This window comes from Dasypus novemcinctus, chromosome 22, assembly GCF_030445035.2.
Source record: "Dasypus novemcinctus isolate mDasNov1 chromosome 22, mDasNov1.1.hap2, whole genome shotgun sequence".
NCBI lineage: Eukaryota > Metazoa > Chordata > Mammalia > Cingulata > Dasypodidae > Dasypus > Dasypus novemcinctus.
In genome coordinates this window covers 17386461-17458549 of record NC_080694.1, presented here as the reverse complement: position 1 = coordinate 17458549, position 72089 = coordinate 17386461, and the positions used below count along the sequence as shown (strand labels likewise).

Sequence of the window (72089 nt, the reverse complement as noted above, 5' to 3'; positions counted from 1 at the left end):
TGTAGGACGAGCATATTTGGGGTTCTGTGATGTATGGGTGTTCTCTCTCTGGAAATTAAGAGTCATTGTTTTCTGTGGAGAGCTGGCTCATGAAAGACCTACTTGAATCTCGTACCAGACTCCTCACACAGCTTTCCTCCTGCCCTGGAGGAGAGGGAAGTGAGAAAGGGAGAAAAGGGGACGGTCAGACTCTTAAGCATTTGATTTAAATGGAAAAAAGATTCCTTGCTTGAAACTTTGGCCTTTTTGTTGGTTTCTTTTCTTGTTTTTCCTTCCTCTCTATCTCCCCCCTGACCCATGGCCCTATTTTTTCTCTTTTTCTTTTTCTTGCTTGCTTCCCACCCCCCTTTTTATCCCTTTCTTTTTCTTTATTTGTCTTGTTTTTAATTATTTTTTATATTAGGTGCTGCAGGGAGCACTTCACATTTGCTGTGTTTCCTCATCCATTATTTCCTCTTTTCTGTGTGTACTGATTTTGACTACCAACACTATCCCTTTTCCTTTACATCTTTCTGTCCTCCATCATTAATTGCTTCTCTTACATTCCACTCTCTTTGTTTGGTCCCCAATTTTTCTGACTTTTTTCCCAATACCTTTGTTCTGTTTTCTGTCTTTCATTCACTCTTTATATTATTGTCCTTTCTTTTCTCTTTCCCTCTCTCCTAATGACAAGGACCTTTTAATTGACACTATATATTCCTCCCTATATTCAGTTTATTGTCTCATTATATGTACTCCACTTTTCTTACTGTTATAACTCTACACAGCTTACATGAGTCTAATATCCATTCTCCTAGCTCTTACATGGTTCCACTGTTAACATTTACTATCAATACTACTCTTATATTTTTTTCTTTCCTTGCTCCTTTTGTGTTCTCTGACCCTAATATTTTCTTTCAAGTGAACTTAGCCAACAACAAAGAAATAGAGTAAGGAGAATAAATTGACAAAGAGAAAATGTACAACACATACAAAAACAACTAAATAAACCCCAAGGCTAGACAAAGAAGGTAAGCAACTGAATAAACAAATCAAGATGAAATGATGACCAGACAGCCACAAAAACCTACAAATCAAACCAATAATCAGGAAAACATGGCCCAATACAATGAGCAAACTAAAAATCAGGAAGAGAACCAGAACATTGAACAATTAATTAAAGCTCTCAAAACATATTTTAGGGACCAATATGATGAATGAAGGAAGAGATTAAGAATATGAAGAAAACACTTGGAGAGACTACAGAAAAAATTGCAATCATATGCAAAAAGAACGGATATGCTGATTATAAACAGCACAATTCAAGAAATCAAAAATACAGGGAAACGGACTTGGCCCAGTGGTTAGGGCATCCGTCTACCACATGGGATGTCTGCGGTTCAAACCCCAGGCCTCCTTGACCCGTATGGAGCTGGTCCATGCGCACTGTTGATGGCATGCAAGGAGTGCTGTGACACGCAGGGGTGCCCCCGCATTGGGGAGCCCCACGTGCAAGGAGTGTGCCCTGTAAGGAGAGCCATCCAGCATGAAAGAAAGTACAGCCCGCCCAGGAATGGCACCACCCACACGGAGGGCTGACACAACAAGATGATGCAACAACAAAAAAAAGAAACACAGGTTCCCGTGCCCCTGACAACAACAGAAGCAGACAGAGAAACAAGATGCAGCAAATACACACAGAGAACAGACAACCAGGGTGGGCAGGGAGGGGAGAGAAACAAATAAATAAATCTTTTTTAAAAAAATACATTCTCAGCAAATATCCACATATTCAAAGAGGCAGAGGAAAGAATTAGTGATGTGGAAGACAATAGTTCTGAAATCAAACAAATAGTGGAACTGATTGATAAAAACAGAAAAACTCCAGCAGGGAATTAGGGACCTGAATGACAATGCAAAATACACAAACATATGCATTATAGGCATCCCAGAAGGAGAAATGAAGGGAAAGGGGACATTCTATTTCAGAGGAAGTAATGACAGAAAACTTTCCAAACCTATTGATGGAGATGACTGTACATGTCCAGGAAGCACAAAGCACCCCAAACAGCATAAATCCCAACAGACCTACACCAAGACCTATACTTGTCAAATTATTCAATGCCCAAGACAAAGAGAAAATACTAAAAACATCAAAAGAAAAGAGAACCATTATATACAAAGTAGACTCAATTAGATTAAGTACTGATTTCTCATCTGAAACCATGGAGGCAAGAAGGCAATGTTATACATAGTCAAGGTACTAAAAGAAAAAAATTCCAACCAAGAATACTCTATCCAGCTAAGTTAGCACTAAAAAATGATGGAGAGCTGAAAATATTTACAGATAAACAGAAACTAAGAGAATATGCCAAAAAGAATCCTGCCCTTCAAGAAATACTAAAGGAGATTCCACAGGAGGAAAGAAAAAACAGCAGAGATAGAGTTGTAGAGAGTGTAAGAGAAACTAAAGAGATGAGAAGAGAAAAAAAAAAGCAATATACTATAAACACAAATCCAAAGGATATATGGCTAATATAAGTAATTCCTTGAAAGTAATAACAATGAATGTCAATGGATTAAACTTACCTGTCAAGAGACTCAGACTGGAAGATTGGATAAGGAAATATGACCCATCTATATGCTGTCTACAAGAAACACATCTTAGACCCAGAGTTTCAAGGAGATTGAAAGTGAATGACAGGAAAACAATCTTACAAGCAAACACAAACCATAAAAGGGCATGAGTAGCTATATTAATATCAGACAAAGTAGATTTTAAATGCAAAACATTTGTGAGAGGCAATGATGGACACTACATAGTGAAAGCAATAATCTTTCAAGAAGAAAGAACAATTATAAATATTTATGCTCCTAGCAAGGGTTCCTCCAAAAATGTGAGGCAAACACTGGAAAAATTAAGTGAAGGAAGAGATGCCTCTACAATTATAGTAGGAGACTTTAATATACCATTATCAACTTTGAGCAGAACATCTCAAAAGAGAATCAAAAAAACAACAAAGACTTTGAGCAATATATAAAGGAGCAGGACTAATAAACATATACAGAAAATTACATCAAAATACAGCAGGGTATGCATTCTTCTCAAGTTCATGTGGATCATTCTCCAAGATAAACTACATACTAGACCACAGAGAAAGTCTCAGTGAATTCAGAAAGATCAAAATCATAGAAAATAATTTCTCTGACCACAGTGGAAGGAGGCTGGAAATCTGAAAGAGCCAGAGACCCAGATGTGGCAACAAGATATGGAAGTTAAACAATACACTCTTAGAAAAACAGTGGACCAAGGAGGAAACCTCAAAACAATCAATAACTACCTTGAAATGAATGAAAATGATAACACAACCTATAAAAATATATTGGATGGAGTAAAAACAGTACTGAGAGGGAAATTTATGACCATAAATACATATATCAAAAAAGAAGAAAGAGCTAAAATTGAGGAACTAACTGAACATTTGGAGGTATTAGTAAAAAAACAACAAACTAAACCCAAAGGAAGAAGAAATAAATAAGGAAGATCAGAGCAAAACTAAATGAAATAGAAAGTAAGAAAGCACTTGAAAAAATAAACAAAACCAAGAGCTGGTTCTTTGAGAAGATCAGTAAAATTGACAAACTCTTAGCTAGAGTAATAAAGAAAAAAAGAGAGAAGCAAATACACAAAATAAGAAAGGAGAAATGGGATATCACCACTGACCCCACAGAATAAAGACTATCACAGGAGGATAATTTGAAAACCTATATTCCAAAAAGAATGACAATTTAGAGGAAATAGACAAATTCCTAGAAACACATAAGCAGCCTACATTTACAAAAGACGACATTGGTGATCTCAACAACCAATCCCAAGTAAAGAGATTGAATCAGCCATTAAAAACCTCCCAACTAAGGGCTCTGGGCCAGGTTGCTTCACAGGTGAATTCTACCAAACATTCTGGAAGGAACTCACACTAACCTTGCTTAAACTCTTCCAAAAAATCTAAACAGAAGGAACACTGCCTAACTCATTCTCTCATGCCATTTCCCGAATACCAAAGGCAAACAAAGACACCATAATAAAGGAAAATTAGACCAATCCCTCTAATGAACCTAAACATGAAAATCCTCAACAAAATATTTGCTAGCCATATTCAACAACACATTAAACGAATTACACATCATGACCAAGTGGGATTCATTCGTGGTTTGCAAGGATGGTTCAGCATAAGAAAATCAATTAACTTAATACACCATGTAAAGAGATTAAAGGAAAAAAATCATGTGATCATATTATAGATGCAGAAAAAGCATTTGACAAAAGACAGCATGTTTTCTTGATAAATACAATGCAAAAGATCAAAATAGAAGAAAAATTTCCAAACATGATGAAGGGTATGTATGAAAAACCCACAGCTAACATCATTTACAAAGTTGAAATCCTAAAATCTTTCCCTCTAAGATAAGGAACAAGACAAGGATGCCCACTTTCACCCCTTCTATTTAACATTGTCTTAGAAGTACTTGCTCAAGCACTGAGGCAAGAAACAGACATAAAAGGCATCCGTATTGGAAAGGAAGAAATCAAAATTTCACTATTTGCAGATGACATGATCCTGTACATAGAAAGCCCTGAGAAATGTACAACAAAGCTTCTAGAACTTATAAATGAGTTCAGTAAAGTCGCAGGTTATAAGATCAATGCAAAAATCAGTAGTATTTCTGTACACCAATAATGAGTAATCTGAGGAGGAAATCAAGAAACAATTACCACTTACAATAGTAAATGAAAAAATCTATTACATAGGAATAAATGTAACTAAAGATGTAAAAGACTTACACACAGAAAACTACACAACACTGTTCAAGGAAATCAAAGAAGACCTAAATACATGGAATAATATTCCCTGTTCATGGTTAGGAACACTAAATATTATTATGATGTCTATCCTACCAAAACTGATCTACAGATTCAAAGCAATCCCAATAAAAATCAACACAGCATTCTTTAATTAACAAGAAAAACTATGAAATTTATTTGGAAAGGAAAGAGGCCCCAAATAGCAAAATACATACTGAAAAAGAAAAATGAAATTGAAAGACTCACACTACCTGACTTCAAAACATACTACAAAGCAACAGTAGTGAAAACAGCAATCTATTGGCACAAGGAAAGATGCACTGACCAATGAAACTGAATTAATAGTTCTGATATTGATCCTCATATATACACTCATCTGATATTTGACAAAGTTACCAAGGCCACATAACTGGGAGAGAATGGTTTCTTCAATAAATGGCGCATGGAGGGAATGCAAACTTGGCCCAGTGGATAGGGCATCCATCTACCACATGGGATGTCCATAATTCAAACCCCGGACCTCCTTGACCCATGTGGAGCTGACCCATGCACAGTGCTGATGCGCACAAGGAGTGCCATGCTGGGCAGGGGTGCCCCCCACATAGGGGAGCCCCCCACACAAGGAGTGCACCCCATAAGGAGAGCCACCCAGTGCAAAAGAAATTTCAGCCTGCCCAGGAATGACACTGCACACATGGAGAGTTGACACAGCAAGATGACGTACCAAAAAAAGACACAGATTCCTGTGCCACTGACAACAACAGAAGCAAACAAAGAACACGCAGCAAATGGACACAGAGAACAGACCAGGGGGGAGGGGAAAGAAAGAAAGAAAATAAAACTTTATAAAAAAAAGAAAACAAATGGTGCATGGAGAACTGGATATCCATATGTAAAAGAATGAAAGAGGATTACCGATTCATACCTTATACAAAAATCAACTCAAGATGGATCAAAGACCTAAATATAAGAGCCAAGACCATAAAGACCTTGGAAAGCAATGTAGGGAAGCATCAACAGGGCCTTGAAATAGAAAATGGCTTCATGAAATTCACACCCAAAGCACACACAGCTAAAGAACAAATAGATAAATGGACTTACTCAAAATTAAAGCCTTTTGCACCTCAAAGGAGGTTGTTAAGAAAGTGAAAAGGCAGTGTACCCAATGGGAGAAAATATTTGTTAATCATATATCTGATAGGAGACTAATATCTTGCATATATAAAGAACTCCTATATTGTGAAAATAAAAAGGCAAAAAATACATTTAAACATTGGGAAGAGATTTAAACATACACTTCTCCAAAGAAGAAATACAAATGGCTAAAAAGCACATGCAAAAATGCTCAAAATCACTAGCTGTTAGGGAAATGTAAATCAAAACTACAATGAGATACCATCTTACTCCCAAGATACTGGCAGCTATAAAAAACAAAAACAAAAACAGAAGACAACAAGTGCTGGAGAGGAGGTGGAGGAATGAGAACACTTCCGCTGCTGATGGGAATGCAGACTAGCTATAGGCTTGCCATATGACCCAGCAATTCCACTGCTTGGTGTATACCCAGTAGAACTGAAAACAAGGACATAAACCGATATATGCACTACAATGTTTATAGCAGCACTATTCACTATTGCCAAAAGTTGGAAACAACTCAAATGCCCATCAAAAAAAGAATAGATCAACAAAATGAGGTTTATACATACAATGGAACACTACTCAGTTATAAGAATGAATACAATACAAACACATGATAACATGGATGAATCTTGAGAACATTATGTTGAGTGAAGCAACCCAGGCATTGAAGGACAAATACTACATGACCTCTCTGATATAAAATAAGCAAACCAAACTGCCTCAGAGAGCTAGAGACTGGATGATAGGTTTGAAGGAAGTTGGGGGTAGAGGAAGGTTGCAAGTTGACACCAACATGGGTGAAATCTATGATAAGTTGGAGGTAGGTACTTGTACATGGAAAGGATAAAATGGGGCATAGAGATGCCTTTGGGTGGAGGTTTGGGGTCTTGAGGTGGGCTAGGGATGGGAGGATGGGGCAGATGGTCCAAGAAATTAGGGGAAGGGGGGGGACATTCAGGAATAGGAGATTGTCAGGTATGGGTTTGAAACCATAATGTTGAGAAAATTCTTTAGAAAATATAATACGGAGGGTTACCTGTTTAAGATGCCTAAGGCATGGCATCTGACACTGGGCAGGCTAGTAGGGAATGTGTGAGTGCTAATTTTGTCATAATGTGTTATATTATTGGGTGGAGACCCATACAATGAGTGTGAAATTATACACACATCCTGGGGAGGACTGATGTTCTCAAACAGAGTGAATTGTGTCCCTCTCAAGAATTGGTACCTCCCAATGGGTTTAGAGCAGTCAAGTATATCAAGCCCCCAACCTTGTTGTAAGTATCTGTGAATAAGGTCCTTCAAGTAATGAAGATTGATTGTCATGGTGGGCCCTGAGGGATGGGGAGAGAGGGAGGGACTGAATAGATGGAACCTGTGTAACTGTGGGATACTGAGAGTGTTCCACAAGATCATGCAATGGTTGATATAAGGTATATTAAATTATACTAAACATGTATAAAAGCCTATAGGCTAAAATGTAAACCATAATGTAAAACATAACTAAAAATTTTAAAAATTATATACTCTAAAATATAAACCATAATATAAACCCAAATTGAGCCATGTTTGAAAGCTATGTTTCAATACCTGTACATCAGCTACCACAAATATAATATGAAAATGTAAAAAAATCATTGCTGGGGATGGGACAAAATGTTTGATGTTGGATATGTGGGAGTAACCTATATTGTATATGTGAATTACTGTGATTTAAAACTTTTGTGAAGACAAAATTATTAGAAAAAAAAGAAAGGATGTAGACACTGAGGAAGAAATGAAAGTAATTGCCTTTCCAGTGTACTTACAGGGCAACATGTATTGCAGTGATCAAAGGCAAAATGTCAAAAACAAAGCTTTTGCATTTTTTCATTTTTGATACCCCAATTAATTTTCACTTTATTTAATTTTTCTAAATTGGTATATATTCTATATCTAATCTTTAAACCCATCTCTATATTCCATTTTACTATTAATAGAACTTGTCAATATATTAGGCTTCATTTTTGAAGAAGTTTTGGACCATAGAGAGGTTCAACTATGGCAGGGGAGGAGCACAGTTGTGGGGTGTTATTGATGGGGGCACATGGTTTGGGGGGGTCTCCAGCATATATATCCAGGGTACATAAAAATGTCTGAATATTGTCATAGTAGTTACAATTAAAAACAACAACTGAGGGAGTGCTGAGATGATACCAGAGGAGCTCTATCACATTCCCCTATAGAACAGCAACTATCCCCCAAGAGCAATGGCAAAGACCATAAAGAAGGAAGGCCCAACAGTGAGTCCTTGATACTAATGACTATACTTATGAGCCTGTGCACCTGAAATATGACCTGGGCCTAGAGATGCAGGGTGCCTAAGAGTTACCTCCTGAGAGCCTCCATGTTGCTCAAATGTGGCCACCCTCTAAGCCAAACTCAGCATGTAAAAGCATTACCTTCCCCCCAGCATGGGACATGACTCCTGTTGATGACCCTCCCTGGCACTGAGGGATTACCCACAAGCACCAGTGATGATGTAACTAGAAAAAGACCTTGAATAAAAGGGTCAACTCAGACCAGAGAATACCTCAGCCTACATGGAATATCAGATGTTAAAAACTGCTTTTTGACCTTGAATAAAAGGGGAAAATGGAAAGGACAAATGAGTTTATATGGTTATGAGTCTCCAAAAAAGACTCAGGAGGTCATCAGAAGGGTCATGTTTATGCACACCTCAGCAGGATCCCAGAGACAGCCAAAATAGATACGATCCCAGGTACTGATTCTCCTGAGGACTACAGAGACCCACAGGTTCTATGGTTACGGCAGATGGCTCTGTAGTTCAGTGCCATGTCCTTTGGCCCTACTTTAGTGTTTGTTTTCCTCAGTGTGATGGAGTTGGACTCAGATGTGACCTTTCTAAACAGGCCTCTTCTGTTACTTTTACTGAACCTGTGGTTCGTGCTGGTGTTGGTGTATACTCAGGAGACCTGAATCTCTGGACTGTCTATGTGACAGCCAGGCCATGAGCCTCAGCATACTTGCAACCCCTACCCTCTGGTTTATTGGACTTACCCTGGCCTGTTAACAGGAAGGTGAAGAAGGTCAACCACCATACCAGGGAGCCAGGAATGCCTACAAATTCATGCAGGAGAATAGCATCCATCATCCATGTGGAATCTAAGCCCCCTCTTGATATAGAGGTGGAGTAGACATAACCATCCCAGTGTCCACAGGATGAAGGAATAGACTTGGAATAGAGTGGACTTACTGATATTCTACTATGGAGCTATTGTGATTAGTAATGGAAGAAATTTTAACATTGATGTGGAAAAAGTGGTGATGGGAGCTGCTGAGTTTAGGGAGAGGGAAGAAGAGGTATGATGTGTGGGCATTTTCAGGACTTTGAGTTGTCCTGGGTCATATTGCAGATGATGCTGGACATTGTATGTCCTGCCACGGCCCACTGGGTGGACGGGGGGAGAGTGTAAACTACAATGTAAAACACTATCCATTGCAGCAGTGTTCCAAAATGTATTCACCAAGTGCAATGAATGTGCCACGATGATGAAAGTGGTTGTTGATGTGGGAGGAGTCGGGTGGTGGGGGTGGGGGATATATGGAAACCTCTTATATTTTTTTAATGTAACCAAAAAGAACTTTATTTATTTTGAAAAAAAAAAGGAAAGGAGAAAGGATAGAAAAAACTCTAAATTTGCCAAATTTAGCTTTGCAAAACAAGAAGAATATTTGGAGGAATAGTACATGATTCAAGACTTATAAAATTGCAGTCTTCAAGACAGTGTATTATTGGTATGTAGAGAAACAGATAAATGAACTACAACAAAAAGTCCAGAAATCTACCCACAAATGGTAAGTAAATACACAAAAATATTTTCAACACCAGTTTTCATGAGGCAAATGCACATTACCGCAATGAGGTACATCTATGCTTTATTAGAATGGGTAAATTTTAAAAGTCACACTATACCCAGTGTTAGCAAGGATATGGAGGATAACAATTGCTTATATGCAAATGGTAGGAATGTAAACTTAGAAATGCTTTGGATATCACTGTAGTATTTTCCTAAAATGTTAAATATATACTTACTAGATGGCCTAATCATTCCTCACCATTCCTCACCTAAGTGTTTAACTATGATTAAAAATGTTTCTATCTACTTAAATACTTGTACATAAATGACCATTGTAACTTTATTGGTAATACCCCAAACTGGAAACAACTCCTCACACTACCTGTCTGCCTCGTTCCATTAGCACTACATAACCAAATGATGGCTAGTGGGCTCTGCAGGGCATCAAAGCCAGGCCATCTGCTGTCCCCACCTGCCATCTGGAGAAGGATGGGCTCTGTTCTATGATTTGACCACCTGTATAATTGTGACCAATTAGTGTGAGATATATGTTCAGCAAGTGTTCGGTGCTACACTTAAACCAATAGATGTGAATCCTTCTGCAAAAATCAAAAACCAAAATACAAACAACTACACAATTACCTGTGTCACCCTGGGTTTGCCTTCTCTTCAAAGTAAGGAAGACATATAATACCTTTATTTATATCTCACTCTTCCTTGCATTTTATGCCCTTTGTCAAGATTCTGATTTAATGCACAAGTCTTCCTTTATTTCTGTGAACAGATATTCAGAATAGAGGAAAATTTTAGTTGTCAGCAGGCCACAACAAATAGGGTATATTTACATATTCTTACTCTTATCTGAATCTTCTATCTGGTATATTGTGCACAAATGGAACAAAAGCTTTAAAACAGGAAAATATTTTTAAAAACTTAACAAGAAAGTTGAGTCTTGTTTAAGAATAGTTTGAAACAAAGTCCTGAATTTTATAAAAAATTTTATAATAGGTTTTCCAATCTTCCCATCACTTAAACTTTAAAATTTATCTTAATCTCTAAACTAGGTGAGTCTTGAGGTTTGGAGGGGATGGGATGGTCTTGCAAGCCCACCTGAGATCAAGGTATCAAAAACAATAAAGAGGGGTGTACAATTGAGGGAAGGGGACAAGCAGCCTGATCAAATATACAGAGTAGGTGGAAAATGTTCTTTGAGGGAGATGCTGCATTGAGACCCCAGACTTACCACCTGAGATGTGTAATCTAGACTTGCATCCTCTTGTCCCCATCCATCTGCCACTTAAGTTTGTCCTTTAATGGTTCATTAAAATGCTCTGTTACTCCTGTGGCTTCAGGGTGATATGGAGCATGGAGAGTTCATCAGATGTCCCATCATTGGGCCAACCCCACATCCCTGGGACACAAGTTTGGGACTATTATGTGATACTATGTGTAAAAGAAAGCCAAATAGGAAACACCTAGATAGTGTGGCCTCAGTCAGTGGAACACAAGGGAATGGCCAAACCAAACCTGGAGAAAGTGTCAACTGCAGTAAGGAACACAGGTCTGCTGGAAGGAAGGAGAGCCCCAATATGATATATGTACTCAAAATATCCTGGCCTGAAGGCTTGGGAATCTGTGCCTGGGAATTATTTTTAGCCATGGCCAGGTTCTGGCAGGTGGAACAGCTTCTTCATGTTGTACCAGCAGCTTCTATTGAGAGTGGTGTCCTGTGCCTACAAGCCTAGGTCAATAAGGCATCTGAGCCTCAAGGACCATGTGATCATGGTACCGCATCACAATAGGTCATACATTTGTTTGATCTTTGGCAAAGAGCAATTTAGTGTTCCCATTTAGCTGAGAAGCATGGTCAGTTGTAAGTTTTCTTCCCCCTTGTCAGCATAGGGGCCTTTATGACATGCATCCACATGGGTAACAAAAAGCTTATTTAGGAGTAAAATTTATTTTTACCCACATATCTCACCCTATAGTGGGATATACCAATCAGTTGCTTGCCCGTGGCCTGAATAAATGGCCAGGTAAAGACACAGCCCATGAATCAGTGAAAGTATAGCTCAGCAGATTTACTGCCTTTCATATACCACTTTCAATTTGCCCTCATCTCAGCAATTCCCATCAGTGTTTGGAGGTGAAGTCTAGGAGGGGTGCACATAGACAGTACAGCAATATCAATAGTACATTTAACAGTGGAGGCCATACAAGGGAGGTTTGTAGGGACCTGAAGGGACCCTCCCATAGTCGAGTCTGAGCAAGATCCCCATTATTAGTGGCCTCAGACCCAAAGCATGAGAGAATCATTTGTTCTCTCACTATCTTGCTGCTTAGGTAGGTATCACAATCACCTATGCATCTGTATATAAAAGGCCTAAGAAAGCAACCCCCTCTCCCTCACTTCCCCATTGAACTCTAACCTTTGCACAGAGCATTTAATAGGAAAACTGTAAATTTTGGAGAGGATGTGGTGAGATAGGAAAACTAGTCCAGGATCATCCACAGCCATTTTCTGGGAAAGGGTTTCACTTGATGCCTTGATTTGTAAATTTTTCTCAGCCTCAGAACTTTAAGTTTATAAGTTACCAAATCCACATTGTAAAAATCAACCCATTTCTGGTATCTTGCCTTGAAAACCTTTAGCAAACTAAAACTGTCCTATATTAAGTTGAAGGTGATTCTTCTTTCAAAGATTTCATGTCTTTTCTCTATTTGCCAAACTTTCCCTGCTGGGCATATATGGAGACATATTTTCAAGTCTTCATTTACGAGACTATTTTGGGAACTTCTCAATCTCTATCAATATTCTGATAGTATCCAACTAGCATCTATTAATAGGAATTTTTAGAAAATGACAAATGGGCTATTTTCCTCAGAATGCCTTTGGGCATAGTAACAAAATCAGAGTGTTACCTTACATTATTATCATACACTATATACAAGTATCTCCTGAATGCATTTGATATGAGTCCATGCTGTGCCACAGCGGTTTTTACTTGCTTTCTTTAAAAAATCCATTCCAAAATATATCATATTTTTCTTTAATTTGGTAGCTACTGGGCACATTTTTATATGTATCTGTTGTTAATTTTAAAAAACATATGATTTTCCATCACACCATAATATTAGTTCAAACACTTAGAAAAATATTTTATTGGAATTCTCACAATATTATGGATGGATGCATTATTATGTGTATAAAATGTATTTATAATATGATATAAATTGAAAATGCATTGAATCACCACTGACATATGATACATTATAAATTAAAAAAAAAACTCTGCCAATTATATCAATAACAAGCACTATTTCCAATTTAACTAATCTTAAATGTATAGCCGAAGAATCTTAGCCAATCAGGATTTCAGAATAAACTGGCCTTTCTGGAGGGTGAAATCACCATTCCCCCAGGTCTCCTGAGAGGGATGTCCCACATGAGGGCTTCATAGGGAATGACCATGTACACAAATGATGTAGAAGCAGAATTGTTCATTTGATTACAGCTACATATTAATCTCCCTGAAAAGTGACTCCATTAATTTTATTCAGTGAGAAAGGAGGCAGAATCATGGATTTTGTAAAGTTTCTAAAATTGCATAACATAAATATTCATGTTACAGAAGGTAAACCTGATTCATCATTTATCAGGTAGGTTTATATGTTAAATTGATGTTTTTCTTTAGAAAGACTAAAGAAAATGTCACTGGAAAAGCTGCGAAATATCTCAAGATGTTTAGCCTACTTTATTTCACTTCCCTATTATAAATTGATACACAGAGTATGAATGTTACCAATTCTGGTTTGTTATAGGTGATTAATTTTAAAAATGGTAACTGATTAAATATATGGGATACATACTGTACTCAAATTTGGAATGTATGATATAAAAATGAACAAGAAATTGAACTAGCACAAGCCCTTAAGAATGAAATATTACTTGAGCTAGATAGTAATGGATAGCTCAGGTGTACATAGGCAACTGTGAGTTAGCATAGCATTTCTGAGAATTCAGTCCAGATAGGTTCACTGGAGATATCCAGTGAAGTTTCTACTATGAACATTTTTTTAATATTTATTTACTGGATATGAGAACATATAATTCTTATTTTTAAAAGTGGCACCATATGAAATTTGCTTTTCATCCATTTGAAAATAATTATGTATTTTATAATTTTGCAGTGGACTTGTTATGCTTTATTAGGTGTTATTAACTCTTAATTAATTTACTACATATTACATTAAAAATGAAACCCAGAATAAATATAAAATAACTATGTAGTGAACATGTACATTCCCATTGATTTATACCACAAGCATGTTGCTTTATATGTTATATATGTATCCATCCATCAATCTTTATTTTATCATTTTTTATATCTTTGCATTAAAGTAAAATATAAACATTAGTATTGTTCATCTCTAAACACTTCAGGGTCAGTATAATTAAATAAATTTTGTAAACATCATTCTTGCCTTTGGCAACATTTGCAAACACTTAAGTTTATGAAAGCTGAATTTATACTAATGATTTTTTGTAAAGTTTAACATGCTTTTAAGCCAAACCATAACAAACTATAGCAAATTACCATCACCCAAGAGATTTCCCTTGATTCTTGCAAATGAATACTCACCTTACTCTCCTTAACAAAAAACCTAATAGTCTATTCATTCATTAATTTTACCATGGTGAAGTAACATTGCCAGAATCTGTTTTGTGAGCTGTCATTGTAAATGAGATTCCAAACACCATAATCTGAATCAAAACAAATTATCTGGTCAAAGAACTGGTCTGAATATTTTCTAATTTTGATCCTGCCCTTCTTGAATTTTCCACATGTAAATAAATATTTTTAGTCACAAAGTTAACAGTGGTTAAAAACTGGCCTAACACTTCAAGTAAAGTTTCCAGTGCTAAATATATTTACTATATTGATCTGTAGAATGGTTAGACTGAATTTTAACAGGATGTCAATGCCTTTGATACATAAGCCCATTAACCTCTTATTTTTGCTCGTTGATCAATTTCTGCTGGATAGAACATATTTTAGACTCATTTTTATCATCTAAATATCAGCAAAACCATCAATCAATTAAGGCGTAATTCTAGAAACCTCTGAATGACTGGAGGCAGGGGATGATCTAAGATTAGAACACTAAGAATGATTCGAAGTAATATTATATTAATGACCCATGTACTAGTCTGCAAGTATGTCAAAAGAAATATAACAGAAATGGGTTGGCTTTGACATTGGAGATGTAGCAGTTTGATATGGTTATGAATTCCAAAAATAGATATTGGATTATGTTTGTAATCTGATCTATACCTGGGCATGATTGAGTTATTATTAGGGCATTGAGTCCCCACCCCTTGGTGTGTGGGGCCTCACAGATAAGAGTCATGGAAAAGAATAGAGTTGAGGAGTTCTGATGTTGTAGTTTTGATGTTAGAGTCTGATGCTGAAGATTTAAGCTGGAGCTCCAGGAAGTAAGCTCACAGAGGAAAGAGAAGGCAGCCCCAGGAAGAAAGGAAATTTGAACCCAGAGGGAAGCAAGACTCTGGAAGGGAGGAATTCAGGAACCTGAACCCTCACAGCCTTTCACAGTCATCTTACACCAACACATGAAAATAGACTTTGATGAGGGAAGTAATTATGATTTATGGCCTGATATCCATAGGCTCCTACCCCAAATAAATACCCTTTAAAGATGCCAACCAATTTCTGGTATTTTGCATCAGCACCCCTTTGGCTGACTAATACAGAATTTGGTACCAGGAGTGGGGTAGTGGGGCAGTGCTTTTGCAATTATTGAAATGTTGGAATGATTTTATAAATGGATAAGGGATTTTTTTTTTGGAGGAATTGTGAGATGCTTGATGGAAAAGGCCTAGATGACTTTGAAGAGACTGTTGATAGCAATATGGATGCTAAAGATACTTTTTATGATGTCTTAGAAGTAAATGATGAAACTATTATTGGAAACTAGAGGAAAGATGATCCACATTTTAAAGTTGCAGAGAACTTAGCAAGATTAGATCCTGGTGTGTTTTGGAAGGCACCATTTGAAAATGGTGACCCTGGCATTTAGCTGAAGAAATTTCTAAATTAAACCTGGAGAATGTGGTTTGGCTTCTGCTTGCAGCTTATAGCAAAATGCTAGATGAGAGAGATATGCTGAGGACTGAACTGTTGGACATAAAAAAAACAGAAATTGATTATATACATCCCAGAGAGAGAAGAGAAGGGAAATGGGACAGAGTGAGTGTTAGAGGAAATAATGGCTAAAGACTTCTCAACCCCATTGAGAGAGATGGACATATATGTCCAGGAAGCACAGTGCATCCCAAACAGTATAAATCCTAGCAGGCCTACTTCAAGGCACATATTTGTCAAACTGTCCAATGCTCAAGAAAAAAAAAGAAAATAGTGAAGGCAGCAAGAGAAAAGAGAACCATTATATACAAAAGAGATTCAATAAGACTAAGTGCGGATGTCTCATCTGAAACCATGGAGGGAAGAAGGCAGTGGTATGACATAATTAAGGTACAGAAAGAAAGAAAAAAAAAAACCTCCAGCCAAGAATTCTCTATCCAGCAAAACTGGCATTCAAAAAAGATGGAGGGTTCAAAGTATTCACAGATAAACAGAAATTAAGATATTATGCCAATAAGAAACCTGCACTTCAGGAAATATTTAAAAGAGTTCTACATATTGAAATGAAAAAAGAGGAGAGAAGGAGCTGGAGTAAAGTCCAAGAATAACTAAAAAATAAAAATAATAAAATAAAAACAATATATAATCTACATAACCCCAAAGAAAATAATGGTTAGTGTATGTAATTCCTTGAGAGCAATAACACTTAATATTAATGGATCAGACTCAACATTTAAGAGACACAGATTGGCAGAATGGATAAGGAAATATAACCCAAATATATGCTGTCTGCAAGAAACCCACCTTAGACTCAGGGATTCAAGGAGGCTGAAAGTGAAAGGCTGGAAAACAAACTTAAAAACAAATACTAATGAAAAAAGATGGCAATAGCCATAGTAATATCAGAAAAAAATATACTTTAATGCAAAAGTATTGTAAGAGACAAAAATGGACATTATATGTGAGTAAAAGGGGTAATATTTCAAGAAGAAAGAACAAGCATAAATATTTATGCATCTAATCAGGAAGCCTCAAAATATATGAGGCAAACACTAGAAAAATTAAGTGGAGAAATGACACTTCTTACAGTTATAGTGGGGAAATTTAATACACCATTATCACTGTTAGACAGCACATCTCAACATACTCAATAAAGAAATACTTTGAATAATACATTAAGGTATCTGGGATAAATAGATGTATGCAGACCTCTATACCCAAATACAGTTGGATATACTTCTTTCTTTTTTTTTTTTTACATTTTTTAAATTATTTTTTCCAAATTCTACTCAATTTATTCATTTTTTTTCATTTTTCATTTTTTAATTGATTCTGTAAAAATATTACATTAAAAAAATATATATGAGAACCCATTTAACCCCACCCCCCCCCAGCACTCCCACCCCACCCCCCCCAGCAACACTCATTCCCATCATCATGACACATCCATTGCATTTGGTAGGTACATCTCTGGGCACCTCTGCACCTCATGGTCAATGGTCCACATCATGGCCCATACTCTCCCCCATTCCATCCAGTGGGCCCTGTCAGAATTTACAATGTCCGGTGATTGCCCCTGAAGCACCAACCAGGGCAGCTCCAAGTCCCAAAGATGCCTCCACATCTCGTCTCTTCCTGCCATTCCCCATACCCATTAGCCACCATGTCCACTTTTTCCACTCCAATGCCACCTTTTCTCTGTGGACATTGGATTTGTTGTGTCCATTGCACCTCTATGTCAAGAGAAGGCTCAGATTCCACATGGATACTGGATGCAATCCCCCTGCTTTCAGTTGTAGGCACTCTAGGCTCCATGGTGTGGTGGTTGTCCTTCTTCAACTCCATCTTAGCTGAGTGAGATGAGTCCAATAAATCAGATTGTAGGAGCTGGAGTCTGTTGAGGCTCAGGGCCTGGCTGTCACATTGTCAGTCCAGAGATTCAGATCCCCTAAATATATCTTAAACCCCAACACCAACTACAACTCCAGCACAGTAGCATTAAAGTCTTATGAGGAGAGATCCCATCTGAGTCCAGATTCATCACGCAAAAACACCAGCTCCAAAGAAGGGCCATCTGACATGGCAGTTAACCCCATCTGCCATGACCATAGCACCCATGGATCTCTTTAGCCCTCTAAGGAACCAATACCTGGGGGTTGTATCTACTTTATCTGTCTCTTAGACTCTGCTCAGTTGTGCATAAGGGCAATCCTTCTGACAGCCTCCAGACTCTTTTTTTAGAGACTCACAGCCTTATAAACTCATTTCTCCTTTCCATTTCCCCCTTACATTAGGTCAAACAGCATTTTAAAGTCATGTTATTTTATGTAGACAGGGATATTCTGCTGATCCGCATTGACCCTTCCATTCCAGATCATTTCCCAGTTGCATCATCAGTTGACAGTTGATAGTGATCCCTTGGTGCCAAGGAGGCTCATCTCTGGGTGTCATGTCCCATGCTGGGTGGAATGTACTGCACTTACATGCTGAGTTTGGCTTTGAGACTGGCCACATTTGAGTAACATAAAGGCTGTCAGGAGGATACTCCCAGGCACAGTGCTGCTTGTTCTTATTTCAGGTGCATAGGCTCACAAGCACAGTCGTTAGTATCAGGGGCTCAGTGTTGGACCCTCATTCCTTCCTGGTTCTCACCATTGCACCTGGGGGACTGCCGCTGCTACCCTAGGGAACACAACAGAGCTCCCCTGCCTAGGAATCCAGTAACCCCCCAGCTGTGGTTTTTAATTGTTGCCACTATGAGTATATCCAAACATTACCATGCACCCTGGACATATGTCCTGTATAGCTCCCTGTCAGCCATATATCACCTGTCAATAGTATCCTATACCAGTATTCCTCCATTGCCATTGTTGAACCACTCTGTGATCCACAACTTCCTGAAAATTGAAGCCCAATATAATGTCAGGTACCTTACTAGTAAAATGGAATATAGCGATGAGTTTAAAGGTTAGATATAGAATACATATTGATTTGGAAAAATTCTACATCCTATCTTCTTCTTTCCCCCCCCCCCCCCAATTATTGAACTTCTCTTAACAAGAGCCCTAGACCACAGCAATTCATATATATAATATACAACACTCCCACACATCCATCACAAAACCTTTTCCCTTCCACAGCGATACTCTTACACCCTATTCACATCATATTTACTTAAAGTGATGTACAGAGTCTGAGACAATAGCTTTCAAACAAGGTGACATCTGTGCTAACATTGTGGTCCATACTTTAGGCTATACAGTTTTCTAATTTTTTAGTTATACTATGTTTTACATTATGGTTTACATTATTAGTCTGTCGTCCCCTATGTTTTTAGTGTAATATTACATGTTTTATTGTTTTATATCCATCCTTGTGTACTCTCCCAAAACTCCTCTCTTGCCCCCACTTTTACCTTGGGTCCATCCATTCAGCATTCATTATCCCCTCCCCTTAGGGTCCACAGTGACAACCAATCTCCATTTCCTGAGGAGCCACGTCCAGAGATACTTGCAACAGTGATCAGGGCCTGACTTGCTCAACTGCCCTAATGCCCTGGGAGCCTCCCTTTCTCTCAAGAGATACAGTTCCCTCTGTTTGATGGCATTAGTCCTCCTCAGAATGTGGGTCCACCCCCACTCTCACTACTTGGGTGCATCTCTACCCAGTGGTACAACCCACCCTGGCAAAATGAGCATTCAGACATTCCCCAGGAGTCCGTCCCGCGTCAGACCATCCCCTCCTAGCATCCTAAACAGGTAACCCTCCTAATTATATTTTGATATGGTTTTCTCAGCTTTTTACTCTCAACCAACACCTAACAATCTCCTATGTTCATATGTTACCCCTCCCTCCCCCCAATTTTTTGGGCAATATTACCCATCCGCCCATCCCCAGCCCCCCTCAAACCCACAAAGCCCCACCCTAAGGCAACCCCTTGCCCCCATTTTATCTCTTCTTTGTGATCATACTTACCGCCTGCTCATCATAGAATCCACCTCTGCAGACTTCAGCTCACATCCTTCCTCCACCCCCACCCAACAATTTCCTGTAAGCCTATCTTCCAGTCTCTAGCTCTCTGAGGCAGGTTGCTTATTTCATATCATTGAGGTCATGTAGTATTTGTCCTTCAATGCGTGGGTTGCTTCACTCAACATAAGGTTCTCAAGATTCATCCATGTTGTCACGTGTGTTTGTAGTGTATTTGTTCTTAAAGCCAAGTAGTATTCCATTGTACGTATATACCACATTTTATTGATCCGCTCATCTGTTGATGGGCATTTGGGTTGATTCCATCTTTTGGTGATAGTGAACAATGCTGCTATGACCATTGGTGTGCATATATTGGTTTGTGTCCTTGTTTTCAGTTCTGCTGGGTATATACCAAGCAGTGGTAATGCTGGGTCATATGGCAAATCTATGGTTAGTTTTTTGAGAAACCACCAAACTGTCCTCCAGAATGGTTGGATTCTTCTGCATTCCCCTCAGCAGTGGATGAGTATTCTGCTTTCTTCACATCCTCTCCAGCATTTGTGTTCTTCTGTTTTTTTCATAGTTTCCAATCTTATGGGAGTGAGATGGTATCTCATTGTAGTTTTGATTTGCATTTCCCTGATAGTTAGAGACTTGGAGCATTTTTTCATGAACTTTTAGCCATTTGTATTTCTTCTTTGGAGAAGTGTCTGTTTAAAACTTTTTCTCATTTTTTAAATGGGTTGTTTATCTTTTTATTTTCAAGATATAGGAGCTCTTTATATATGCAAGTTAGAAGTCTCCTATCTGATATATGTTTACCAAATATTTTCTCCCATTGTGTAGGCTCTCTTTTCACTTTCTTGACAAACTCCTTTGAGGTGCAGAAGGCTTTAATTTTGAGGAGGTCCCATTTTTCTATTTATTCTTTTACTGCTCATGCTTTTGGTGTGAATTTCATGAAGCGATTTCCTAGTACAAGGTCTTGTATATGCTTCCCTACACTGCTTTCCAAAGTCTTTATGGTCTTGGCTCTTACATTTAGGTCTTTGATCCATCTTGAATTGATTTTTGTATAATGTAATCCTCGTTCATTCTTTTACATATGGATATCCAGTTCCCAGGCACCATTTGTTGAATAGGCCATTCTCTCCCAGTTGAGAGCTTTTGGTGGCTTTATCAAATATTATATGGCTATATATATGAGTTTCTATATCAGAACTTTCAATTCAATTCCATTGCTCTGTGTGTCTTTCCTTATGCCAATACCATGCTGCTTTCACTACTGTAGCTTTGTAGTATGTTTTGAAGTCAGGAAGTGTGATTCCTCCTATTTCGTTTTTCTTTTTCAATATATCTTTGGCTATTCAGAGCCTCTTTCCTTTCCAAATAAATTTCATAGTTAGTTTTTCTAGTTCCTTAAAGAAGGCTGTGTTGATTTTTATTGGGATTGCATTGAATGTGTAGATCAGTTTTGGTAGGATAGACATCTTAATAATATTTAGTCTTCGTATCCATGAACAGGAAATATTCTTCCATTTATTTAGGTCTTCTTCGATTTCCTTGAACAGTCTTATATAGTTCTCAGTGTATAAGTTTTTTACATCTTTAGTTAAATTTATTCCTAAATATTTGATTTTTTTATTTACTCTTGTGAATGGTATTTGTTTCTTGATTTCCTCCTGATCTTGCTCATTATTGGTGTACAGAAATGCTACTGATTTTTGTGCATCGATCTTATAACCTGTGACTTTACTAAACTCATTTATGAATTCTAGAAGCTTTGTTGTAGACCTCTCAGGGTTTTCTATGTATAGGATCATGATATCTGCAAATAATGAAAATTTGACTTCTTCCTTTCCAATTTGAATGCCTTTTATATCTGGTTCTTGCCTCAGTGCTCGAGCAAGTACTTCTAAGACAATGGTAAATAGGAGTGGAGACAGTGGGCATCCTTGTCTTGTTCCTGACTTTAAAGGAAGGATTTTAGGATTTCTCCATTGTAAACAATGTTGAATGTAGGTTTTTCATATATACTCTTTATCATGTTCAAAAAATTTCCTTGTATTCCCATCTTTTGTAGTGTTTTTATCAAGAAATGGTGCTGTATTTTGTCAAGTGCTTTTTCTGCATCTATAGATATAATCATGTGATTTTTTTCCTTCAATCTGTTTATATGGTGTATTACATTGATTGATTTTCTTATGTTGAACCATCCTTGCATACCTGGAATGAATCCCACTTGGTCGTGGTGTATAATTTGTTTAATGTGTTGTTGAATATGATTAGCAAGTATTTCATTAAGTATTTTTGCGTCTAGGTTCATTAGAGAAATTGGTCTGTAATTTTCCTTTCTTGTGGTGTCTTTGTTTGGCTTTGGTACTAGGGCAATGTTGGCATCATAGAAGGAGTTAGGCAATGTTCCTTCTGTTTTGATTTTTTGGAATAGTTTCATCAGGATTGGTGTTAGTTCTTTCCGGAATGTTTTGTAGAATTCACCTGTGAAGCCATCTGGCCCTGGGCTCTTCTTTGTTGGGAGGTTTTTAATGACAGATTCTATCTCTTTACTTGTGATTGGTTTGTTGAGATCATCAATTTCTTCTTTCGTCAATATAGGCTGCTTATGTATTTCTAGGAATTTGTCCATTTCCTCTGAATTGTCATTTTTATTGGAATATAGTTTTTCAAAGTATCCTCTTATGATAGTCTTTATTTCTGTGGGGTCAGTGGTGACATCTCCTTTCTCATTTCTTATTTTGTGTATTTGCATCTTCTCTCTTTTTTTCTTTGTTAATCTTGTTAAAGGTTTGTCAATTTTATTGATCTTCTCAAAAAGCCAGCTCTTGGTCTTGTTTATCTTTTCAAGTGCTTTCTTATGTTCTATTTCATTTAGTTCTGCTCTTATCTTTGTTATTTCCTTCCTTCTTCTTCCTGTTGGATTCTTTGTTGTTGTTGTTGTTGTTTTCTAATTCCTCCATATGTGCAGTTAGTTCTTCAATTTTTGCTCTTTCTTCTTTTTTGCTATGTGAATTTATGGCCATAAATTTCCCTCTCAGTACTGCTTTTGCTGCATCTCATAAATTTTGGTAACTTGTGTTATCATTCTCATTTGTTTCATGGTAGTCATTGATTTCTTTTGAGATTTCCTCTTTGACCCACTGTTTTTCTAAGAGTGTGCTGTTTAATTTCCAAATCATGGTGGGAAATCTGGGCCTCTGGCCCTTGCAAATTTTTAGCTTCACTCCACTGTGGTCAGAGATATTATTTTGTATGATTTTGATCTTTCTGAATTCATTAAGCCTTTCTTTGTGGCCTAGCATATGGTCTGTCTTGGAGAATGATCCATGAGCAATTGAGAAGAATGTATATCCTGCTGTGTTTGGGTGTAATGATCTGTATATGTCTATTAGATCCAGTTCCTCTAATATACTGTTCACATATTTCATTTCTCTAGTGATTCTCTTTTGAGATATTCTGTTCAGAGTTGATAGTGGTGTATTAAAATCCCCCACTCTAATTGTAAATGCATCTATTCTTTCACTTAGTTTTTCCAGCGTTTGCCTCATGTATTTAGAGGTGCCCTTGTTAGGAGCATAAATATTTACGATTGTTCAATCTTCTTGACAGATTGTCCCTTTCACTAATATTTAGTATCCTTCTTTGTCTCTCACAATTGTTTCGCATTTAAAGTCTATTTTGTCTGATATTAATATAGCTACTCCTGCCTTTTTTTGGTTATTGTTTGCTTGAATGATTTTTTTCCAACCATTCACTTTCAGCCTTCATGAGTCTCTGGGTCTAAGATTTGTCTCTTGTAGACAGCATATAGATAGGTCATATTTCCTTATCCAATGTCCCAGTCTGAATCTTTTGATAGGTGAGTTTAATCCATTGACATTCAGTGTTATTACTTTCAAGGAATTATTTATGTTAGCCATATTTTTTTTTTTTTATTTTTTTTTTTAATTTTTTTATTTTTTATTGACTTTGTAATAATATTACATTAAGGAGAGGGGGCAAGATGGCGGCTGAGTGAACATCCCTGTTAGAGTCTTCTGCAGGGAATCGGCTGGGCGGCGTTGGAGACTCTTTGGGACCGGATTGTTTCGGGATTTTTGCTGGTCCGGAGGTGTCTGGACATCGATTTGGAGGGAAGGTAACAGAGAGGATTCGTCTGTGAAATATACACGGAGATCCCAGCTACCTGCAGAGGATTCCCTTCTTGGGTAGGCGGAGACGAGGCATCTAGCCCCGCTCGGTGGGGCTGAGCCAGGCCGGGCCGGGCCGCGGTAGCGCTTGGAGCCGGGCGGGGCCGGTGCAGGCCCCGGCTGCGGGCCGCGGTAGCGCTTGGAGCCGGGCGGGGCCGGTGCAGGCCCCGGCTGCGGGCCGCGGTAGCGCTTGGAGCCGGGCGGGGCCGGTGCAGGCCCCGGCTGCCGGCCGCGGTAGCGCTTGGAGCCGGGCGGGGCCGGTGCAGGCCCCGGCTGCGGGCCGCGGTAGCGCTTGGAGCCGGGCGGGGCCGGTGCAGGCCCCGGCTGCGGGCCGCGGTAGCGCTTGGAGCCGGGCGGGGCCGGTGCAGGCCCCGGCTGCGGGCCGCGGTAGCGCTTGGAGCCGGGCGGGGCCGGTGCAGGCCCCGGCTGCCGGCCGCGGTAGCGCTTGGAGCCGGGCGGGACCGGTGCAGGCCCCGGCTGCGGGCCGCGGTAGCGCTTGGAGCCGGGCGGGGCCGGTGCAGGCCCCCGCTGCGGGCCGCGGTAGCGCTTGGAGCCGGGCGGGGCCGGTGCAGGCCACGGCTGCGGGCTGCGGTAGCGCTTGGAGCCGGGCGGGGCCGGTGCAGGCCCCGGCTGCGGGCCGCGGTAGCGCTTGGAGCCGGGTGGGGCCGGTTCAGGCCCCGGCTGCGGGCCGCGGTAGCGTTTGGAGCCGGGCGGGCCCGGGTCAGGCCGCGGCGGGTACGGAGCCGGGCAGGGCCGGTCCAGGCCGCGGTGGCGGGAGGTGGATGCCGGAGCCGGCTGGGCCGCTGTAGCGAGCGGAGCTGGGCGGAGCCAGGCCAGGCCAAGGCGGCGTGAGGAGCCGGCCAGAGCCGGTCCAAGCCTCCGCGGCGGGCGGAGCCGGGCCTGCGGAGGGGTTTCTGTTTTTTTTTTGTTTTTTTTTTGTTTGTTTGTTTGTTTTTTTTGTTTTTTTTTTTTTTAATTTTACTTAAATTTTTTTTTTTTGAGCATCTGCAGTACTGGGGAGTTCGTGGGCCCTGGGCGGCCTATTGGGGGTTTGTGGGAAGGGAGGTGCTTGCAGACCCATTTGGGCAGACAGACGGGGGGGTTTTAGGGCAAAGCGGGGGGAAGTTGTTGTTTTAGATAGTGTTGCAATTGTGACACGTGTGTACCTGTATCTCTCTTCTCCCTATCCGTTCCCCACCGTTTGCCCATCCTCTTTTTTTTTTTCTTCCTTTCTTCTTGCCTTTCTTTTTTCTCTATTATAATTAGTTTGTTTTTTTTTTTGTTTTTGTTTTTTTTTCGGTTTTCTCTTTCCCTCTTGTCCCTCATCTTCCACTTATTTTTACTTTAATTCAAGTATACAATAGGTGCTACAGGGAACACCTCACATTTGCTGGGTTTTCCCATCCTCCACTGCCTCATTTCTGTGTGAACTGATTTAGGCTACCTACACTATCCCCCTTCCCCTGCATCTTGATATCCACTATCATCTACTGTCTCTCCTATATTCCACCCCCCACCTCCCGTTCTTTGATCCACAAAGTGTCTAACTCTTAATTTCTAATACCTTTGTTCTGTTTTCTGTCTATTATCCACTCTTGAAACTATTACCTTTCTTTTCTTTTTCCCTCTCTCATGAAAACAATAGCTGTGTAGTTCATACCATATTCCTCCCAAATTCAGTCATCAACTTCATAAAAGGTACTCTACCTACAGCTATAACTCTATACAATCTACATGAATCTAACCTCCATCCTTCCAGATCTCATATTCCTGCTTTATTAACATACATCACCAATACAACTTTACACTTTTCCCTTGCTTACACAATTGCCTTTCCCCAACACTAATACTTTCCTCTAAAGTGAACTTAACCAACAACAAGTAACTAGAATAAGAAGAAAAAAGTGACAAAGAGAAGATATAACACCTGTGCAAAAATAACAACTAATTAACCTCCAAGAGCAGACAAAGAAGCTAAGGAACTGATTAAATTCGTCAAAATAAAGAGATGACCAGAAAGCAACAAAAATCTACGAACCAAACCAACAATCAGGAAAACATGGCTGAATCCAATCAACAAACCAATAATCACGAAGGGGAGCAAAACTTGGCACAAGCAATGAAAGATCTCAGAACATTTATCACTGACAAATTTGATGCAGTAATGAAAGAGGTTAACAACATGAAGACATCACTTGGAGGGGAAATTGCAGACATACGCAAAAACATAACAGATATGATGGGAATGAACACCACAGTTCAAGAAATCAAAAATACACTTGCAGCAAATATCAGCAGACTAGAAGAGACAGAGCAGAGAATTAGTGATGTGGAAGACAGTACATCAGAAATCAAACAGATAGTAGAAGGGGTCAATAAGAAGATAGAAAAAATCCAATTAGGATTTAGGGACCTGAATGACAATGCAAAACGCTCAAACATACGTATTATAGGCATTCCAGAAGGTGAAGAGAAGGGAAAGGGGTCAGAAAGAGTGTTGCAGGAAATAATGACTGAAAACTTCCCAAATCTACTGAAAGAGACAGATGTACATATCCAAGAAGCACAGCGCACTCCACAAGTCATAAACCCCAACAGGCCCACCCCAAGACATATACTTGTCAAATTATCCAATGCTCAAGACAAAGAGAAGATCCTAAAAGCAGCAAGAGAAAAGAAAACCATCACATACAAGGGAAGCTCAATTAGATTAAGTGCTGATTTCTCTTCTGAAACCATGGAGGCAAGAAGACAGTGGTATGATATAGTCAAGGTACTAAAGGAAAAAAATTTCCAACCAAGAATACTCTACCCAGCTAAACTAGCATTCAAACATGATGGAGAGTTCAAAATATTCGCAGACAAACAGAAACTGAAAGAGTATACCAACAAGAAACCTCCCCTTCAAGAAATTCTAAAGGGAGTTCTGCAGGAAGAAAGGAAAAAACAGGAAAGGCAAAGTTGGAGAAGAGTATAAGACCAACAACAACAACAAAAAAGACAAAAAAAAATATACAAACAAAATATGACAAACACAAATCCAATCAAAATATGGCTAACACAAATAATTCCTTGATAGTAATAACACTGAATGTCAATGGATTAAACTCACCTATCAAAAGATTCAGACTGGGACACTGGATAAGGAAATATGACCCATCCATATGCTGTCTACAAGAGACACATCTTAGACCCAGAGACGCATGGAGATTGAAAGTGAAAGGCTGGAAAACAATCATACAAGCTAACAATAACCAAAAAAAGGCAGGAGTAGCTATATTAATATCAGACAAAATAGACTTTAAATGTGAAACAATTGTGAGAGACAAAGAAGGATACTACATTTTAGTCAAAGGGAAAATCTGTCAAGAAGATCGAACAATCATAAATATCTATGCCCCTAACAAGGGTGCCTCTAAATACGTCAGGCAAACGCTGGAAAAACTAAGTGAAAGAATAGATACATCTACAATTATAGTGGGGGATTTTAATACACCACTATCAATTCTGGACAGAACATCTCAAAAGAGAATCACCAAAGACACAAAACATCTGAATAGTATATTAGAGGAGCTCGATCTAATAGACATATATAGATCGCTACACCCAAACACAGCAGGATATACATTTTTCTCAAGTGCACATGGATCATTCTCCAAGATAGATCATATGCTAGGCCACAAAGAAAGGCTGAACGAATTCAGAATGATTGAAATCATACAAAACATTATCTCTGACCACAGTGGAGTCAAGCTGGAGATTTGCAAGGGAAAGAAGCCCAGATTTCACACCACGATTTGGAAATTAAACAACACACTCTTAGAAAAACAGTGGGTCAAAGAGGAAATCTCAAAAGAAATCAATGACTACCTTGAAACAAATGATAATGATAACACAACATACCAAAATTTATGGGATGCAGCAAAAGCAGTACTGAGAGGGAAGTTTATAGCCATAAATTCATATATCAAAAAAGAAGAAAGAGCAAAAATTGAAGAACTAACTGCACATTTGAAGGAATTAGAAAAACAACAACAAAGTAACCCAACAGGAAGAAGAAGGAAGGAAATAACAAAGATAAGAGCAGAACTAAATGAAATAGAAAATAAGAAAGCACTTGAACAGATAAACAAGACCAAGAGCTGGTTTTTTGAGAAGATTAACAAAATTGACAAACCTTTAGCAACACTAACAAAGAAAAAAAGAGAGAAGATGCAAATACACAAAATAAGAAATGAGAAAGGCGATATCACCATTGACCCCACAGAAATAAAGACTATCATAAGAGGATATTTTGAAAAACTATATTCCAACAAAAATGACAATCTAGAGGAAATGGACAAATTCCTAGAAACACATAAACAGCCCATATTGACAAAAGAAGAAATTGATGATCTTAACAAACCAATCACAAGCAGAGAGATAGAATCAGTTATTAAAAATCTCCCAACTAAGAAGAGCCCAGGGCCAGATGGCTTCACAGGTGAATTCTATAAAACATTCCGGAAAGAACTGACACCAATCCTGCTGAAACTATTCCAAACCATCGAAACAGAAAGAACATTACCCAACTCCTTCTATGATGCCAACATTACCCTAGTACCAAAGCCAAACAAAGACATCACAAGAAAGGAAAATTACAGACCAATTTCTCTAATGAACCTAGACGCAAAAATACTTAACAAAATACTTGCTAATCGTATTCAACAACACATTAAACGAATTATACACCACGACCAAGTGGGATTCATCCCAGGTATGCAAGGATGGTTCAACATAAGAAAATCAATCAACGTAATACACCATATAAACAGATTGAAGGAAAAAAATCACATGATTATATCTATTGATGCAGAAAAAGCATTTGACAAAATACAGCACCCTTTCTTGATAAAAACACTCCAAATGATTGGAATACAAGGAAATTTTTTGAACATGATAAAGAGTATATATGAAAAACCTAAAGCCAATATTGTTTACAATGGAGAAATCCTAGACTCCTTCCCTCTAAACTCAGGAACAAGACAAGGATGCCCACTGTCGCCGCTCCTATTTAACATTGTCTTAGAAGTACTTGCTCGAGCACTGAGGCAAGAACCAGAAATAAAAGGCATTCAAATTGGAAAGGAAGAAGTCAAAATTTCATTATTTGCAGATGACATGATCCTATACATAGAAAACCCTGAGAGATCTACAACGAAGATTCTAGAACTCATAAATGAGTTTAGTAAAGTCGCAGGTTATAAGATCAATGCGCAAAAATCAGTAGCATTTCTGTACACCAATAATGAGCAAGATCAGGAGGAAATCAAGAAACAAATACCATTCACAATAGTAAATAAAAAAATCAAATACTTAGGAATAAATTTAACTAAAGAGGTAAAGAACTTATACACTGAGAACTATACAAGATTGTTCAAGGAAATCAAAGAAGACCTAAATAAATGGAAGACTATTCCTTGTTCATGGATAGGAAGACTGAACATTATTAAGATGTCTATCCTACCAAAATTGATCTACACATTCAATGCAATCCCAATAAAAATCAATGCAGCCTTCTTTAAGGAATTAGAAAAACTAACTATGAAATTTATTTGGAAAGGAAAGAGACCCCGAATAGCCAAAGACATACTGAAAAAGAAAAACGAAATTGGAGGAATCACACTACCTGACTTCAAAACATACTATAAAGCTACGGTGGTGAAAACAGCATGGTATTGGCATAAGGAGAGACATATAGACCAATGGAATCGAATTGAAAGCTCTGATATAGAACCTCACATATACAACCACATAATATTCGATAAAGCCACCAAACCCTCTCAACTGGGAGAGAGTGGCCTATTCAACAAATGGTGTCTGGAGAACTGGATAGCCATATGTAGAAGAATGAAAGAGGATTACCATCTCACACCTTATACAAAGATCAACTCAAGATGGATCAAAGACCTAAATATAAAAGCCAAGACCATAAAAACCTTAGAAAGCAGTGTAGGGAAACATCTACAGGACCTTGTAATAGGTAATGGATTTATGAATATCTCACCAAAAGCACGAGCAGCAAAAGAACTAATAGATAAATGGGACTTCCTCAAAATTAAAGCCTTCTGCACCTCAAAGGAGTTTGTCAAGAAAGTAAAAAGGGAGCCCACACAGTGGGAGAAAATATTTGGCAATCATATATCTGATAAGAAACTTATAACTTGCATATATAAAGAACTCCTACATCTTGAAAATAAAAAGATAAACAATCCATTTAAAAAATGGGAAAAAGACTTAAACAGACACTTCTCCGAAGAAGAAATACAAATGGCAAGAAAGCACATGAAAAAATGTTCCAAATCTCTAGCTATCAGGGAAATGCAAATCAAAACCACAATGAGATACCATCTTACACCCATAAGATTGGCAGCTATGAAAAAAACAGAAGAATACAAGTGCTGGAGAGGATGTGAAGGAAGGGGAACTCTCATCCACTGCTGGTGGGAATGCAGAAGGATCCAACCATTCTGGAGAACAGTATGGCGGTTTCTCAAAAAACTAGCCATAGATTTGCCATATGACCCAGCAATACCACTGCTGGGAATATACCCAGCAGAACTGAAAACAAGAACACAAACCAATATATGTACACCAATGTTCATAGCAGCATTGTTCACTATTGCCAAAAGTTGGAATCAACCCAAATGCCCATCAACAGACGAGTGGATCAATAAAATGTGGTATATACACACAATGGAATACTACTCGGCTGTAAGAACAAACACACTACAAACACATGTGATAACATGGATGAATCTTGAGAACCTTATGTTGAGTGAAGCAACCCAGACATTGAAGGACAAATACTACATGACCTCAATGATATGAAATAAACAAGCTGCCCTAGATAGCAAGAGACTGAACGATAGGCTTGCAGGAAATCGGAGGGTGGAGGAAGGATATGAGCCGATGTCTGCAGGGGTGGAATTTAAGACGAGATGGTGGTAAGTATGAACACAAAGAAGAGATAAAAGGGGGGCAAGGGGTTGCCTTTGCTTGGGGCTTTGCGGGTTTGAGGGTGGATGGGGAGGGACGGGTGGGTAACGTTGCCCAAAAGTGGGGGGAGGGAGGGGTAGCATACGAACCAGGAGAGGGTCAGGTGTTGGTGGAGAGTAAAATGCCGAGAAAATCATATCAAAATATAATAAAGAGGGTTACCTGTTTAGAATGCTTGGAGGGGAGGGTCTGATGCAGGACGGGCTCCTGGGGAATGTCTAAATGCTCATTCTGCCAGAGTGGGTGACACCATGGGGTAGAAACCCAAGTAGTGAGAGTGGGGGTGGACCCACATCCTGGGGAGGACTAATGCCATCCAATAGAGGGAACTGTATCCCTCGAGAGAAAGGGTGGCTCCCAGGGCATTGGGGCAGTTGAGCAGGTTAGGCCCTGAACACTATTCCATCTATCTCTGGAAGTGGCTCCTCAGGAAATGGAGGTTGGCTATCACTGAGGGCACTAAGGTGGAAGGGAAAATGGACGTTAAATGTGTGGAACCAAAGTAAATGGGGGGTAAGAGAGGAGTTTCTTGAGAGTACACAAGGATGGATATAAAACATGTAATATTACACCATAACATATAGGAGATGACAGACTGATAATGTAAACCATAATGTAAAACATAGGATAACTAAAAATGTAAAGAACTGTGTATCCTAAAGTATGCACCATAATGTAAATACAGATGTCACCTTGTTAGAAAGCTAATGTCTCAGACTCTGTACATCACTTTAAGTAAATATGATATGAATAGGGCGTAAGAGTATCACTGTGGAAGGGAAAAGGTTTTCTGGTGGATGTGTGGGAGTGCTGTATATTATATATATACATTGCTGTGGTCTAGGACTCCTGTGAAGAAAAGCTGAATAATTAGGGGGGGGGGGGGGGAAATAGGATGTGGAATTTTTTCAAGTCAACATTCTTTATCTAAGTTCTTTATCTAACTTTATCCAAGTTCTTTATCTATCCTTTAAACTCATCACTATATGCCATTCCCTAGTAAGGGACCATGACATTATATTGGGCTTCAAATTTCGGGGAGTTCTGGATCACAGAGTGTTTCAACAATGGCAATGGAGGGATACTGGTATGGGATACCAATGACAGATGATATATGACTGACAGGGAGCAGTACAGAACATATGTCCAGGGTGCATGGTAATGTTTGGATATACTCATAGTGGCAACAATTAAAAACCACAGTAGGGGGGGTACTGGGTTCCCGGCCAGTGGTGCTCTGTCGTGATCCCTAGGGGAGCAGCGACAGTCTCCCAGGTACAGTGGTGGGGACCGGGAGGGAGTGAGGGTTCAACAGTGAGCCCCTGATACTAATGACTATGCTTGTGAGCTGATAAACCCAAAATAATAACAAGGCCTAGAGCAACTTTGTGCCTGGGAATTTCCTTCTGTCAGCCTTCATGTTACTCAAATGTGGCCAGTCTCGAAGCCAAACTCAGCATGTAAATGCAATGCCTTCCCCCCAGCGTGGGACATGACACCCGGGGATGAGCCTCCCTGGCAACGAGGGACCACTATCAACTACCAACTGATGATGCAACTGGAAAATGACCTTATACGGAAGGTTCAATGCGGATCAGCAGAATATCCATGTCTACATAAAATACCATGACTTTAAAATGCTGTTTGACCTAAAGTAAGGGGGAAATGGAAAGGAGAAATGAGTTTATATGGCTACGAGTTTCTAAAAAAGAGTCTGGAGGCTGGCAGAAGGTTTGCCCTCATGCACAACTGAGCAGAGTCAGAGAGACAGATAAAGCAGATACAACCCCCAGATATTGGTTCCTTTGAGGGCTAAAGAGACCCATGGGAGTTATGGTCATGGCCGATGGGGTTAACTACCAGGGCAGATGGCCCCTCTTTGGAAATGGTGTTTATGTGTGATGAATCTGGACTCAGATGGGATCTCCCTTCATAAGTCTTTCATGCTAATGTGCTGGAGGTGCAGTTAATGTTGGGGTTTAAGATATATTTAGGGGATTTGAATCTCTGGACTGACAATGTGATAGCCAGATCCTGAGCCTCAACAGACTCCAGCACCTACAATCTGATTTATTGGACTTACCACACTCAGCTAAGATGGAGGTGAAGGACAACCACCACACCATGGAGCCTAGAGTGATTACAACTGAAAATGGGAGGATTGCATCCAGCATCCAGGTGGAATCTGAGCCTCCTCTTGACATAAAGGTGCAATGGACACAACCAATCCAGTGTCCACATAGAAGAGGTGGCATTGGATTGGGAAAAGTGGACATAATGGACAAAGGGTATGGGGAAAGGCAGGAAGAGATGAGAGGTGGAGGCGTCTTCGGGACATGGAGCTGCCCTGGATGGTGCTTCAGAGGTAATCACCGGACATTGTAAATCCTCACAGGGCCTACATGATGGAATAGAGGAGAGTATGGGCCATGATGTGAACCAATGTATATGAGGTGCAGAGGTGCCCAAAGATGTACTTACCAAATCCAATTGATGTGTCATGATGATGGGAACGAGTGTTGTTGGGGGGGGGGGGAGAGGGGGGGTGGGGGGGGTGGGGTTGAATGGGACCTCACATATATATTTTTAATGTAATATTATTACAAAGTCAATAAAAAATAAAAAAATTAAAAAAAAAAAAAAAAAAATATATATATGTGAGGTCCCATTCAACCCCACCCCCCCACCCCCCCTCTCCCCCTCCCCAACAACACTCGTTCCCATCATCATGACACATCCATTGGATTTGGTAAGTACATCTTTGGGCACCTCTGCACCTCATATACATTGGTTCACATCATTATGTTAGCCATATTTTGATTGGACTTGTATTTGTCATATTTTGTTTGTTTGTTTTTTTTCCCCTTCTCTTTTTGTCTTTTTTGTTGCTCTTACACTCTCCTCCAACTCTTCCTGCCCTGTTTTTTCCTTTTTTCCTGCAGAATTCCCTTTAGAATTTCTGGAAGGGGAGGGTTCTTGTTGGCATACTCTTTCAGTTTCTGTTTATCTGTGAATATTTTGAACTCTCCAACATTTTTGAATGCTGGTTTATTTGGATAGAGTATTCTTGGTTGGACATTTTTTTTTTAAAGTACCTTGACTATATCATACCACTACCTTCTTGCCTCCATGGTTTCAGATGAGAAATCAGCACTTAATGTTATGGAGCTTCCCTTGTATGTGATGGTTTTCTTTTCTCTTGCTGCTTTTAGAATTTTCTTTGTCTTGAGCATTGGATAATTTAACAAGTATATGTCTTGTGGTGGGCCTGTTGGAGTTTATGATGATTGGGTGTGCATTGTGCTTCTTGGATATGTACATCTGTCTCTTGCAGTAGATTTGGGAAGTTTTCAGCCATTATTTCCTGCAACACTCCTTCTGACCCCTTTCCCTTCTCTTCTCCTTCTGGGATGCCTATAATAGGTATGTTTGAGTGTTTTGCATTGTCATTCAGGTCCCTAAGTCCTAGGTGGATTTTTTTCTATCATTTTATCAATCAGTTCTACAATCTGTTTGATTTCTGATGTACTGTCTTCCACATCACTAATTCTCTGCTCTGCCTCTTCAAGTCTGCTGATATTTGCTGCAAGTGTATTTTTGATTTCTTGAACTGTGGTGTTCATTCCCATCATATCTGTTATTTTTTTGGGTATGTCTGCAATTTCCCCTCCAAGTGTTGTCTTCATGTTGTTAACCTCTTCCTTTACTTCATTAAATTTGTCAGTGATAAATGTTCTGAGATCTTTAATTACTTGTGCGAAGTACTGCTCCCCTTCCTGGTTTTTAGTTTGTTCATAGGATTCAGCCATGTTTTCCTGATTACTGGTTTGGTTTGTAATTTTTTGTTGCTGTCTAGTCATCATTTTATCTTGATGGGTTTAATCAGTTCCTTAGCTTCTTTGTCTAGTCTTGGGAATTAATTAGCTGTTGTTTTTGCGTAAGTGTTATATCTTCTCTTTGTCACTTTGTTCTTCTTATTCTAATTTCCTATTGCTGGTTGAGTTCACTTTAAAGGAAAGTATTAGGGCCAGAGAAAGGCAATTGTGTAAGCAAGGAAAAAGTGTAAAGTAGTTTTGGTGATAAATGTTAACAGAGCAACAATATGAGATCTGGGAGGATGGATATTAGATTCATGTAAGTTGTGTAGAGTTATAGCAGTAGGTAGAGTACCTATAATGAGGTAGTCAACTGAATATGGGAGGAATATGGTATGAATTAAAAAGTTAGTGTTTTCATGAGAGAGGGAAAGAGAAAAGAAAGGCAATAGTTTCAAGAGTGGATAAAAGACAGAAAACAAAACAAAGGTATTAGAAATTAAGAGTTAGACACATTGGGGATCAAAGAAAGGGAGGTGGAATATAGGAGAGACAGTAGATGATGGGGGATATCAAGATGTAGGGGAAAGGGGATAGTGTAGGTAGCCAAAATCAATTCACACAGAAATGAGGCAGTGGAGGATGAGGAAACACCGCAAATGTGAGGTGTTCCCTCCAGCACCTATTGTATAATTAAGATAAAATAAAATAAGAAGAAAATGAGGGATGAGAGAGAGAGAGAGAAAAAAAAGAGAAGAAAGGAAGAAAGAAAAAGGGGGTTGGTAAAGGGAGGGGAAGAAGTAGGGAAATTAAAAAAAAGATATAGATCAACCACAACAGCAACAAGAAAAATAAAAACCCTAAGTAACTGAAACAAAAAAAAAGGCTTTGGGGGATATGCTGGGAGAAAAGAATAGGAGATAATGCAATGTTAGCAATCAGGACATTAAAAAATTAAAAAAAATAAAATAAAAACAAAACAAAACAAAAAAGAAAAAACACAAATGTTGAGGGCTAGGACATTCAGGGACCTCAGATAGACCTCAGGGCATGATGGATTCAGGGATGGAATGTCTGAGATATTGAAGACCCAAAGAGGTGTGCGTCTCTGGGGTGTGGGCCATCAGGGTCTAAGGGACCCACACCTGGCAACCTCAAATCTGGTCAACAGGGAGCCTGGGAGCACTGCAGTGCAACACAGCCTTCAGGGATCCCCACAGCTGGGTGCCAGCCCTATGGGAGAGGTCACATCTGCAAACTCTATCCTATATGTCTGAACCCCACAATTCACTCACTCACTTGGGTCTATTCTGTGGGTGTATCACCAATTTGACTTCAGGACACCTCCCACCCTGTAAGCCCCCAGAATGGCCACCTGGGGGCACCTCTACATGCAGCCAATTTAATGATACAGATCAGTAGCCAGTCCTGGGGGTGGGGCTCCAGCCAGAAACACTGATAACAGAGTCCAAAACCTAAATTCCCACGCTTTGCAAAATATTCCCCTAATCGGCTTCCAGACGTCTCCCACCCTGCTAGCCCCTGAAATAGCCTCCTGGTGACGTCTCTTTTTTGCTAACAATTTAAGGCCACTGCAGATCAGCAGCCAGCCTTGGAGGGTCAGCGCTCTAGGCAGAAGTGCTATTATTTGTGTCCACAATCAAAAATTCTCCGCTTCACAATAAAACTCCCGTTTGTCTCCCCAAATCGGTCTGCGAAGGCCTCCTGTCCCATTAGCCCCCCAATAACCTGCTCAGGGTTTATGAATTCCCCAGTACCACAGAGCTTCCAGAAATTGCTGCTGCAGCACTGGTGCCGTGGCTCCACCCACCCCAGGAGGGAGTGTCTCACGCGCAGCTCCCACCTCCATGTAATAGAGTCTCAATTATATCTTATACATGAATTTTCTCTGTTACCTTAACACCAAATCAATGTCCAGACACCTCCTGCCCTGTAAAAATCCCAAAACAGCCTGGTCCCAAAGAACCTCCAACGCTGCCCAGCCACTTCTTTGCAGGAGAGAATCTCAGGTACGCTCACTCAGCCACCATCTTGCCTCCCTCTCCTCGGTGTATACATTTTGGAACCCCATTTCCCCCAGAGCTTGAGATTTCCTGGCAGTGGACACGTGCCCAGAAGTGCATTTGGTGGGTTTCGGCAGGATTGGAATATACTTCTTGAAAGCACATAGATTATTCTCCAAGAGAGACCAAATGCTAGGTCATGGAAAAATTCTCAATGAACTCAGAATGACTGTAAATATAAAAAGTAATTTCTCTGACCACAATAGAATATAGCTGGAAATCAGTAACGGTGAAAGAACCAAATTAGGCACAAAAATGTGGAAGTTAAACAACACACTCTTAGACAAATGTTGGATCAAGGAGTAAATTTCAAAACAAATCAATAACCACTTTGAAATAAATGAAAATGACAACACAACATATCAAAACTTATGCAATGAAGCAAAAGCTGTATTGAGAGGGAAATTCATAGCCATAAATGCACATATCAAAAAAGAAGAAAGTGCTAAAGTGGAAAACTTAAATGCACAGCTCAAGGAATTAGATAAAGAAAAGCAAACTAACCCTAAAGGAAATAGAAAGTAGGAAGTAACAAAAATTACAGTAAAACTAAATGAAATAGAAAATAAGAAAACACTAGAAAAAATAAACAAAACCAAAAGCTGGTTCTTCAGAAACACCAATAAAATTGACAACCCCTTAGCTAGACTAACAAGGAATAAAAGAGAGAAGATGCAAATACACAAAATAAAAAATGAGGTAGGGAATATCACCATTGACCCCACAGAAACAAAGAGTATCATAAGAGTATCCTTGACAAATTATATGCAAACAAAAGGATAATTTAGAGTAAATTGAAAAGTTCCTGGAAACACGAAAGCAACATACATTGATGAAAGAGGAAATTCATGAATTAACAGGCCAATCACAAGTAAAGAAATAGATTCAGTCATCCAAAACCTCCCAACATAGAAGAGTCCAGTACCAGATATTTTCATAAATGAATTCTACCATTCAGGAAAGAACTAAAAACAATGCTGCTTAAACTCTACTGAAAAATAGAAGTAGAAGGAACATTGCCTGACTCATTCTATCATACACATTTGTTTAATGGATTGTTCTGCCCAAGCTGTGTGAGTTTGACAGGCTAGTGGAAAATCACTTGACCATACCTGTGAGAGTCTGTTTCTGAACTATAAATTTGGTTCCATTGGTCTATTGTGTCTGTCTTTAGGCCAGTACCATGTTGTTTTTACTACTATAGGTAGGTATTATGATTTAAATTCTGGAGGTGAGGGTTCAGTTTTCCTTTTTATGATGTTTCTGGCTATTCAGGGCTCCTTACACTTTCAAATAAATTTAATGATCGTGTTTTCAATTTTTTCTTTAATGCTGGTGGAATTTTTATCAGGATTGCATTAAATCTGTATATCCATTTGAGTAGAATATGTATTTTAATGATGTCAATTAGTCTTACAATCCATGAGCATGGAGTGTTCTTTAAAATTTGTTTTAACATTGGGTTGCAGTTTTTTTAATACAAGTGCTTTACATCATTGGTTAAATTAATTCCTGGCTATTTGAGTTTTATCTGTCATATTTTATTTTCATCACTCTTTTGACACTTTTAGTTACTTTTATTGATAAAATCTTCATATTCTAGACTCTCTTCCAGGCCCCTCTCTCCTGTCTTTTCTTTTCAGGCTTTAGCACACCCTTTAATATTTCCTGAAATCCTGGTCTCTTGCTTAGAAATTCTCTCAGTTTCTGTTTATCTGGGAATATTCTAATTTCACCCTTATTTTTGAAAGACAGTCTTGCTGGATAAAAGATTCTTGGCTGGAAGTTTTTCTCTGGTAGTATCTTAAATATATCATACCATTGTCTTCTTGCCTCCATGGTTTATGGTGAGAAATCAGTACTTAATCTTATTGGATATCCTTTTTATGTTATGCATTGTTTTTCTCTTGCTGCTCTCAGAATTCTCTCTTTGTCTTTGGCCTTTGAATTTCTGATGAGTATATGTCTTGGAGTTGGCCTGTTTGGATTTTTTTCTGATGGGAGTACATTGTGCTTCCTGGGCAGAGATATGTATATCCTTCAATAGGTTTAGGAAATTTTTTACCATTATTTCTTTAAATATTCCTTCTTCTACTTTTCCTTTCTCTTCTCCTTCTGGGATACCCAAGACACAAATATCTGCATGCTTTTTGCTGTCATTTAGTTCCCTGAGACCTTGTTCAATTTCTTCCATTCTTTTCTTCATCTGTTCTTTTGTAAGTCCACTTTCAGAGGCCATTTCTTCAAGTTTACAATCCTTTCTTCTGTTTCCTCAAATCTACTATTATATGATTCCAATGATTTTGTAATTTCATTGATTGCACCTTTCATTCCTATAAGACCTGCTATTTTTCTATGTATGCTTTCAAATTCTTCTTTGTGCTCATCTAATATCTCCTTAATATTCTTAATCTCTTTAGCCATCTCATTGAACTTATTAAGGATATTTGTTTGAACATCTATAATTAGTTGTCTCAACTCCTTTATGTCATCTGGAGGCTTATCTTGTTCCTTTAACTGGGCCATACCTTCCTGTTTCTTGATGTGGATTTAATTTTTTCTTGGTGTCTTTGCATCAGGCTTACTGGAGTATTTATTCTTGGTGCAGGTTTTCTCTTTCCTTTATGGCTTCATATCATTCCTTCTTTGCTGGTTATGCAGTAGAAGCCAAACATGTAGTTGGTGCTGTAAGCTGTGGAGGCTCAAGCTGACCTCATTTCACCAGGGACCAATGAAGCTTCTTCCAACTTTTTCCTTTGCTAGGGGTAGGGACAGAGTCACAGCTATGTGGAATAATTCAAGTCACACAGGCCTAGACTGTAGTTGCCCAGAGAGTGATGAACCTTCACATCCCTTTCTCTCCTTCCTGGGGCAGGGATGGAGCTGCAGGTGTGGGCAGCAATCTATTCGGTGTGGGTCCAAGATGACCACAGTGCCCTGGTAGACTTCTGATTTTCAGTCTATGCCAGCTAAAGTTCCCTGTAGTTACTGTATTGGCGGGTGCAGGGCTCCTGAGCCTCCTCCCTGCCAGTGGCAGGGCTGAAGCCTAGGCTAGGGTTGCAGGCTGATCTGTGTGAAAGAAACTGGTTCCTGTGGACACTGAGAGCTTCAGTAATACTGGCTTCCCCTCAGGCTGGGGTTGGAGTCAGAATGGCAGCAACTGGCCTCTTTCTGACTTGGGCTGGTTCTCACACCAGCTGTTCCCAAGGTTATCTCTTAGCCAGCCAAGTCTACCAATCAGTGGCTGAAATCAGAAGCCAACCACCTCCTCCTCCCCTGTTCTGGGAAATGGAGCTTCCAATTCCCATCACAGAGCAGTGCCTGTGGCAACTCCTGATGCCAGAGCAGGACAATCACCAGCCTCCGTGGGTTGGCTGATAATTTCCCAGAGAGGCTGGCATAGGTCCCTTCATTTTCCTCCCTGCTGGAGGTGGCACTGGGCCTAGTCTAGACCTGCAATATAATCTGGATGGGAAGAAGCTAGTCCCCACCAGCACTAGGATTTTCCACCTGCCTTGCTTCCACTCATGACAGGTGCAGAATTAAGATGGCAGCTCCCAGTCTCTTTCTGACCCAGACAGGCTTCAACCTTAGCTTTTCTCAGGATCATACTTAAGCCTGCTGAATTTCCTCATTATAGCTGAAATTGGTGCCCAACCATCTCTTTCTCCCCTGTTTTGGGGAAGTGGAGCTTTCAATTCCAGCCACAGAACAGCTCTGGAGGCGGCTTGTGCCTCCAGTGGAGGATGGGCACTGGCCTCCTGGTAAGACTACTTACAAGTCTTCTCTGGAGATGGGCTGCTCCTCCTTCCACTCCTTCAAGGACATTGTAGATGCCCTTCTGGCCTCCTGGAGCCCCCAACAAGGTGTTTCAGCTAGCTCCAGATAGCTCTGGGTGTTTGTTAACTGCTCTGTAGCAGGAGCTGACTCTAGGAGCTCCTTACTCTGCTGCCATCTTGCTGGTTCTCCATATCTCACAGTTTTAATTTGCGTTTCCTTAGTGACTGGTAAAATCGAACATATTTTTCCCATTTTTACTAGCCATTTGGATATTCTTTTTGGTGTGCACGTTTTTTTAATGCACTTTTCTTTTGTGTTGTCTTTTTTCTTATTGTTTTGTAGTCAGAATCTTAGTATTTGTAGGTTTATGAATCCTTTCTTGAAAATATGTATCACAAATATCCTTTCTTACTCTATTTTTGCCTTTTCACTCCCTCGATAGTGTTTTTATTATTTTGAGAAGTTCTTAATTCTACTGTTGTCCAAATTATAATATTTTCCTTTTATGATTTTTTTTATGTCCTGCTTAAGAAATTTTTGCCTGCCCCAAGGTCATGAAAATATTCTCCTTTAATTTCCTCTGAATGTATTACTGTTTTAACTTTCATATATAACCTATTTGGAATTGAATTTTTAGATATTTAATCACTGTTTATATCTCTTCAGTGAATTTACTTTTTATGCCCTTTGACCATTTAAAAAAAATAGATTTGGTCTTTAAAACACTGATCTGTAAGCACTTTTAATTCATTATATATATATATATATATATATATATATATATATATGAATTATTTTTTATTTATTTCTCTCCACTCCCCCCCCCCCAGTTGTCTGCTCTCTGTTTCCATTCACTATGTGTTCTTCTGTGACCTCTCCTATCCTTATTAGCAACACCAGGAATCTGTGTTTCTTTTTGTTGTGTCAGCTCTCCATGTGTACTGCGACATTCTTGGGCAGGCTGCACTTTCTTTCACGCTGGGCGGCTCTCTTTATGGGGTGCACTCTTTGCACGTGGGACTCCCCTAAGTGGGTACACCCCTGTGTGGCACAGCATTCCTTGCATGCATCAGCACTGCACATGGGCAAGTTCCACATGGGTCAAGGTGGCCGGGGATTTGAACCATGGACCTCCCATGTGGTAGGCAGACGCCCTATCTATTGGTACACAGGATGGAGGAATAGAGTATGGATTAGAGTGGATTTACTGCTATTCTACTATGGAACTACTGTGATTAGTAATAGAAGAAATTGTAGCATTGATGTGGAGAAAGTGGCCATGGTAGCTGCTGAGGATAGGGAGAGGGAAGCAGAGATATGTGGGGGCATTTTCAGGACTTGGAGTTGTCTTGGGTGGTACTGCAAGGACAGATGCTGGACATTGTATGTCCTGCCATGGCCCACTGGGTGGACTGGGGGAGAGCATAAACTACAATGTAAACCACTTTCCATGTAGTGCAGCATGTTTAATTTCTCTGGCCAAAACCTTCAGTACAATGTTGAATAACAGTTGTTGCAATAGATACGCTTTCTTAATAAAATTAAGAGGGAAGTTTCAGTTTTTCTCCATTGAGTATGTTACCTTGTGTGTTTTATTAAAATATGTCCTTTATGACGTTGAAATACTTTTTTTTTTTACTTTTAGTTTTCTTTATGTTATCATCAAGAACTGGACTATAGTCAGGGCATATAGCTCAGGAGTTTGGTCCCTTGCCTACTATGAAATTTTTGCTCCCCAGAAGGACAGAGTTGGACTCAAATGTGATTTCCCCATACATGGCTCTTCTGTCCTTCTATTTGAACCTACAATTTGTGCTAGGGTTGGTCTGTGTACATCCAAGAGACTTAAATCTTGGGGTTGTCCATGTGTCAGCTTGGTCCTGAATCTCAATGGAGTTGCAACACCTACTCTCCAGTTCATTGGACTCACTCAGGAAAACAAGGAGGAGATGATAGACAAACAACATACCAAGGAACTGAGAATATCTACAACTGCAAGCAAGAGAGTCCCATCCATCATCCATATGGCAGCAAAGGCCCCCTCAATTAAAGGTGAAGTGAGCATTACCATCAGAGTCCTCAGGATTGGGGCACTAACTATGGACTAAAGTAGACTTACTAGCTTTCTACTATAGACTTATTGTGATTCTAGCAAAGGCAGCAAAACCACTGACATGAAGGCATTGGCCACTGGAGATCCTGGGGTTAGGGAGAGGGAAAAACAGGTGTAATATGGGGACATTTTCAAGACATGAGAATCATCCTGAATGATATTACAACAGATACAGGTCATAACCTACATAGGTGGGTGAGAGAGTGTGAACTACAATGTAAACTACAATTCATGCTTAGTGGCAATACTCCAAAATATGTTTATCAATTACAATGAATGTACCACACTAATGAAAGATGTCAATGTGGGAAAATGTAGGAAGTGTGGGGAGTTAGGCATATGGGAACCCTCTATATACTTTATGTAACATTTATGTAATCTAAGCATCTTTAAAAAATAAAAACAAAAATAAAAAGAATGGGTCCAGGGACTCTGGGAGAAGATGGTGTCAGAGAAGGTCAGCCAGAATGCAGTACACAGACAAAAAGGAGGGGAAAGAGAAGAAGCTGCCTGAAGGAGTTCCTATGGGGATCTGCAGACCAGGAAGTGCAATATGCATTATCAAGGAGGGATTGGGGACAGAGAGATTAAGAAGATGAAAAGAAAACTGTGAGTTATTCTTCCTCATGGCTCAGATGGAGTCCATTTCCCAACACTGAGAAACACAGTGCTGCTAAAACTTGTGGCTTACTGTGGTCAACTGAGAGGATATGGATATATTCCTCCCATGGAAGATGGAGGGTACAGAAGAGGGTTAAATGTGGTTTCTCTTTCATAAGGTTAAATAATAAGGCCCAACTTAAAATTGTAGGCTTGGTAAATCAAGTCAGTGGAACGTGAAGACCCACTTTTGTGGAATGATTTGCCAAAGAGTGCTATCTGCAGGCAGGTCAGAAAAGTGAAGGAAGAAAAGACTTTTCTCTCATCCTTAGTCCACCTCATTGTGGATCTGGTCTATACCAATTAGTGGGTTCCTGGCCCTGTTTTCATAACTTGAACAGGGTAATCATAAAGTTTTTGGGGAAAAAAAATTGATCCCCAAGTAAAGAAGAGTTGTGAAACAAAACCACTAGGCAGGATAGAGAAATTAATCATCACAGTAAATTCACCAACATAATCAGATACTTATTTTTTTTTAAATACCTTAGGAGATATATATATATATATATACACACACACATATATATATAAAGATTTATTTATTTATTTTATTTCTCTCCCCTCCCGACCCCACCCCCCGGTTGTCTGTTCTCTGTGTCTATTTGCTGTGTCTTCTTTGTCCACTTCTGTTGTTGTCAGTGGCTCGGGAATCTATGTTTCTTTTTGTTGCGTCATCTTGCTGTGTCAGCTCTCCATGTGTGCGGCACCAGTCCTGGGCAGGCTGCTCTTTCTTTCACACTGGACTTTCCTTGCACAGCACACCCCTTGCGTGTGGGGCTCCCCTACGTGGGGGACACCCCTGCGTGGCAGGGCACCCCTTGCATGCATCAGCACTGCACATGGGCCAGCTGCACACTGGTCAAGGAGGCCCGGGCTTTGAATCATGAACCTCCCATTTGGTAGAAAGACGCCCTAACCACTGGGCCAAGTCTGCTGCCCAGATACTTAGAAATCAGCAAAACATTAGAAGCCACACTAAGAAACAAGAAGAGATGGCCCAGCCAAAGGAACAAAACAAGAATCCTGACTAGACACAGACTTTAAGACAATTAATCAATGAAGTCCACACAATACTTCTAAATCAATTCAAGGATTTGAAAGGATACATGTCTAAAGATACAAAGGATATTAAGAAGACACTGGGTGAGCATAAAGGACAATTTAAAGAAAGCCTAAAAAGAAAAGTAACAGAGCCTAAATGAATGAAGGCACAATGGATGAAATTAAACATACACAATAGGCATATAATAGCAGATTTGAATTAAAGAAGGACAGAATAAGTGATTTAAAAGACATAGATTCTGAACTTGAAACAAGAGAGCAGAAATAGAAAAGAATAGAAAAAGTTAAACAGGGTCACATTGAATTAAAAGATAGCACAAAATACACAAGTATGCCTATAATCAATATCCCAGAAGAAAAGCACGGAAAAGGAACAGAACAGGAATTCTCATTAGAATAGTTCAATAAAGTTTAGACTTGATTATTTCTCCCTGCATGTTGTGTCCTCAAGAGTGGAATGATTATCCACAAGACTGGCTGATAAATATATTCTTTCTCAGCCACTCATAGGAGTGGGCAGATGCAGATAGGTCAGTGTTAAAGACATCAGAGGGTGATAGATATAATATTACCTCTCAACTAAACGGGTAAAATGTGAAGCAAGGACATTGCACATATTATTAGAAAAGCACTTCAGCTGTTAGAAAGTTGATAAAGATGCTTGCATCTTAATGGCACCAAAATACTCTTCAGGTAAAATATGCTATCTTAATATTGGCTCTCCAATTCTTACATGGGAAGTAAGTTGTGGTGGTTTGAACCTGTGTGTACCCTAGAAAAACATGCTATTAAATCTAATCCTTTCCTGTAGCTGTAAACTCATGATAAGTAGAGAGTTTTCATGAGGCTACTTCAGTTAAGGTATCTTTGGACCAAAACAGTCAGGATCGTTATTAACTGTATTCTGGAGTCCTTTATAAGTGGAATAAATTCAGACATGAGAGAGAGAAAGCCACAGGATGCAAGGAGCTGGACCCAGAAGAGAAGGAAGAGATGAGAAGAGGCAAACACATGCCCTGGCATTTGACATGCTATGGGCCCCAGGATCCATGGGAGACAGTCTTAGAACACCATTGTCATCAGGTAGAAGGTATCACCTTGATGATGTCTTGATTTGGACTTTTTTTTAGCCTGAAAATGTAAGAAATAAATTCCCATTGATCACGCCAAACCATTGCATTTGCATTTGCATGAGCAACTAGGAAACTTAAATAATCAATTCCTGTTGTTCAAGAAAAAACATTTCAAGGTATGTGCTCTAAGCAACCTAGAAAACCAAAATAGAGGGAAAGAGAAAAATATTATTAAACTTATATTTATAGATACCCATAAGACAGAAACTATTCTTCAACAGACGCCTCCCCCTTCAAGTACTGCTGAAGTCACAGGATGAGCTCCCTTGGATTTAAGAAGCATTTTTTTTTTCTGGAGAAATCTATGGGATGTAATCCAATGATTCAAAAAACATCTTTTGGGTGAATACTGTGAATAATTCTAATTTTGCTTGTCATTTGGGTTTCATTGTACGATTTACATCCATTATAGAAGATCTATTTTGGGAGGGAACATGTGGGAAATAGTGCCTCCTGTATGCATTCAAAGAACTTCATTTGACAACAGATCATCAAGTCACTGTGCAATTATTAATCCAGGTGAAGATCTGTTGAGAAAGTGACCAAGATACTATGGATATAAACTATCTGCCTGACTTGTCATATCATTTTATGCTTATTAATTATATTTTTCACTTTGAGAGCAATAATCAAAGTAAAGAATACCTGGAAAGAGAAGCCAATCTAATTTAGGATTGACTAGGTGGGCTTATATACTTATCTCTAATGTCTGATGAGGGTACTGTGGAAAGTTCTTTGGCAGACAATACCTATACAACATTATCCTGCATAATTCAACATTTTGGGGTCCAAAATAAATATTTGAATTGCACTTAAGCAATAAATATTAGGAGACATGTTTAATGGATAAATTATGAATGGCCAAAACGTGCTGTAATAACACTCATAATGCTTGGCACAGCTTTAGGAATTCAAGCAGAATTAGCTTTTCTGAGGAGAGCCATACTGAGGAAAAGGACTTAGTGACACTTATTGGCCACTTAGAAGAGATGCTATTTTGCAGGAGGAAGAGAATGATCACAAACAACCTGGACAGGTATAATAGTTTCAGAAAAATGGACAAAATGATCTCAACAATATGAATACAGCATTCCAAGACACAAGGATGGAAAATTAATACAAGAACAGCTGTGAAAAATGTTCCTTAAATGGATGCTTGAGATCTTGGAAGAGACATACAGCATTCCAAGACACAAGGATGGAAAATTAATACAAGAACAGCTGTGAAAAATGTTCCTTAAATGGATGCTTGAGATCTTGGAAGAGACATACTGTGATGAATTTATGGGAATCTTCTGATCCCCTTTATCTTGGGGGAATGCATGAAGAGATACAGTGAGTTGTTTAGGTGTTCTCTAACTGCCAATGTCCCATAATCAGCTAAAACTATATGTTCCCAATAGTGAGGTTGGTCAGAACTGGAAATATATTAAATTTTACTAGAAATTTACTAGTTAGTAGATGATGGTCATTAATTAAAGTAAGGCTAATTAGAGATCCCATGTCAGTATAGCCTTTTAGTATGAAACAGGGCATATGGCTAGGCTTCAAGAAACTCAGATCCAGAGCTGATTGCAACTCGGCACTTGATTTATACTACAATCCATGCCATATTGTTAGATAAGCAAAGGTCAGTTTTGTTTGAAAAGACAAGAAAATACTATCATAGTCCTAAATGATTTATCTTGAAATAATCTTAATTTTTTGTGTGAACTGTTAAAATTCATAGGATTAATTTGATGGATTTAACCTAAATATAGGATAATACTGTTATTGATGACTAAATGTATTAGGAAATTAAATTAAAACCACTGCATGATGCTCATCCAATGAAATATGAAAGGTCAGCGATGGAACAAATATTAGTCAACTATGTATTAATTGTTAGAATAAATCAATATATCCATATCTTTCATTAAGTTAAAGTAGTGAGAGAAGGTAAAATAGTTGTCAAGCCTATATGATTAGGAAAAATCTCATGCTGGAATATTTGGCAAACTGAAATCTTCTTTAAAGCAATACCTACACCTTATTTGATGGTACAGATTATTAGCATCTTGATGTTATCTATTCCATTTTTCTGTTCTATAAATAGTATAAAATACTTAGGAGAAAGAATGTTCATTAGTGATTCACGAAAAAAGGCTTGACCATATTCAGAGTGTAGTCTATACAGGATAGAGTCATTCCCCTCTCCCCCAAGATGGCTTCTTCATCTCTTTGCTCACTGCTCATTTTTGTGCTCATTGTCTCTCATTGTCTGTTTATTTGTTCTTTAGGAAGCACTGGGAACCAAATCAGAATCTCCCATGTAGGAGGTGGACTCTCAACTGCTTGAGCCACATCCCCTCCCAGGATACAGTTACTTTACAGTTCAAAGAAAGTGCTGAGAATATCTGCTCTTGATCCTAGAGTAGGATACAGGCAGTGGGACTTTTGATGTGCTGTTTAAAGTACAAATATTCCTTGGTAAATCCAAGGGCTAGTTTTTTTGTTTGTTTATTTTGTTTTTTTAATAGAGTTTTCATCTGACCATAGTGACTTGACCAGAGAGACACAAATATGCCTTTGGGAACATATGCCTTGAACCCTCTTGAAATCAGGATTTACATGCAGATCTTAGTGCTTCAACTGAAGACATAGTTTCCTATGTGTGAGTAAGAACCCAGAGCTGATTTTGCCTGGATGTCTCTTGAACTCCAGTGCTTGCTTGCATTCTATTTCTCTTACCGCACACTATTCTTTGCCTTAAAATAAAAGTCTTATCTAATAATGTTCTTTGGAGTCTTGTGAGTCCTTTCAAATATTCAGACCTGTGAAATCTTTGCAGGTGAATCTCTGTTGCAAATATTTTAGGATCAGTGGGTTCAAATGTGGAGGTGAAGGAGGATGGAATCACACAAATTTATATCTTTATCACCTTGCACATGTGTTCTTTTCATTGCCTGATTCAGTGAGCACAAGTATAGTACTAAATTTACATATACCTAAGGAAGGTGGTACTGATACCTAAAACATAATATCCATGCAATTACATTTGATAATATGTATTCCTAAGATTTTTAAAGTGAGTCATAACTTTACCTCATGTAATCCATTTAAGGATAACTGTGAATGTCGCCCAAGTACAAAATGGCAAGGATAATCCTGATACTTTTTCCCATCAATTGTAGGATATTTGTTTGAAAATGTTTCCAAAGACTATTTTAAAAATGTTGCTCTTACATCCAGCCATGTTGAGGTGGAAAATACAATGATGGAGAAATAGTTATGGGTCAAAAGTAGTAATAAGTGGTAACAGTGGTTATTATCTCAAAGGGAGAAGTAGCTACATGTGGGTGATGATACCAAGAAGGAATGCAGTTATGCTATTTTCATTATCACTTTAGAAAAAAAGATAGTACTCTTAGGTCATCCCTTAGATATGGTGCTGATTAAAACTCACTCTGACCATAATCTGCAGACCTGTTTACTCCAGAGAAGAGGAATTGGATCCCCGATGATTTACAAGCAATGCTTAAAATACCAATTTGGCTTATTTGTAGAAAAGAGATAGTGCCTTGAAGATTCAATTGATAATTTGACGGCTATGGTTTAGAGATTATAGTTTATAGATTATGAGCTATTTTTAAGACAGCTTATTTTTCAGATGACTTGTGAAAACCACTAAGTCATACAGGGCATAAAATGTTGAAAAGCAGGGCTTCTGTGTTGCCACAAATCTTTATGATATGATGCTAAACTGTCTGCACAATATGATTAACTGCCAAGTATACCAGAGATCCATTTGCTCCATAGAATACACTGAAGGTGAAAAGAGATGGTATGCATTTAAGGAATGTACAAATGGGACCAAGAGATAACCTTGAGGTAGATGAACCTGGGTATGATTTAGTGTCCCAATAATACTGATATGCCTTCTCTAGAGATATACAAAGGATATTTATGGGAAGCCTTACAGAAGAACCAGATGGAGCTGTATTGAGGATAGAGCATATTCACTTGTTATGCTCACGGGGCATGCAATATATGGAGAGAAACTTTCTTCAAATTGCATGAACCATGAATATCCAACTGCAACAAATAGCAGGTGGTTTAATCAGCCCTTTTCCCGCCTTTATAAACATTGAGCAAAGATTTTAGCTGCTGATCATGGGGTACTGAGACAATCCAAAATGATGATGCAGGAAGTTTATCCAGATGAAAAAAAACTTGTTCACCCAAACAGGAACCATAGCAAGAAGATTTTCTCAAGATGCATTGAAAAGCTAGCAAATACCGGAAATCATAATTGTTGCTAGCACCCTATAGTGTATGATTGCATAATTTCTTTCTGTATTGCCTTAAATCTTAGGTAAAGGGAACAAATGAGGTACATAAATTCATGCTTTATATACTTCAGTTTGTGAGTGTGTTACACTGAAGGAGAAAAAGATTTAATTTGATTTGGTTTTGAAGGACTGCTATTATCCATTTTACATTATTTGAGAATGTAGATGATTGCAAAAGTAATGCTGATGAGTCCTCTTCTTAACAGATACATCTTTGTAATGATGAAATTAGTCAGAGGATTAGTAAGGATAAAGTGTGTTTTGAAGTGTTAAAAAATTAATCCTGAAATTTTCTTGGCTTAATACATGCAATTTTATTTTCTGTACAGGCAAAATTCACAGAGGGTTTGAAGATCTTGAAGGGTATTTTTCATCCATGTAGTCACTCAGAGTCCAGATAGCTTCCTCTGTATAGCCATCCAATTGTATTATATTCCTTCTAGGCTTTCTGCAGAAGGGAACATAGAAGCTGCATGGTAGCACAGAGGCCCTTGCAGTTTTCCCCCTTTATGTGCAACACATCATATCTGCAAGCTAGTCACATGGCCCTTCTTAATCAAAAGGGAGCTGAAAACATGGATAAGGGGTTGGAGCATACGTATATTTGATGAGGAGGAAATGTTTTGGTCACAATTGAGAAAAAGTATCCTCCAATTCAGAATAAATTGTTTGCTAACTTTTGCATATTAGTATGCATGTAATACATAGATATAATGAGATATAGGAGTAGCTGAGAAGCAATTTGGGTTAATGCAGTCCTTACAAACTCAGAAATGTAATGTCAAAGTTAGGCAAGAGATCTGCCTTGGACAATCTGGATCACGTTTTATCCAGATTCATTCTCTTATAATTATCCTGTAAGTGATCACATCTCAGATAATTACCTATTTCATTGATAGATAGTTGGCCAGCAATTCTCCATTCAAATTTGAATGTGCAGACTTTTTGCCTTGATTACTCAGATATAAAGTTCCTATTTTTAATCCTATTAGGTAAGACTGTAATCTATTCAATAAAAGCTATTTTGAAGGTGAAGTTTGTGTGATTCCTTTGACAGAAAGATTGCTCCCCATATGTATTCTACCTGGAAATAACATGTGCAACACTGCTCTATTGCTGTACCTGAAATAATTTAATATCCCTTCTTGGTTTTAGGCAGATAAAATTATTTTTCTGAGCTGAGCCAGGGTTACTATGTAATTGGTGCTTTGTGGCTTGTACAAAGGAACAGCATTAATTATGGGATGACTCTGCCTTCATGATCTTCTCTTTTTCCTCAAAATCCATTAGCTACTGGATGACTCCTATTTCACACACACACAAAAAGTTGTCTACAGTAATGACAGAAGTGAGGATTAATACAATGCATTTGTAACAGAAATCTAACATACAGCTGTTTTTAATATATATATTTAAAGTACTTCTACGATTGGTTAGATAAGCTTCACCTAAAGATTTGCAGATTTTTGTGTAGAATATATAATGCCATATATTTTCCAAACCTCATGAAAAGTTCATTGAAATTAACTAAATCCCATTGATTATTAATTTGTTTATGCAATGGATTTTCTAATTGGAGTAGATTAGAGTCACCATTTATGAAAGAAGAACAATTAAGGATTTAAGAAAACAAAGGGATAATATGTACTTAATACACTTATTCTGAACACAAGGCCATTTATTTTGTTTTAGACACAATTGCTCTCAGAATATGAATAGATTTTATGTTATCTTATCTATTTACACACTTCTAAATTACTGGTAAAAGAACAAAAGCTCACTCTTTGACTCCAGAGCTTCCTCATTGCATTTTTCACCTCTGCATTTCTAAGTGTGTAGATTAAAGGGTTTAGCATGGGTGTTATCATCGTATAAAATACAGCCACTGCTTTATCAATGGGAAAGATGCCTGTGGGCCGAAGGTATATAAATATACAGGGCACAAAGAGTAAAAAGACCACAGTAATATGTGAGGTACAGGTGGAGAGAGCCTTCTGCCGTCCTTCAGAACTGTGAGTTCAGAGGGTACAAAGGATGAGGACATAGGAGGTAATGAGAATAGAAAAAATGAGCACACACAAGAACCCAGTGTTGGCGGCAACAAAGAGTCCTAGCATTTGAGTATCAGTACAGGAGAGTTTTAGCAGAGGGTAAAAATCACAGAAGAAATGGTCAATGACATTGGGACCACAGAAGGATAACCACAGCATAAAAAGGATTTGAATCAGGGCATGAAGAAATCCCCTAGCCCAGGACACCACCACCAGGAGAACACACACCTGCCAGTTCATTGTGATCATGTAGTGCAGGGGCCTGCAGATGGCCACATAGTGGTCATAGGCCATCATTGTGAGCAGGATGACCTCAACTCCACTGCTGAAATGCTCCCAGAAGACCTGAGTCATACAGCCATTGAAGGAGATAGTTTTGTTTTCAGCAAGTAAGTCAAATATCATTTTGGGGGCTGTAACAGAAGAAACGGTGCCATCTATGAAGGACAAAAATGACAGAAAAAAATATATTGGGGTGCTGAGTGCTGGGCTGGTGGCGATGGTCACTACGATAAGTAGGTTGCCCACAAGGGTGAGAAAGTAGATGAGTGTAAACACAACAAACAAGAGTTTCTGCATGTCTGGGTTCTGTGTCAGACTGAGCAGGATAAATTCTGTCACGTTGTTCACTGCTCCATGCATCAAGGTTTGCATTTGGATAATTGATTTATCTGTAAATGGCACAGGGATTGCAATGACATTAGAAAAATTTTGATCAAGATAATATATCTGTCAGATTAAATGTTTTCTGTATGATTGTTGGAAATGCTGAGCAGGTAAATCCTAAATTTAATGTTGGGTAAATTTTGAGTCATCTAGTGAATACATCAGTCAATTCTACACACACTGACACAAACATACAGTTTTTTTTTTTTAAGATTTTTTTTATTGACTTTGTAATAATATTACATTAAAAATATATATATATGAGGTCCCATTGAACCCTACCACCCCACCCCACCTCTCCCCCCCCCCCCCCAGCAACACTCCTTCCCATCATCATGACACATCCATTGCATTTGGCAAGTACATCTTTGGGCACCTCTGCATCTCATGGTCAATGGTCCACATCATGGCCCATACTCTCCCCCATTCCATCCAGTGGGCCCTGTGAGGATTTACAATGTCCAGTGATTGCCCCTGAAGCACCATCCAGGGCAGCTCCATGTCCCAAAGACGCCTCCACCTCTCATCTCTTCCTGCCTTTCTCCATACCCATCAGCCATCATGTCCACTTTTCTCAATCCAATGCCACCTTTTCTATGTGGACATTGGATTGGTTGTGTCCATTGCACCTCTATGTCAAGAGGAGGCTCAGATTCCTCATGGATACTGGATGCAATCCTCTCGCTTTCAGTTGTAGGCACTCTAGGCTCCATGGTGTGGTGGTTGTCCTTCTTCAACTCCATCTTAGCTGAGTGTGGTGAGCCCAATAAGTCAGATTGTAGGTGCTGGCATACAGTTTTATGACTGTTGACATTCCAGGTACCTTTACTGAAATAATATATGACTGAAGTGTCTTCCAGTCACTGCAATAGTGTGTTCTCCCATGGAAAACAGGAATAAAAAAGAACCTGTCTCACAGAATAAAAATTAACAAAATAAATCCCTGAAACTAGACTAGGCAGAGAACTTTAAGTTAAACCATGGACAATTGTAAAAATGTGCTATCATCTATTATAGCAACTGTTCCACACTAATGCAATGGTTAATAATAGAGTGGTATATGATTTTTCTGTAAATCCACATTTTCTCTAATAAATGAGGAAAGAATGAAAAATAGATTTTTAAGGATTAGAGACTTAAATTCCTGGGTCTGTTCTCCTATGTTTCTTCTCTTGTCACTCCTGATGCTAAGGTTAAGTTGCTGAGTTTGTTTTTCTTGATATTTTTAACTTGTTTCAGGGTGCCTATAAAATCATCACGTGAGTTTTATTTGAAATTAGGGATGATTTAGTCATATCTCCAAATCAACAGGACTGAGTGAATATTTGAAGCTACAGCAAGATAGATCCTGATAGATTTGTAAATTTTTGCTACATTGACTCAAATTGGAGTAAGAAAATAACAAACTCATTATTGACCACCTCTGGAAGAAGGATATCAGGAAGAGGATAAAACAGGCAGCATGATACAATGCAAATTTATTTGATACTCTGAAATTCACCCTTTAAGAAACTTCTGTCATATGTTCATTTCAGATACTTTTGCAAATCAAGGCATTTTAAAGTATTTAAGAAACTTTCTCTAGATCTATTTTTAAAAGCAAACAGGCACCTCTTAGACAAGAAAACAAAGCACCAGGGTTTACTGGACAAATGTGTTCTTTAGAATTGACAGAGTATTTAGAAGATTTTTGTATTCACTGATTACTAGTAACCATGTGATGCTGTGTGTGGGACTTAGTCTTACTGAACCCAACATACATATACATATATATATGTAATAATATATATGTATATATATATATGTAATAAAGGAAAAAGAACAAAGAACAGAGGAATGGAAGTATATTTTAAACTATGTCAAAATTTCTAAACTAAAGCTAAAAAGAATAATATTCTTCACACTTCCAAATTACTGGTAAAAAAAACAAAAAGGAGAAACTGTATATCAATATTTTTATCCTTGAAATATTTGATTGTATAGCGTGAATTGAGTAAATAAATGAACTGGGAGAATAAACAAGGAACAAAGTAATCAACTCAAGAAGCTAGAAAAACAGACAATTTTATTAAGAAAAACATTTGAAACAGAAATCAGTACAACAGACAAAAATATTAGATGATAAATAATTTCAAAAGAATATCAGTTTATAAAATACTAATGAAACCAATCAGCACAGATAAGCTCAATGAGAAGCAAGTATGGACCAATCCTCAACAGATCTTAACTTTCAAAATATTTAAAAGAATACTAGGTATAGTTCAGTGGAAGCAATAAAATTTTTTAAAATATTGATTAATATTTTTCAAAATAAAGTAAATCTTCTCATGCCAGTCTGAAAACTCAAGTAAAATAAAAAAGGGAATTGTGTGCCTTAAAATATTAAAATAAAACATAAATTAGTACAAAACAAAACAAAAGTAGTGACTGACAGGAATTTAATCTCTCAATGGAGTAGAATACCGCTGGAGTTAAGCAAAAGAAAATGGTATAAAAGGACAAAAACGATAGATTCAACTACATGAAGTCATGAAACACACTGGAAAAATAATTGCAACAAGTGTAACAGACAACCACTGTTAGAGCAGAAATTGCTTTGAAAAACAATGAAAGATCTTTAGGAAGATTGGGTAAAATTAATGAAAAGATGATCCTCAGGAAAAAAAATTAGACGTAAAAATTCATTCATTTCATATGTCATCAAATACATGCAATTTAAAATTAGTGAAATTTTAATTGGCAAATTAGCAAACATTAATGAATGCTATATTATCCAATACTGTTGAGAATCTGTTGGTATAAAATTTTTGGTACCCCTTAGTCTTAGAATCTACACTAGACAAAAAATATGGACAAAACTACACATGCAGGTTGTATTTCACTTTTTATTATATACAACGGGAAAAGTAAGCAACTGAAAGGTCTACATAGGGAAGTACAGTTAAATGCATTGTGACCTATGGTTATAGAGTATCAGATAGACTTTAAAGTGATTTGTAAAAAGATTAATGACCTGGAAAGAGCTTTTGTTATAATACTGAGTGGGAAATTAAGAACATATAATGCCATATATAATGACAATAAGTCTAAAAAGACATATATATATATAGAACAGATCTAAAGAACATACATTAAACACCAATAGACTCATCTGATTATAAGTTTAAGGAAGATTGTTGTTCAGTTCTTGTACAAATTTTATGATATGACTTTCTGTAAGAGAATATTTTCCCTTTGTATTCAGCAAGATAATTTAATAAAAGAGCTTTTTTGCTTATCTCATGTCTGAGTTCATAATATTTCAAGTGAATCCTATGTTGGGTAGAATGGGTATGCCAGTCATTATTTATATATATTCATATATTTATATATAAATTCATCAATTTATATATATAAACATAAATTTTATTTATGTATATATACATAAAACTGTGACAATAGAAATAGATGTTTAAATATAAATTACATGTAAATTTTTTTTTCATTTTTCATAGGTTTATTTTTTTTTATTGACTTTGTAATAATATTACATTAAAAATATATATATGAGGTCCCATTCAACCCCACCCCCCCACCCCCCCTCTCCCCCCCCCCAACAACACTCGTTCCCATCATCATGACACATCCATTGGATTTGGTAAGTACATCTTTGGGCACCTCTGCACCTCATAGTCAATGGTCCACATCATGGCCCATACTCTCCTCCATTCCATCCAGTGGGCCCTGTGAGGATTTACAATGTCCGGTGATTACCTCTGAAGCACCATCCAGGGCAGCTCCATGTCCCAAAGATGCCTCCACCTCTCATCTCTTCCTGCCTTTCCCCATACCCATCGTCCACCATGTCCACTTTTCCCAATCCAATGCCACCTCTTCTATGTGGACATTGGATTGGTTGTGTCCATTGCACCTCTATGTCAAGAGGAGGCTCAGATTCCACATGGATGCTGGATGCAATCCTCCCATTTTCAGTTGTAATCACTCTAGGCTCCATGGTGTGGTGGTTGTCCTTCTTCAACTCCATCTTAGCTGAGTGTGGTAAGTCCAATAAATATAAATTACATGTAAATTTAACTCTAGAGTCACCTAGAAAGAAAAATACTAATTAAGAAGTCATTGATTATACCTATATCTCTGAATGCATTTGGGGAAGAAGTAACAAGTTTCTCCCATATTTATAGAAAACATGTTCTGTGGGATTATCACTGACCCATCAGTATGTACTGCTTTGCAAGTTCAGCTATTTTTATCTTGAGTGTACTGTTTCTTTACTTCAATTAGTGACTTGAAAATGAATCCTAAGGGGACTTGCTAAGTAAATCTTAGTCTACCAAGTGGTATGTTTATCGTTGTTCTAGGGTGTGTTTATCTTTTCTAGAAGCTCATACCAAACTGTGAATGTGGGCCACTGGCATCCCAGCTCAGATAAGAATTTTTTTCATAGAGAACTTTCCAAATTTTAGACTTCAAAAAAAAGTGGACATGGAGAAAACTAACCATTGAAAGACATCTTTCCCCAAATCTCCCTGCTGCACATCTGTCAGGCTTGTTTTCTTGGTGCCCAGATAAAGCATATTAAAAAAAAGTCCCTTGATCTTTACTATAACTTGATTTAAAGACCTGAAAATAGCAAACTATATAATGCAGAATAATTGGGAATTACAAGTTCCATGAACTCAGCAACAAATGAAGGTTGTCCTGGAGTAGCAGGTCTCTGAGGTCAACTCATTTCAGTCTTTACTTTATATAAAGCTTGGGATAGACTGGTGATAGCTCCTTTGTTTCCTCAGAATCTCGATATAAATGGGCTGGCAATTTAGAAACAAAGAACATCTATAATCTCTGGCTCATTATCTTTAGGTGATATTGCAGGCTTGATAATCCCCAGAGTATGTCCTCATTTATATTTTCATATGTAACTAAAGGTAAATATTTACAGAATATTGCTCAAGCACAGGAAGGAGTTAGGTATGCTCTGACTTTCTGTTCCCAGAAGGCTAGAGTTAATAGCTCCATACAAGTTGGCAGCCAAACAAGTTTCTACTCCTCTCTTGTGGCTACGGCATCTGTGACCAAGAGTGTTGAGCAGAGAGCTGGCAGAGTTAGTTCAGCAGCATCCTATGCCTGTGTTCTGGAAATCAACCTAGAGTCTGGGAAGTAGGGCATAATTTAATTTAGTCATAGGATAATGGATGCAAGAGTTTATTGGAGTATTTATTTTATTTTATTAGGTAGGCTAATAATTTATTAAAGTAGGGAGGGAAAAGAAATGGAAGAAAATAACAGATCATGGGTCCCAGGTAGAGAGGAAGGGGCTGAAAAGTGATAAGCAGACTGATTCACAGACTACAATCCCCCATTATAGATTATAAATGGCCAGGTTTTACTTGTGTGGCCATCATGGCAGAGGAAAAATGGTGAGAGCAGAACACAGAAGGCAGGAACAAGGTAGGAACAGGCAAAGGGACAGGGCTGGTAAGCTTTCTCTCTTATCATTTAAACAATTATAAGAGTATTTAAAACAGTCCTACTACCTGTCTCACAGAGTGATAGGAGGAATAAACAAAATAAAGTGTGAAAACACCTAGGCCATTAAAAATTACTATTCTCCTTTTGGTGCCCTGAGGATAGACACATGCAGGCTAGAGAACCTGCTCTCTAAAATTAAAATTTGCCATGCTTAAGAGGAAATGCTTAAGAGTTCCATAAACTGCATCTCTAGGGCTGGCTTTTCTACTTACTGCTTTGCAACCTTGGGCAACAGCTTCCTTATGCCTCATTTTCCACAACTGCACAAAGGGGATGAGAAGAAATCTACATCATAAGACTGTTGTTAGCTTATAGGAGACCATACATGCAATGTTTAGAATGGTGTCTTGCAAAGAGCCAACACTTTATTGTCTGTTGTCATCTTCTGGCTGGGAACAGAGATCTCATGGTGTAAAAGTACCTTAGTCCTGGCAAAAATGTTCTCAACTCATATGTGTAGCTTGTCTTCATTTCTCTTGTGGATGGTAGGACTGTGGGCAAATGATGGAATCAGGAGAAAAGAAAAGCCAAGTGTAGAACTATTCAATAATTTTTCACTAATTATAATTCTGAAATCTTTCTAGAAGTCTTTTATTTTCCCTCTAAATTATCTAACAGTGAGCTTGAGATTCTCAGAAAAGTTTGTAAGGGATAAAGGACACTTGAATATTATTAGAATTAATATGTAATGGGCACTTTTATATATCAGTCAATTTTCTAAGTACGGTATTTGCTCTGATTCTCATATAACCCCCATGATAAAGTTCTTGTTATTTTCACTTTATATAAAAGCAAATTTGGGCATGGGAAAAAATAATAATAAGATCTGCTTTCTAATTCTGAACTCTTCCCATAATGTTATTGCAATTTATCAGAAATTGGTGCTGTGATGTGTCCACACTGGATAGTAGAGGAAGTGCTGACACTGACCAGATCTGGATTGTTCAGGAACTTTCTATCACCAGGCGAAGGCAAACTTTACTCTTCAGATAGATATGAAGTTCAGCAGCTGAAGAGGAAAGAGAGTGGAGAGAAGAGATCATTTCCTAACTTCCTCTTATCTTTAACACTTCTGCTGGAAACTTGCCCAAGTTTGAACAAGGCATCTTTGATTCAGTAATTATTTTTTGATTGGAGGATGGAATGGAAGGCAGAAGATTTGACTTCTGAACAGGGACATCTCTACATAAATGGGACATATTAGCATACCTGAAGGAACTGAAATTGTATATAATTCCTTTTTTTCCCCACTTTCTGATGTATGACTTTATGAATGGCAATTAATTTGTAAGGGCCTGTTAAAGAGACTTAAATAAAATATTATTAGGAGAGATACAAAAGATAGCATATGAAAACATCAAACTAGTGTATTTTGCATAGAAAATGCTTAGTATATATTTTCTGGATTGAGGAAAATGTCTTATGATTGACATACTTATTACTGTGACACTGTCAGTAATAATTTTTGATTTCTGTCCAATCTGTGTCATCTTAGGTAAGTATCTCAACTACTCTGTGTCTCAATTTCCTCTTTTGAAGAGTAAAAGTTTGCAAAATGAATAGTTGTACAGGGAAAGACAAAGAGAATGACATCATTCTATATGCCAGAACCAATGCATGTGAGAAGACAGTGGATCCCTATGTGAAAGAAAAATTCGTGAAAGAAAAATTGTCAAGCTATAATACATAATGTATGTTTTCATCCATGCAAAACTAGCAGAATTCATGGTTAACACACTCACAGTACAATATAGAAAGGTAAGTTTTCAGGCAGAAGTAAAGTGATGCTAGGTGGAAATATGGTTTATAGAAGGAACTAAGATCACTAAAAAAGACAACTACATGAGATATGATTTTTATAATAATATTTAAATTTAATATGATTCATCATATATACTGATGATTGACCTTTTAACTAATGATTGTGAAAACAGGGGGTCATGGAATTTAAGGGACTGCATTCCCATGATTCATACTCTCAGTTGAATGATTTAAAATACATGGATATAAACATTTCTTTTTTCATGAGTCACTAAAAGTCAATATATAATAAAAGATATGGAGGAATAGAGTAGCATTTTTTTCACCCCACAAATGGAAGTTCACAAACATAGAATGATGGTTGATATTCATTTGAAAAAGCCATTGAAAAATCACACTCAGCCAGCCTCTTCCTTGAAAAATATATCTATAGAATGAAGAAGATAAACACTGTAGGAAAGAGACCTCAACTTCCATTTCTTCTCCTTCAGCCTCCAATGTGGAATTTGTTGCTATCTTGCCAAAAACCAATTTTGAGTTGGTGTAATTCATTTGGCATTTTGTGTTCAGGTTATTTCTATGTTTAAGGAGATGATGAGGAATAAGGATGTGTACCCTCCAAACCCACAGAAAGATCCACCATTAGAAAATTTCCTTGAGCAAGAAGTGAGTGTCCTTGAGGGTCCATTGAAACACGTTCATTTATGTAGGGCATGGCTTTTTTTAGCCACATTGCCTGATTGGAGTTCTGTCTCCATAAGAGGATGTCAGTAGAGACAATATGAGACCAGCCTCTAGTGGTTCGAGCAATGGCTCAAAATATGTCTAACAACTCTAACTTTAACAACTCTATATATAGCACTAACTCTCATTGCCATACAAACAAGAAGATAACTGTGTTTTGTAATCCTCTCCATTGTTTTGGAGAGGATTTGTTTTAATTCTGGAACAAAACTTCTCATTAAAACGTAATAGGGCCCATAAACATTTTGAGGGTGCTCAGGAAGTAGAGACAGCTTCTCACTGTCACTATTATTATTCAATATTTTGCTAGAAGTCCTAGCTGGAACAATTATGCTAGACAAAAAATCAAAAGGCACCCAAGTAGGAAAGGAAGAAGTAAAACTTTCACTATTTACTGATGACATGATCCTATATCTAGAAAATCCTGAAAAATCCACAGCAAATCTATTAGAATTAATAGTTCAGAAAAATGGTGGGATAAAAGGTTAATATGCAAAAATCAATAGCATTTCTGTGCACTACTCATGAGCAATCTGAGGAGGAGATCAGAAAAAAATTACATTTATAATAGCAACTAACAATCAAATATTTAGGAATAAACTTAACCAAGGACAAAAAGGACCTGTATTCAGAAAACTATAACACATTGCTAAAAGAAACTGAAAAAGACTTAGAGAAATGAAAGGATCTTCTGTGTTCATGGATTGGAAGATAAAATGTCATTAAGATGTCAATTTTTCCCAAACTGATTTACAGATTCAATGCAGTCCCAATAAAAATTTCAACAGCCTTTTTTTTTTTTTTTTTTGCAGAAATTGAAAACCCAATAATCAAATTTATTTGGAAGCCCAAGAGGCATGGAATGGCCAAAAGTATCTTTAAAAAAGAACGAAGTTAGAAAACTCTGGTAAAAACAGCATGGAACTGATATTATGGACAGGAAAATTGAACAATGGAACCAAACCAAGAATTCAGAAATCAACCCTCACAACTATAGTCAAGCGATTTTTGACAAGACTGTTTAGTCCACTCATCTGGGTCAGAACAGTTTATTCAAGAAATGATGCTGGGAGAATGGGAGAGCCATATTCAAAAGAAAGAAAGAAGACCCCTATTTCACATCTTATACAAAAATTCACTCAAAATGGATGAAGGACTTTAATATAAAAACAGCAACCATAAAACTCCTAGAAGAAAATGTAAGAAAACACCTTCAAATCTTGCAGTAAGCAGTAGTTTCCTAAACTTTATGCCCAAAGCACAAGCAACAAAATAAAAAATAGATAAATGGGACCCCCTCAAACTTCAACACTTTTGCACCTCAAAGGACTTAGTCAAAGGGTGAAAAGGAAGGTGACTCAATGAGAGAAAATATTTGACAATAATATATATCTGATAAAGGTTTAATAACCATGATATATAAGGAGATCATACAACTCAACAATAAAAAGACAAAGTATCTGATTTAAAAATGGGCAAAAGACTTGAAAAGACAACTGTTCAAAGAAGAAATACAAATGGCAAAGAAACACATGAAAAGATGTTCATCACTAATGATTAGGGAAATGCAAATCAAAACTACAATGAGATACCATTTCACACCTATTAGACTGGCCGCTATTAAAAAGTCAGAAAAATGTAAATGTTGGAGAGGATGTGGAGAGATAGGAATGCTTATTCACTGTTGGTGGGAATATAGAATGGTACAGTCACTGTGGAGGACAGTTTGGCAGTTCCTAAGGAAGCTGAATATAAACTCGCCATGGGACTCGACCATACCATTGTTAGGTATACACCCAGAAGAACTGAGAGCAGTGACATGAACAAATATCTGCACACCAATGTTCATAGCAGTTTATTCAGATTAGCCAAAAGTCGGAAAAAACCCAGCTGTCCATTAATTGATTAATGTATGAACAATTTGTGGAGTATACACATGATGGAATATTATGCAGCAGTAAGAAGAAATGAAGTTGTGGAACATATGAAAACATGGATGAACTTGGAGGACATTATGTTGAGTGAAGCAAGCCAGACATAAAAAGACAAATACTGTATGACTGCCCTATTATGTGGAATACGGATATGGATAGAATTGCATAGTTAAGACCACTTTTCTTTGAAGGTGAACAAATGTAAGTTAATAGTACCAAATGTTAATATTCGACAAAAAACAAACAGAACACCAAACACTATATTAAGTGAAGGAGACCAGGTACAGAGTACTACATATTGTATAATTCAATTTCTATAAAATGAAAATATATATCAACTTATAAAGATGAAATTAGATTAGTGGTCATGTCGGTCTAAGGAAAGAATGCTAAGGGTTGTGGGGTCTTTCTGAGTATTGAAATTGTTCTAAAATTTTTGAGATGATGAAAGTACAACATTGTGATTATATTAAAAACCACTTTGAATAGCCAGAAAAAGTACCTATGTACAGTGGGTGAAGCATAGAGTGATTGGGAGGAAGGGCATTTTTTGTGTGTGTTTGGTGTTTATTGGTATTGTTGAAATAATGAAAATGCTCTGATGGTAGTTGGGGTGACAACTGCACAACTATGTGATTGTAGCAGGTGCCATTGATTGTGCACTCTGGATGAATTGTGTGTTAATACGTATCAATAAAATGTATTTCTTAAATATATATATATCAATTGGAGTCCCTCCATATATTTTTCTATTTGGCAGGAAGGCATGAAGGTGAAATGGTTTTAACATATTATTATTGATAAGGAAGATTAAGATAGAAATAATGATGCTGTGATGTCCCTATTTTCCTGGCAAGTAAAATGTGGGATGCATAGTCATGTGAGATGATAGGAGCATTTGTGAGATAAGAATTACAGGAATTTGGTACAAAATTGAAACTTATAAAAAGAAGGATGTATTGTAGAGATAACTGTGTAGAACAGCTATTCTAGCTCACATAACAAGAATACTCAGTTCATATTGGAGTTCATAACTGTTTTTGAAATTTCTTAGGCTGTGATTCCATAATTTTAAGTATTATCTTACATCTTTGGTTAAGGTGTAAAAAATTGATGTAAAAATTTATAATTTAAACATTTCAGTTGTACTTTGTTACACAGAAGTAGGGAGAACCTCAAATTTGATGTGGTTTTGTAGATGTTGCTATTCATTCATTCTACACTGTTATAGAATCAGGAAAATTTCAAAAGTTAATGATAATCTGCACTCCTATTCATATCTTCTGTCTTTGTAAAGATAAATTTGGTCAGTGAATTAAGCAGCTTAAGCTGCATTTTGCACATTCATTTAACACACAAACACTGATATTTGGATGTCTTAACTTACTCAATTTTATTTCCAGCTCAAGATAAATTCACTTAGGGATTTAAGAACCTCTAGGGCATTTGTCTTCTGTGTGGATATTCTAAAATTCCCTCTGTGTATTTCTGCCTTCTTTTTTTATTTTTAATTATATTTTTTAAAGATATATAGATCACAAAAATATGTTACATTAAAAAATATGAGGTTCCCATATAACCCATACCCCACCCCACCCCACTCTTCCCACATCAACCACCTCTTTCATCAGTGTGGCACATTCATTGCATTTGGTGAATACATTTTGAAGCACTGCTGCACCACATGGACAATAATTTACATTGCAGTTTACACTCTCCCCCAGTACATTCAGTGGGTTATGGTAGGATATATAATGTCCAGCATCTGTTCCAGCAAAATAATTTAGGATGACTCCAAGTCCCGAAAATGCCCTTACACCACATCTCTTCTTCCTTCTCCCTAAAATCAGCAACTACCATGGGCACTTTATCCACATCGATGCTACAGTTTCTTCCAATACTAGTAACAATAGTTCTATAGTAGAATACTAGTAAGTTCACTCTAATCCATATTTTATTCCTCTATCCTGTGGACCCTGGAATGGTGATGTCTACTCTGCCTCTATATCGAGAAGGGGATTAGATCCCACATGTTGAAGGATGCATTATCCTGCTGACAGGTGTAGGCACTCTTGGTTCCCTGGTGTGGTGGTTGACCTTCTTCACCTTCCTGTTAGCTGACATGGGTAAGTCCAATGAACCAGAGAGTAGAAGTTGCAAGTCTGCTGAGGCTCAGGGCACAACTGGCCCATGGCCACTCCAGAGATTCAAGTCTCCTTAGTATATACCAATCCCAGAGCCAACCACAGGTTCAGTAAAAGTGACAGAAGAGGCATGTGTAGAAAGGTCACACCTGAGTCCAACTTCATCACATTCAGGGACACAAATTCCAAGGTAGGGCCCACTGACAAGGCACTTAGCTGCAGGGCGATCTGCCATGATGGTAGAACCTGTGTATCTCTGTAGCCCTCAGGAGCACCAGGACCTGGGATTGTATCTACTTTGGCTGTCTCTGGGATGCTGCTGAGGCATACATAAGTGCAACAACCCCTCTGATGACCTCCCAACTCCTTTTTGAAGACTTTTAGCCATAAAACACATTTGTCTTTACCATTCCCCCTCTTATGGAAGGTTTTGTGTTTTTTTCTAATTACATAACCAGTTAGTGATTGATAGTAATCTCTCTGCACCAGGGAGGTTCATCCCCAGGAGTCATGTCCCACGCTGGGGGGAAACTAATGCATTTACATGCCTAGTTTGGCTTACAGAGTGGCCACATTTGAGCAACATGTAGGCTCTCAAGAGGAGGTAACTCATAGGCCCCTGCAGCTATAGGCCTAGTACAAATTTTAAGCACACAGGAACAGTCATCAAAATCAAAGGCCTATTATTGGACCATCCTTCTTCCCTGGTCTTTGCCCTTGGACTTGGGCAACTTTTGTTGTTCCACTGGGGAATGTGATAAAGCTTCCCTGGCTAGGAACTCAGCACTCCCTCTGTTGTCATTTGTAACTGTAACGACTATGAAAATACCCAACAGATACTGAAATGTTTTTATATATCCTATATGTATATGTCCTGGAGAACTCCCTCCCTCAACCAGGTGTCCCCCATCAATAACACCCCACACCAATGTTCCCTCCCTGCCATAGTTGAACCCCTCTGTGATCCAAAATTTCTTCAAAAATGAAGGCTAATATATTGCTAAATTCAATTAGTAAGAAAAGGAAATAGTATTGATAGGTTTAAAGATTAGAAATAGAACACACACTAACTTAGAAAAATTAAAAGAAAGTGAAAAAATAAATTGAGGTTTTAAAAAATGAAAAATACTATAAAACCTTGTTTTTGATGTTTTACCTTTCATCACTGTAATAGGTGTTGCCCTGTATACCCAGTGGCAAGGTAATTTCTTTCATTCCTTCCTCAGTGTCTCCACCTTTTTTTTTTTCATTTTGTCTTCAAAAAAGTTTTAGATCACAGTAAAGTCACATATACAATATAGGAGTCTGCCATATATCCAACACCAAATCCTTTTCCACCTTCCCCAGCAATGAGCTTTTTATATGTTCATGATATATTTGCTACAGCTGATGTACAGATATTGAAATATAAAATAACAAACATTGCTCCATTGTGGTTTACATGATGGTTTATATTTTAGACTATACAATTTTCTAAATTTTTTGTTACATTATGGTTTAAATTTTAGTCTATAGATTTTTGTACACTTTTGGTGAAATTTGGCATGTCCTATATCCATCATTGCACGATCTGGTGGAACACTTTCATTGCCTCCCCATTTACCCTCTTCCATCTGTTCTATTCCTCTCTCCCCTTCCCCTCAGGGCCCTCAGTGACAACCAAGTTTCACTGCTTGAAGGATGAGATTCACAGATACTTGCAACAATGCTGAGGGCTTGACACACTGGACTGTCCTCCCCCATCAGGAGCCACAAATTCTCTTGAGAGCACAATTCCATATATTTGAGAACATTGGGACTCCCCAGGATGGGGTACACATTCCCATTCATTGTATATGTCTCCACCCAAAGATATAACACACTATGGGAAGATGAGCACTCTCATGCTACCAAGAAGCCGCCCCTGTGTCAGAGGCCCTCCATTAAGCACCATAAAAGGGTAGCTCTTCCTTATTATATTTTCTGAAGTTAATTGAACATTATTGTTTCAACCACATACCTGACAATCTCCCATGTTCATCTATTCCCCCAATCCTCCCCTCAATTCCTTGTACCACATGACCCAACCTCCCAACCCTAGTACACCTCAATTCTGCAAAGCCCAATCAAATAGTATCCCTATGTTACTATTTTATCCCTTCCTGTACAACTACCTACCTCCGCTTTATCATAGATTTCACCCATGTAGGCATTAGCTCACAACCTCCTCTCCAACCCCCCCCCCCACACACACAATTTCCTGTAAGCCTATCATTCAGTCTCTAGTTCTCTGAGACAGCTTGGTTTACTTATTTCATATCAGAGAAATCATGTAGTATTTATCCGTCAATGCCTGGCTTGTTTCACTCAGCATAAGTTCCCCAAGATTTATCCATATTATCCTATGTGTTTGTACTATATTCCTTCTTATAGCTGAGTAGTATTCCATTGTATATATATACCACATTTTTTTTTACCCATTCAACTGTTTATGGGAACTTGGATTGATTTCAACTTTTGGCAATAGTGAATAATGCTGCTATGAACATTGGTGTACATATCAGATTGTATCTTTGTTTTCAGATCTTCTGGGTATATACCCAGCAGTGGAATTGCTGGGTCATATGGCAAATCTGTAGCTAGTTTTTTGAGAATCTACCGAACTGTCCTCGAATGGCTGGATCCTTCTGCATTCCCACCAGCAGTGTTCCCATTCCTCCACATCCTCTCCAACACTTGTAGCCTTCTGTTTTTTTAATAGCTGCTAGTCTTATGGAAGTAAGATGGTATTTCATTGTAGTTTTGATAAGCATTTCCCTAATAGCTAGTGATGATTTTAAGTATGTTTTCTTGTGCTTTTTAGCCATTTGTATGTCTTCTTTGGAGAAGCATCTTCAAATCTCTTGCCTATTTTTAAAATGAGTTGTCTTTATTTTCAAAATATAAGATTACTTTTTATATGCAGGATATTTGTCTCCTATCACATACATGGTTACCAAATATTTTCTCTGATTAGGTAGGCTGTCTTTTCTCTTTCTTGGCAAACTCCTTTGAGGTGCAAAGGCTTTGATTTTTTTATAATTATATATTTTTTGTCTTTATTTTTTTAATATTACATTAAAAAAATATGAGGTCCCCATATACCCTTCCCCCTCCCCCCACTTCTCCCCCCACAGCAACAATCTCCTCCATCATCATGAAACATTCATTGCATTTGGAGAACACATCTCTGAGCACCGCTGCACATCATGGTCAATGGTCCACATCATAGCCCACACTCTCCCACGTTCTACAATGTCCAGTAACTGTCCCTGCACCATCACCCAGGACAACTCCAAGTCCCAAAAATGAGAAGGCTTTGATTTTGAGGAGGTCTCATTTATCCATGTATTTATTCTTTTGGTGCTCGTGCGTTGGGTGTGAAGTTCGTGAAGCCATTTCCTATTACAAGGTCCTGTACATGATTCCCTACATTGTTTTCCAAACTCTTTATGGTCTTGGTTCTTATATTTAGGTCTTTGATCCATCTAGAGTTGATTTTAGTTTTGTTTAAGGTGAGCTGGTAATACTCTTTCATTCTTTTACAGATGGATATCCAATTCTCTAAGCATCATTTGTTGAAGAGGCCTTTCTATCCTAGTTGAGTGGGCTTGGTGACCTTGTCAAATATCAGAGGAGGATATATTTGAGGATCTATATCAGAACTCTCAGTTGGGTTCCATTGATCAGTATGTCTATCCTGTGCCAATACCATGCCATTTTCACCACTGAAGCTTTGTAGTATGTTTTGAAGTCGGGTAGTGTGATTCCTCCAATTTCATTTTTCTTTTTCCATATGTCTTTGGCCATTCGGGGCCTCTTTCCTTTCTAAATAAATTTCATAGTTTTCTAGTTCATTAAAAAATGCTACTTTGATTTTCATTGTGATTGCATTAAATCTGTAGACCAGTTTGTGTATGAGAGACATCTTAATGATATTTAGTCTTCCTATCCATGAACAGGGAATAATCTTCCATTTTTTAAAGTCTTTTTTTATTTCATTGAGCAGTCTTGTGTAGTTTTCTGCATGTTTTATATCTTTAGTTAAATTTATTCCTAGGTGTTTGATTTTTTTAATTTACTGTTTAAATGGTTATTTTTAAAAATTTCATCCTCAGAGTGCTCATTAATGGTGTACAGAAATGTTACTAATTTTTGTGCATTGATCTTATAACCTGCAACTTTACTGAACTCATTTATAAGTTCAAGAGGCTTTGTTGTAGATTTCGCAGGGCTTTCTATGCATAGGGTCATGTCATCTGCAAATAATGAAATTGGGACTTCTTCCTTTCCAATCTGGTTGCTTTTATATCTGGTTCTTGCCTCAGTGTTTGAGCAAATATTTCTAACACACTGTTAAATAGGAAGACTGAAGGTGGACATGCTTGTCTTGTTCCTGATCTTAGAGGGAAAGATTTTAGAATTTCACAATTGTAAAATGTTAGCTGTGAGTTTTTCTTATATACCCTTTATCATGTTCTGAATGTTTCCTCCTATTCCTATCTTTTGCAGGGGTTTTATCAAGAAAGGGTACTATATTTTGTCAAAAGCTTTTTCTGCATCTATATATATGATCATGTGTTTTTTTTCCCTTCAATCTGTTTATATGGTGTATTACATTAACTGATTATATGTTGAACCATCCTTGCATACCAGGAATAAAACCCACTTAGTCATTATGTATAATTCCTTTAATGTGTTGTTGAATACAATTAACAAGTATTTTGTTGAAGATTTTTGCATCTAGGTTTATTAGAGGGACTGGTCTGTAATTTTCCTTTCTTGCGATGTCTTTGTTTGTCTTTGTTATTAGGGTAAGGTTGGCATCATAGGATGAGTTAGGCAATGTTCCTTCTATTTTGATTTTTTTTAAAGAATTTCAGCAAGATTTGTGCTAGTAGTTCTTTACTGAATGCTTTAGAATTCACGTGTGAAGTCATCTAGCCCAGGGGTCTATTTAATTGGGAGGTTTTTATTGACTGATTCTATCTCTTTATTTGGGACTGTTTTGTTGAAATTGTCAATTTCTTCTTTTGCCAATGTAGACTGCTTATGTTTCTCGGAATTTTTCCATTTCCTCTAAATTGTCCTTCTTGTTGCCATATAGTTTTACAAAATATCCTCTTATGATAGTCCTTTTCTGTGGGGTCTATGTGATATCCCCCTTCTCATTTCTTATTTTGTGTACTTGCATCTTCTCTCTCTTTTTTTTTCCTTAGAGTAGATAGGGTTTGTCTATTTAATTGATCTTCTCAAAGTACCAGGTCTTTGTTTTATTTTTTCTAGCACTTTCTTATTTTCTATTTCATTTAGTTCTGTTCTGATCTTTGTTATTTCTTTCTTTCTTCTTCCTTTAAGGTTGGTTTGTTGTGTTTACTAATTCCTCTAAGTATGTAGTTAGGTCTTCAATTTTAGCTCTTTCTTCTATTTTGATCTATGAATTTAGGGTTATGAATTTCCCTCTCAGTACAGCTTTTGCTGCATTCCATTAGTTTTCTTTTTCTTTTTTTAAGAAACACAGCAATGTGCTTTTTTTTTTAAGATTTATTTATTTCTCCCCTCCTCCTCCTGGTTTTTTGCTCTCCTGTGTTCATTAGCTGTGTGTTCTTCTGTGTCCACTTGCATTTGCAGTGGCACCAGGAATCTGTCTCTTTTTGTTGCATCATCTTGCTGCATCAGCCTTCCATGTGTGTGATGCCACTCCTGGGTGGGCTGTACTTTCTTCACATGGGATGGCTCTCCTTGCAGGGTGCTTCTGTATGTGGGGTGCACCCTGTGTGGCATGGAACTCCTTCACATGACAGCTCTGTGTGTGGACCAGCTCACCTCATGGGCCAAGAGGTCCTGGGTTCAAACCCTGGACCTCCTATATGTTTGGCAGGTGCTCTATCAGTTGAGCCATATCTAATTCCCAACCATAAGTTTATATACATTGTATTGTCATTTTCATTAGTTTCTAGGTATTTGTGATTTATACTGTTTTGTGTGTGTCGTACTTCCTGGACATGTCATCCGTCATCCATCTCCCACAATGGTATGGAAAGTTTTCAGCCATTATTTCCTCCAACCACCCTTCTTTCCCCTTTCCCTTTCTCTTTTCCTTCTGGGATGCCTATAATGCATATGTTTGTGCATTTTGTGTTGTCATTCAGATCGCTAAGTCCCTGCTGAATTTTTTCTATCTTTTATTGATCAATTCTACTATCTGTTTGGTTTCAGCTGTACTATCTTCCACATCATTATTTCTTTCCTCTGCCTCTTCACATCTGTTCTTATTTGCTGAGAGTGTATTTTTGATTTCTTGGATTGTGCCATTCATCACCATCATATCCATTATCTTTTTGCATATGTTTATATTTTCTTCTGTATGCTCTCCGAGTGTTTTCTTAATATCCTTAATCTCTTCCTTCACTTCATTAAATTGGTCCATGTTATATGTATGTATTGAGAGCTTTGATTAGTTGATCAATATTCTGTTCCTTTTCCAGGTTTTTAGCTTAAAATTGGATTGGGCCATGTTTTCCTGGTTATTGGTATGGTTTGTAATTTTTTGTTGCCATCTAGTCATCATTTTATCTTGATGGTTTTGTTCAGTTGATTTACTTCCCCTTCTAGTCTTGAGGTTTATTTAGGTGCTGTTTGTGTGTGTGTGTGTTATTCTTCTCCCTGACCCTTTATTCTTATTCTATTTCCTTTTGTTGTCTAAGTACCCTTTAAGGAAAATATTTCAGCCAGGGAAAGCAAAAGAGATAAGAAAAGAAAATTTTAATAGAATAGAGGTGTTAGAAATAAAAAGTTAGAAAAATTGGGGGCTAAACAAAGAGAGGTGGGATGTGAGAGAAACAGTAGATGATGGAAGACAGAAAGATGTAAAGGAAAGAGGATAGAGTTGGTAGCCAAAACCAGTACATACAGAAAAGAGAAAATCAAGGATGAGGAAGCACAGCAAATAAGAAACACTGCCTGTAGCACCTAATAGGGAAAAAAGGAAAAAAAGAAAGAAAAGAAAGGACAAAAATGAAAAGGGAGAGGAAAAAAA

The 72089-nt window shown here is 38.1% G+C and overlaps 1 pseudogene; it reads right to left on the bottom strand.

The window, feature by feature from the left end:
- Nucleotides 1-51939: 51939 nt before the first annotated feature.
- LOC131275272 (olfactory receptor 4C5-like) lies at nt 51940-56628 on the bottom strand (annotated as a pseudogene).
- Nucleotides 56629-72089: the final 15461 nt, after the last annotated feature.